The sequence below is a fragment of the Panthera tigris genome, chromosome C1 (assembly GCF_018350195.1).
Source record: "Panthera tigris isolate Pti1 chromosome C1, P.tigris_Pti1_mat1.1, whole genome shotgun sequence".
Lineage (NCBI taxonomy): Eukaryota > Metazoa > Chordata > Mammalia > Carnivora > Felidae > Panthera > Panthera tigris.
This window is the reverse complement of record NC_056667.1, coordinates 7,848,865-7,912,270: the sequence shown is the minus strand read 5'-3', so window position 1 is coordinate 7,912,270 and position 63,406 is coordinate 7,848,865. Positions and strand designations below refer to the sequence as shown.

At 55.0% G+C, this 63,406-nt stretch overlaps 1 protein-coding gene across 1 annotated transcript; it reads left to right on the top strand.

Annotated features, from left to right (window-relative positions):
- The first annotated feature begins 2,760 nt into the window (after positions 1–2,760).
- On the top strand, positions 2,761–18,931 carry CC1H1orf127 (chromosome C1 C1orf127 homolog). The gene is given in 11 exon segments (XM_042997459.1): positions 2,761–2,807; positions 3,018–3,109; positions 3,324–3,355; positions 4,658–4,798; positions 10,116–10,200; positions 14,240–14,252; positions 14,367–14,583; positions 15,248–15,288; positions 15,290–15,380; positions 15,996–16,109; positions 18,761–18,931. Coding segments are annotated over 11 exon segments (1,044 nt in total).
- The last annotated feature ends 44,475 nt before the right edge of the window (positions 18,932–63,406 follow it).

The window sequence follows — 63,406 nt, the reverse complement described above, 5'->3', positions numbered from 1 at the left end:
CTTCCGTTATTTCTCCTCCATGCCCCTACCTAACCGGTCCACTGAAGTGAGGCTGGGCCGAGAAATTCTTCCATCCTTCTCAGAAGTGTTTTCTTGTTTGACAGATAAGGTCAAGTGCCTCTGAGACTACATGGCCTGTGGATGCCCAGGAGAGATGGGGAGAGTTTGGGGCAGATGGCTGAGCAGAATTCTGCACTTGCCAGGTAGGGAACGGTTGTTGGCTGGGTAGGTCTTCGCCTAGGGAGAGATGCCTGCCCGGATGCCTCATCCCAGGTGTCCCCTGTCCCCCTCCATGTCTCACCCCTGGTTCCTTCCTGTCACTCACATCTCCGCTCAAAGGCCACCTCCCCAAGAAGCCTTCTTGACTCTCCGTCTAACATAGTCCCCGCCCACCCCCAGTCACAACCTCACCCTATTTGCCCCTCAGAACTCACCACTGTTTACAATGATCTTCTACGATTTTTTTAATAATCGTTTTTAAATTTACTTATTTATTTTGAGAGAGGAAGAGTGTGCACACGCAGGGGAGGGACAGAGAGAGACGGAGAGAGAGAATCCCGAGCAGGGATCCCACGCTGTTACCCTGTCGAGCCCAACGCGGGGCCCAATCCCACACACCACGACATCATGACCCGAGCCGAAATCAAGAGTCAGACACTCAACTGACTGAGCCACCCGGGTGGGCGGCCCCCGAAATTATCATTTATGACCTTTTGTTGTCTATGCTCCCCCCCACAGAGGGTAGCTCCGGGCAGGCAAGGCCCCCATGTTTCCAGTTTATTGCTGTATCTCCAGAACCTTCTGGAGGGAACAAGAGTAGAGAGATGTGCACATTGCCCGCTTTCCTCCGTGTCCTCCACCGTGGGCACCGCAGCACAGGCCCTAGAAATACCTCTTCTCTTTTGCACAGAAAGAGATATCGAGCAGAGAGGCTTTTCGATCTCTCTCAGAGACCGGGAAAATCTCCCAGGGCCCCCTTAAGGATTTTTAGGGAAATCCTTAAAGCACTTTCTGGGACTGGTGGAGCCTAAATCTGTCCTGGGAGGGCCAGCTGCCCGATGGCCAGCCAACCCATGAAGCCTTGGGAGCGGCATTTATGTATTAAAAGGCCACTTTTCGAGGAGAAATGCCGTGGATACATTAAGCTGTCGCCTGTTCTTTGGAGAGCCATTATTAATGGAAAACAATAGATTAATAGTTTTAAAACGCTTGTTCAATAAGTAATTTTTATGGCTCTGGATAGAGCCCATTAAACATTTCTGTGTGTTATTATAAAGAAGTTTTAAGCGTAAAATCATAAAGTCAATAATCAGAGAATTAGTCACAGCGGCCAGCCACAGGCCATTAGTTTTAGGCACTGTCAGAGACACCTGTGGCTTTCGCTGGAGAGTTTTCCTTTCACGGCAGTGCTTAGCAGTGCCAGGTGGGGACAGAGAAATGACGGTGCCTGCTGCCTTCCATGAACTTGAGGGGACAGCAAGCAGGTGTGAACAGCGGGATGCCAGGCAAATATTTACAAAGTGCAGACGTGAATGCAAAACTAAAATGATCCAGGTCAATTTACACATCCAGGCTGAGACACTTTATTTCCCCAGTGATCTCCTACCTTTCAGAGCCGCCCTCTGCCAGAGGCACGGCCTTGATCTCTTGCTAAAGATAGAGGTGGAGGCTGCATGCTTTTAAAAGGAACACATGTCACCAGAGAATCCCCCGCATAAAGGCTTCCAGGACTGTTTTCTGAAATAGTGTCTCCATCTTCCACCAAATACAGAATTGAGTCAAGAATTTGAAAATGAAACTGTGAGCTTAAAAAAAATTTTTTTAAATGTTTATTCTTGAGAGCGAGAGAAAGAGAGAGAGAGCAGGGAAGAGGCAGTGGGGGGGAGGGGGGTGGTGCGGGACACAGAATCCAAAGCAGGCTCCAGGCTCTGAGCTGTCAGCACAGAGCCCGACACCGGGCTCGAACCCACAAACGGCGAGACCATGACCTGAGCCGAAGTTGGATGTTTAACTGACTGAGCCACCCAGGTGCCCCCAAACTGTGAGCTTTTTTTTTTTTTTTTTTAATATTTGTTAATGTTTATTCATTTTTGAGAGACAGAGAGAGTGTGAGTGAGAGAGGGGCAGAGAGAGAGGGAGACACAGAATCGGAAGCCGGCTCCAGGCTCCGAGCCGTCAGCACAGAGCCCGACGCGGGGCTTGAACTCACAAACTGTGACCCGAAGTCAGATGCTCAACCGACTGAGCCACCCAGGCGCCCCCAAACTGTGAGCTTTTAAAAGTGACTTTAAAACAAAATCATGACAAGATAATTACGGAAACTAGAGAAAACCCAAAGAAAACAATAAAAGGGACACGTAATCTCTCTACCCAGAACGTGGGCCTCATTGAGAAGCTGACATTGGCACAAAGACTGGAAGGAGATGGGGGAGTGAGCCGTGCAGGTATCTAAAAGAAGGGAGCTCCAGGCAGAGGACTCAGCCAGTGCAAAGGCCCTGAGGCAGAAGGACGCCTGGCTTGCTTGCAAAAGGGCAGAGAGGCCAGGGTGGCTGGAGCGGAGGGAGGGAGGTGAGGAAGTAGCAGTGGAGGGTGGTGAGGTGAGGGGCAAATCACGTGGGGCCTTCTAGGACCTTGGCGTTTCCTCGGGGTGAAAAATGGGGGTTTGAGCAGAGGCCGGACATGATCTGACCGAGTGTGGGAAAAGATGCAAACGGCTGCTGTGTGGAGTACAGACCGTTAGGGGCTCGGGAGGTAAGGGAGATGGTTGCTACAGAAACCCAAGCCGGGGACCAGAGTGGGGAGAAGGAGTGAGCTTCTAGATATGTTTCGAAGGTAGAACCTTTAGGATTTCCTGCTGCTCTGTACCTTTTCAGCCCTGTCCTATTCCTACTGTTTTTCTCTACCCCAGATAAGGGACTTCGAGGTTTACGTCTGGGTGTCTGAGATTTCTGAGATTCCACTTGTAGAAAAGTGGCCTCTACAGGCTCAATCACACTTCTGTCCTTTGCTTATCGTAGGGACCTGGAGGGCCCCAACCACCTGAATTCTTTTCTTACCCAACGTGGCTACTTCCTGTATCCTGATCCTGACGGTGACTTTGTTTTTGTTTGCTTTTTTTAATTTATTAAAAAATTTTTTCATGTTAATTTATTTTTGAGTGAGAGAGAGAGAGAGAGAACGAGCAGGGGAGGGGCCGAGAGAGCAGACAGCAGAGAGCCCGATGAGGGGCTTGAACGCACGAACGGTGAGATCATGACCTGAGCTGAAGCCAGACACTCAACCGACTGAGCCACCCAGGCGCCCCGGTGACTTCATATTTTGAGCTCAATACTCAGCCTGCTTCGTGCAGAAGGAGGTGGGTTTGGGAAAGATCAGGCTTTGCTGAGGTCTTTTGGGAAGCTTCCACTCAGGGAGACAAAAAGACCTAAGTATGAGTGCAGAGGGCAAGAAAGGGAACATTGTATCATTATTCCTTCCTAGACACAGAGTGGGGAGAGACAGAAGAGAGGGGCCAAGCCCAGGCTCTGACCTCTCAGAGTTTGGGGCACAGACTGCCAGGCGCGTGAACCTACATCAGAGGCTGCCTCCTCCAGGAAGTCTTCCTGATAGTTGATCACCTCTGTGCCTCGGACCTGCTTCTATCGTTGCACCTGCTGCCCTGATTAATAACAAATCTCCTCCCACAGCTGTCTCTGGCTGGATCTGGGGTGCCTTGGGCGGGGTGGGAGGGGGTGGGGCATGCCCACAGCGTTGGCCTTTGGGCCTGGCACATAGTTGGTGCTTAGTCAGTGCTTAATAAAGTGAATAAGTGGTGCGGCCAGATTCGCAGAAGTTGATTGGCCTTGGCGCTGACGGAGCATAAGCCTCAGGGCCCCTCACTTGCACCGGCCCCTTAGGTGCTCACAAGACCATGACTGTAAAGCTGGCAAAAGAGATTTTTATATTCTTTTTCCTAAAGAGGCCCTTCCCCCAAATTGCCTGAGCTCCAGGCGCCGCACGGCCTGGACCCTGCCCAGGGAAGGTGCAGAGAGGCGGGATTTGGGGGCTGGCGTCCGAGGGCTGGGCCGATGCCAGTCGGCGGGGGAGCGGACTCTTTTCCCTGACCGAGCCCAGAGTGTCTCCCGAGGGGGTCACGGTGCGGGGAGCGATCCCAGGACCTAACCTTTCCTTCTCTTTCTCTTCCTTTCTTCAGTTGCTTCCTCTTCCCACCAACCCATTGGCTTAGTCACTGACCTACTCTGAGCCTCACCTGCCTCATCCATCAAATGGGAGCAGGGAAGCCTACTTTAGGAGTCATCTGTGGCGGTCGAGGAAGGTCAGGCATGAGCAAACATTTGGTGCCTGTCAGGGGATGTTCCGGCACAAGCTCTTGTCCTGTCTGCCCAGGCTTGGCCTTCCTGAAATCTGCAAACGTTCCCCAGCCCCGAGGGCTTCCCGGTGGGGGCTGCGCTGCGGGAACCCAGAAGCCAGACCCAGGTTCCCAGGCCCCACAGCCTCGGTCTCCCTTCCCAGCCCTCTCCCTGACACCTTCCCGGCTGCCAGCCAGTTGATGTGAACCGTACTTGCTGTGAATAGTCACTGACCTATAATTGCAGCCCTATGAACTGTGTTTTCCTCTTCCATTCGCATGCATGAATTTTGCCCTCCTTCCAGAAAGCAAAATTACAGGTTGGAAATCAGAATATTTCAAACAGGGGTGAGAAGGTTGGAGCAGAGTGTCTGCTTCATCACGAAGGGTCCAGTGTTAACGTCCAGGCTGGGCCAGGGGGGCGTCTACTGTGGGCCCACGTTCGTTCAAGTAACAGGCTCAGAGGGCCGCCCAGGGGACACGGTGGGGCGACATCCCAGACTGGGCTTCTCTCCAAAGGCCACGGCTCCTGAGCCTTCAGACGTGGTCCGGCAGAGAGGTGGCAGCTGGAGACGCACCATGGCCTTGCTCTCCCGCAGGCATCCGTGGGCACCGGCCGGGTGCCCGGTCCCCCTGGGCTTTGTCTGAGCGAGTTGGGATGGGATGCGGGGGTGGGGGGGGGCAGGTGCGTTCAAGGTGTCTGAACTAGCTGGCACGGGGGCCAGCGGGAGCACTGGGGCTGTCACCGAAGCTGCAACATTGTGCCCTCGTGTTCTCGATTGCTCGATTGAAAAAAAAAAAATGGCTGGTCTGGATACCCCTTCTTGACTGGGGTGAAGTCAAGGAATTGTAGTCTTTTAGGCATAAAAGGACCTCAGATACAATCAGGTGCAGTGTCCCCACTTTAAAGACCAGGAAGTGGAGGTTCCCCCCAAGGTGAGCTCCTTCCCTGCTTTGTGGGCTCCTTGCGTCAGCTTGCCAGCTTTCTCTCTAGTCCTGCCGGAGTCTCTGTGAGCTAAACAAGACTTGGATGGGTGGGTGGTTACAAATGCAAATGCCTAGGGGGGGCCAAACCCGCCCCAGAAATGAGTGTGCCAGGCTCAGGAGGCAGCACAGAATTGTACTCGTGTCTTTATTTAGCAAATACTTTCAAGGCACCTGCTCTGTGCTGGGCACTGTTCTAACTCCTTTGCGAATATTAACTCACTGCATCTCCATAGCGATTCTGAGCAATGGGTGCTATGATTATTGCCATCCTACAGATGGGAGAATGAAGCGGAGGGATTAGGAGGCATGCGGAGGAGGCGGGCTGTGAGCCAGGCAGAGCTGTGGCGGGGCCACAGCCGAGGCGGGCACAGGCTCCCACCCTGCTCCCCCCGCCCCACCCCCCGCTCCCTCCCCCACTCAGAAAGGCAGCCTCCATTCCACCCCAGCCCCATCTGGCCAGCCTTTCCAACTTTTCACGAGAAACTGGAAATCCATAATTGTATGTGAGCTCTTCTGATGTTCAAAAGTTGACTTTAATCTTGTAAACATGAAATGGCTCCAAAAAGGTGCTGGATTTGGCCTTGGGGGGATATTGGGGTGCAAGCCCCTCTGCCTGAGAGTCAGGGAAGATGGTCCTGGGGAAGGAAAGACGAGGGAGGGGAGGGGAGAGAAGAGAAGAGGTGTTGGGAGAGAGAAGGCCTCCCGTGACGATCCCCGTTCGTTCAGGGAGCATTTATGTAGCACCTGCTATATGCCAGGCATTGCACGGGTACTAGGGGACCACATTTGAATGAGTTGTGGACCCTTGCCCCAGGAAGAGCTTGTCGCCGTGTTCCCATCTGGTCTGAATTTTAACAAGAGCGCTGTGGCAGAAGGGAGCCCCACTTCTGGGGTGCCCCCAGGCCCGGTGACCTGAACTCCTCCTGGCTTGGGGCCTGGGCTAATGGGCAGACTGCTTGGCTATTCCTCTGCCTCCCAGTCTTAAGGAGCAGGACTTTCTCTGCCCACTTGCCTGGTGTTGGTCCTCCTAAGAATCTACCCCAGGATCCCCAAGCTTTGCCCACGAGTGATGACTTTTGAAGTTTCCGGGACCGGTCACTTCTCCCCCTGCACCGGGTCTGTAATTCTGGGAGCCACCGCCAGGGGGATGGTGTGGCCAGAGTCACCGGCACCGGGCCGGGTTATTGAGAAACGCAGGACCCGCCTCTGGCCCAGGCGCCTGCTTTGCCTCCAACGGTCTGCCTTAGAAGCCGCGATGTCCAGCCTCCTTCACCAAGCGAGGTGTGGGAGCCCGCAGTGGCCCCACGTCCCAGAACATGGACACAGAGAGGTGGGCAGCAGGCACGAGAGAGAAGACCGGGTCTCTGCTGCCCTGGCCCCCCTCCCCACTACCCCTTGCCCCCCCCCCCCCCCCCCCCCCCCACTGAGAACCTCATCGAATTGACTGATTCATTCCTGGTGACTTCTGCAGCCGCTGCTTCCGTGCCTGCACCTTGAACTTGCATTAAGTTTTAATTAAAGCCGTTTCACCGGCCTTGCCCTTGGCTAAATGCAGCTGTGGGCACAGGGCACATAGATATTTAATACTCTGCCTCTCCCCGCTGAAGGCGCAGGGTGCCCAAGGGTGTACCCGAGCCGTGCCCGCTAGCAGCGATCCGCGCTCTTGCTTAAGTGTGCCCACAGGCCCTGAGCGGGAGGCCGGCAATAACTATTCATTGCCCTGGGTTAAGTGTGCCCAGGGGCACCCGTAAACTCAATGCAGTGATTAGCGATTGCTCCCAGTGCAGGCTGCCCGAGGTCCTGCGGAATGTCCTCGGCCCTAAATATAGCCTCCGCGTGGGGCCTTAAAGGGCACGGTGCCGATCGCAAGTTCCCCTCCTTCTGGAAGCAGAATCGCTTCTCTCCTTAAAGCCTGGCCTCCGAGGGCTTCCCTGCCTTATTCCAGGTTGCAGCGGAGGGACGGGACGCGGGAGTAGCAGGCGGGCTCTGGTGGGGGCCCAGGGAAACGTCGCACCCTCTTCATTGCTCTCACCACACCCCGTTCCAGCGTCTCTGCTGCCCAAGTGAAGGCGGCACCTCCAAGGACAGGGAGACCCAGGGGCTCGCGGGGCGTCCTGACGGCCAAGGGGGAGTAAGGCTGGGCCACCGAGGAGGCCGCGCCGGCTGGGGTCTCCTCCCACCTGCTTCTTTCTGCTATTATTATTTCCATCCTACAGACGGGAGAATGAAGGCCCAGTCTGTCCCTGCCTCTGGAGGAGTCGGGGGAGGGGGGGCTGGGGAGGGTGTTGTTGAGGCCACTCAGTCCCCCGGGCCTCCCCTCCCCAGCTTGTCGGGGCAGGCGTTGGTCAGGTGCTGTCCGAGGGACCCTCCGTGGGTCTGTGACTCCCTCCCTGCCCAGGTCTGAAGCAAACGAAAGGGGCTGCAGCAAGGAGAGAAAAGTGGGAGAAGAGCTGGAGTGGAGGGTGAGACCATGGCTGCAACAGGGGCTCCAGGGAAGGTTCTCTGCTCTGCCCTCACCGGCACCTTCCTCCCCATCTGCGAAATGGGCAGAATGGTGCCCCCGCCATGGGGCGGCTACAGGGCTCATGGGCGGCATGGTGACCAGCCATCCCGGTCTGCCTGGGGCTTCCCTGAAAGTCCCACCGCAGGGGAACCCTCTCGGCCTGGGGTGGGTGGGTCACGCCTAAGTACGGTACCCTTGGCGTGCACGCCAGGCCCGTCGCCGCACTCTCTCCACCCTTCATTGCTGGACCCGAGAAGGGAGGAGAAAGGGCAAGGGAGGAAAACAGGTAGGAGGGCCTGAGAGACGGCGCTGATGGGAAGCGGGTCCCGAACCGTGTCTGTGCCGTGCACACCCGCTCTTGGTCCCGCCAGCTGTGCCTGGGATCCCAGCTGCCCCCTTGGCCGGCCCCAGGGTGGCAGCTGAGGCAAGACATTTTCCCTGGGTCTGTTGACACTTGAGTCCCAGAACATAAATGATTTTCTTGTCTTAATGAGCAAACAACCCAGCCGGCAACGCTCTCTCGCCGGCGTCCTGCTGAGGTAATTGCCACGCTTATGTGCTCAGGCAGAAATGTTTACTCGCTCACCTTTGCTAACCGCTTGCCAGGAACCCTTGCTCTCTCTTTGTTCGCAGTCTCCCTGACACTGCCCCTGGGAAGCGCCAGTGGCCAGGTAGGCGGGGCGGGAGCAAAACGTTCTAGAAGGCTCTGCCAGGCCCGGCGCTCAGGGACACTCCAAGGCAGGAGGTTCTGACTTCTGTTTTCCTTTGGACGGGCCTGGTGGACAGTGCCAACTTTTCTTGGGCTCGTGTCTTGGCAGCTGAAGCTGGATGCTTTGCCTGGTGCCCTCCGGGCAGAGCCCTGAGGCCATCCGGGAGGAACTCTGAGGAAGGGTCCCGGCTTTGGGTGGGAGGCTGGCCACGAGGCTTCCGAGGTCCGTTTCATGCTATGACTCTCCCTGAAAAGTCTCCAGTGATGGGGAGCTCATTCCTTTGCGAGGCCGCCTGGTTCCACAGGGCACACGCTTCCCTCCGGCTGATCCTAAGTCGTTCTCAGCAGCCTTCTGGAAGGACCTGGCCCTTTCTCCATTTTACATCCTTTCGAGTATTTGAAGTCAGCTAGCTTTCCCTTCCTCGAGTCCGCCCCTGAATTCCTCCTGCCAGTCCTTCTAGGATGGGGTCTGGGGACTCCCTCCTGTCCGCCCCCCCCTCCCACCATCCAGGCGCCCACCTTTATTCAAGACCCCCATCGGCGATGTCCACGAGCACACTGCAAATGGATCGGAACACAGGACCCCGGTTGTGCCTGGCTGGACGGAGTATGGGCTGCCTGGTCGGCATCCGTCGCCCGTAGGGGTAACAGCACATCCATTCTTTCTCGTGTGTGCTGCACAGCGTTCCTACTACGGGCCAGCGGCTCCTGCAAGGTGCCTGCTTCCCTCCGGTGTAAGGAGTGCAAGCATCCAGGTTGCCTTCCTCCCCGAGTGGCCTGCTGCCCTGCCTCCTGGTCCCGCCCTCCCCCCCCTTGGCCCTGTCACCTTCCCAAGTGTCCCCTTAGTGCGCCTTCTCCTGGGCCCCCTAGCGACCACGTCTCCTTGGCCTGACTGTCCTGCTTCTTCAGACCCCATGACTGCTGTTCCTTCGAGGGTTGCTCCTGGCTTCTCTGAAAGAGGCCAGGCACGGCGACCACCACTGTCATCACCCGAAGGCCAAGGCGAGACCTTCTTCCGAGGCGGGAGGTCAGTGGCGAGCGTCAGTCCCGCCAGGCTGGGGGGTGGGGGGCGGATCTCGTGGCCTAGCGCCCTCGGAGCCGCCGTTGGGGGGCAGCTACGAGGCCTCAAAGAGCAGTTTGCCGCCCCTCCGGTGCCAATTCAAAGGTCCACCTGGGAGACCGGCCAGATTTAGGCAGGCAGCTTAGAAAATTGGGCTCCATTAGCGTAAAGTGCTCTGCACGGCAGATGAGGGGCTCCTGTAATCACGCACTCAGCCCGTCCTGATGGCGGTGGCAGGAGCGTAATTATCATCTCTTTAAATAGCCCAAAGTTGCCGTGTAAGAGAAGATGGCTCACGTGACATTTGCTCGGCGCTCGGTTCCTGCTAAAAATATCCGGGCTAAATAATATTTCCTGGTGGCACTGGCGCAACGGTCCCTGACCTGAGCTGGGTGACACTTGGGGGTTTAGGCCGCAGGCCAGTCCCCCGTGGAGGGAGTTTGCTTCTGGAAGTTCAGAGGCCACTGCGGGGAGGGCGGGGGGGGGGGGGACACTTCTGCCTCACCAGGTGCTCAACACCTCCGAGGGTCTCCTGCCACTCTAACTGGTGAACGGCTTCTATGCCTGTTTTCTAGAAGATGCTTGCCCACCGGGTAAGACCCAGGAGCGCCCCTAAAGCCACCCTTTCTGGATTCGTCTCTCTCTCGTCCCGTCCCGTCTGTGTTCCTCCCTCCTCTGGACACCTTATCCCCCGGGCCCCACCCCACTTCGCCTCTTCGTCACCCCAGCCTTGACTGTGCCTCCCTGGATTGCTTGGGACAGAGAGACTTTTGCTGTTCCGGAAGGTATGAACGTGTATGGAGTACGGGTTGGGTGTAGAGTATGGATGAAAAGCGGAATCTTCTACTTAGAGGCCTCCAAACCCGGGGTCTCTTCTCTCCTGGGAGGTCCCGTGATCGGCTCCAGGGGGCCTGAGAATAAAGACAGGAGAAGGTCTGCACCTGTCAGCAGGCCCTCTGGGGCTCCGCGATCCCTCAGTGGTTGGGAACCCGATCCAGACCCTGTACGTAATAACTACTTCGTTCAGCCTGGGGTGTCATATAGAGAGGCCTGGAACCTGGATGAGTACTTCCTACCTCTGGGAAGTTTAAATTCTAAGGAACTCTGTTTGCAACATTGGGTGGATCAAAGGCTTCATCCTGTGTGGGTAGATCAGAGAGGACTAAGACTTGACATCTGATAGAATTTTATCGTGGCCCAAAGTTCACGATGGAGCTCTGGTGATTTTAAGGCACAGGGGAGGGGCCTCGCCAAGCCCCCAAACACCTCTTTCCTTATCCATGATGCTTGAAGCCCTTTATTTGGAGATAGGTGCTTTCATTTAGCCACTGCAGAGCGGGCTTAAAATGCCCCCATGAGGAGGGCGACACACGAAATTCTTGCTAAAGTGTAAACAATTGATCCGAGCTTTGTTTCTTAAGAGCAGCTTCGGTGAGGAAGGGGCACCAGGTCGCCGAAGCTAAAGGCGGTCTCCGTGGAGACATTTCTGCAGCTTCCGAGGGGCAGGCTTGCTCCTGGCATCTGCTTCCTTATGGGCCTTCCCGGATGGTGGGGTCCGTCCCTGGATCTTGGGGAGGGCCTGTTTCTTCCCGCGAGATGGCTGCCCCCGTCCCCTGGACCGTGGAGAGCTCCTCCCAGCGTGTGGGTGAGCGAGTCACCGTGGGGGTGCGCCTGCCGCTAACAGGACACGTCACCCGAACCCTCTTTCCCTGGCCCAGTGATTCCTTCTCCTGTGACAAGCCTTCCCTTTCTGGGCCTGCCAGGTCTCACACCCGATGCGGTAAGCGGCGTCGGGCACGCTGGCGGGAAGTGGTCCGGGAACAGGAGGGGCCTGGGAGCTGAGTGGCGATGTGGCCACGGGCCCTGGACTCAAACTGCCGGGGCGTGGGGAGGGGCACATCAACTTCTCAGCTGGTTGCAGGACCTCGGCGAGTCACTTAACCCCGCGGAGCCTCAGTGTTTTCATCTGCAGAATGGGAATACGGGTGCCCGTGGGGGAGGACGGGGTTAGGAGCTCAGCAGGGTCCCTAGCACGAGGTGATCCATTTTCATTTTGACCTGTGTGGGCTCCGCGCCTCAGCTCACTTACCAGACGTATCGGGCTCTTTGGCAAAGACGCGGCGTGGCTTCTTAATCCAGGACGAATGCTTTTCCAAGCATGGGGTGTGTCCTCTGTGCCAGGACGCCGGGACCCACGTCTTGAAAGGGGTCTTCGGTGATGGCACGGCCACCAGACAACCTGCCATTTGCAAAACCACCAGGAGCAAAGCCCATTGAAATACAGCATAAGGAAATACACATAATTCGCAAATGATGTCGATCACTTTCATCTCAGACTTCACAACTGTCCTCAATAGAAGACAGACGTGAAGGAGATTTAACACAGATGTGCAGAGTGCAAGAATGCCCCGTTACCAGGATATGATGTTTCGGTGCTGCATAAAAATGTAATTATATTCAGAACTATATTTAAAGATTAAAAGGGGGACTGCCTACCACATCTAGCCCCAAACTCAGAATTAGAAACAAAGGAAAAAAGCGGGGTGGGGGATGAGCTCTAACAGCCTGCTAAGAATGGAAATGTTTCTTGAAAGTTTTTACACATTTTGGCTGTCTTTATTTTAACAGTTTCCTGCAGCAATGACATTGATTTTTGGAAAGGGAGGGCTAGATCTTTATCTGACACATATTCACTAAGCACTTGCCTGTGGGAGGGGCCTGTATGAGGCTGGTGGGGGGGGGGGGGTGGGAACAGAGGCCACCGGGTCCCCAGCCCTTGCTCTCCAGCAGCGTCCAGTCTGGAAGCGGGAGGAAAGAAATGTCCAGAGAGTTATAAGGGAGGGCAGGCAGGCCTGGGGGAGAGGACAAGGACCAGATGACCTTTGCCCCTGGCCTTGAAGAGAAGGTAGATTCTCTGGTAAATAAAATACAAAAACAACTCAGCAATGGCCATAACATCTTAGGAAGACTTTTTGGCCTCTCCGGAAAGATTTACACGGGGAAAGGATGTTCTCTGCCTCATTTTATTAATTTAATATCAGCAGCCAGAATGAATCTCCCCTCTCCCTGGCTCCCAGCATACCTTCCCTGCACCTTCCCTGTAGCTTCTAGGTGTTTCTATGCTTGTTACAGTTATCGGTGCACAATCCTGTGTCTCCCTCTCGTATGGGAACTCTCTGAGGTCAAGGACTGTGTCCTGTTCAGCATTTTATCCTTCATGGGACTACCACACTGCCTTCCCCTTGGTAAGCACTTAATAGATGCCCGTTGGACTATGTTTTCACTAGGAATTTTAAAAACACCGTTTCAGACAAAGAACATTTCTCTGTGAAAATATATGACTAATGAGCTGGAATATTAATGTACCAGGATTGCCTAAGCCCTCAGTGGTTACAGAGTCTTTTCCATTCCCGCCCCCCCCACCCCCTCCAGAGTGAAATATAGGAGAAATCCTCATTATTTAATATCACAGATGTCAAGGGCAGTGGAAGCAATGGGCTGTCCAGCTTGGAGAAGAGAAACCAGGAGGGTGGTTAAGAGAAAGCTGTTTGACATTTTAAAGCAGAGGTTCTGACAAAAATGCCTCTAGGGGTCAGGCAGGGAGTATAAATGAGTGAGGGGAAGTGAGCCGGTGGCCCAGGTGACAGTGCTGAAGGCCAGGGAGAGGACACTGGTGGAAATGCCGGTGAGCGGGCAGACCCCGGGCCCCGTTAAAGAGAGGAAGTAGTTCTACTTAGCTGCAGCCCATCCCTGGCTCGTCAGGGAGGCAGGCCAATGCGGCCAAATCTTCTGTTTTCCCAGGAGAAGCTGGTTACATTTTCTCAGTTCATCTAAAAAAATATTTAAAACGCGGGGCACCTGGGTGGCTCAGTCAATAAAGCGTCCAACTTCAGCTCAGGTTGTGATCTCACAGTTCGTGGGTTCGAGCCCCGCGTCGGGCTCTGTGCTGACAGCTCCGAGCCTGGGGCCTGCTTCCGATTCCGTGTCTCCCTCTCTCTCTGCCTCTCCTCCACTCTCACTCTGTCTCTCTCTGTCTCAAAAATAAAGAAACATTAAAAAAATAATTTAAAAAAATAGAAAATAAAAAAATATTTCAACCCCTCTGCAGGCTAAACCAAACGTGTCTGAAGGCATAAGCCAGAACCAGTAAGCTCTAACCCAGCAGTTATCAACACAGGGCGTATTTGTGCCTCCCGGGGGGACGTTTAGCGATGTCTGGAGATATTTCTGATGCTACCAACATCTGGTGGGTAAAGGGCAGGGGTGTTGCTGGACATCCCACAGTGCTCAGGAGCCTTTGTCACAGCAGAGAAGGATCTGGCCCAGGATGTCGATAGTATCGAGGCAGAGTCTGCTTCTGTGTGGTTCTTGGGGCTGGGCCCACGTATTTGGCCTCGACTAGCTCACAGATGCAACCGGGAGGTGGCATCATACAGGGGTGGGGACTTGGGACCGGCTGGTCTTTACAGAAAACTTAAAATTCTGTGATTCAGTTTCAAAAAGAGATTTTGACATTCGCATATGCTCAAAAAGGACTCCAGGTTGAAGGTCTGTGAAATTCGGCCGGTGGGGGCAGTTCCTAACCCAGTGCTTGAATCTGAAGCTCCCAAGCCTCTATTTTCCCGTCTGTAGGAAGGCGGCATGGGTGACCCTTTCACCAGGGGGCTGGGGAGGATCTTGGCCCTTTGGGAGAGCTGACTCCTGCTTCCTTTCTGGAAAGTTCTAGAAGGTTGTTGTCTGCTTGAACTGTCACTCTGAGGTCTGCTCCCCCTCCACCATCCCCAGGAGGGGACACCCTTCCAGCAGGAAGGCCACCTGCTTCCTCTCCCCAGTTCTAATCTGCGGGATCCGCCGCCATGGGTGGCCTCTGGGAAGGGCTTTGTCAGAGCTTTGCTCTCAAGCCTTCTGATGCCCGTCTGTCCCCTGGCCTCGCTGCTACAACTTCCTCTGAAGGGCTCCATCCTGGCGAGGCGTTGGTGGACCCAGCCAGACATGAGACCCCCCCCCCCACTTTCACCACCATTATTCCAAAAGGAGCCGCGCTCTGACCTCCGCCCAAGTCTTCTCCTCAAATTCAGAACAGTCCCCAGAGAAAACAGGGCCCCCAAGAGCTCCCACCTGAGGTCCGCCCCCCTCCAGCTGTCCTGCCTGGTTCACAGCCCCCAGGGCCTTGAGACCAGGCAAAAGGAGGTGGTCGGTAGGGTCCGCAGCTGTGCACACAGAGGGGAACCAAGGCCTGCCTCGAAGACCTTGTGGCTGGAGCCTGGGGCCAGGCCTGGAGTACCGGCCTGAGGGCGCAGTTCCCACAGGCTGTCTCTGGCCTGCCGTCCTCAGCAGGGCCTAAGCTCACATCCCTTTATTTATGATATGCTTTCTCTCTCCACTGCTCTCTCGCTGAAGGGGCTTGGACCATTCCTGCAAATAGCAAAGCCTATGGAAGAAGAATGGTCCCCAGGCTCCCTCGAGGAAGGTGGACTTACCTAGACATGCCCCACCTTCAGCTGCTCTGTCCTTAGAGTCCATGGGAGCTGTCCAGGCCAGCCCCGGTCCCCTTGTCCAGTCTTCCCAGCCCCCACAGCCCTGACCATGCATTGTTCTCAGACATCTCCCCTCCTCAGCTCCTCTCTGGGGTCCAAACAGTCCAAAGTGTTCCTGGTCTCAAGGCCATCCATTTCCATGACATTTAGGAAGTATGAGGCCTGAGCAGAGCTTTGCCCGGCCACCAGGAAGTCCCCTCCTGCTGGGAATATTGTCAGGGGGGATGTGGCTACCAGTTAGCCCGGCGAGGGGGACCTGGCCAGGCCAGCCAGGAGGTCCGGCCTTTGACGAGGTTGATGACCAGCCCAGCTGAAGAGGCCTTGGCTCCCTGTTGTTGCCCCAGAGAGCCCCAGAAGATGTCCTCCATAACGGAGGGCCCAGGGCCATCCAGGAAGGAGGCTAAGGGGCACCTCGGACCAGCTCAGGACACAGCAGGGCCGGGACTCACCCCCCTGGCTGGGAATGGACGCCACAGTCACCGCCCCACCGTGAGCACTCCCAAGGCATGATGGCAGCAGCCAGGCCCAGTGCCCGTCTGAGGGCCCCAGGCCCCGAGCCCTCGGGGAGGCACAGGGTGGGCCCAGCAGGTCCCCGGCCAGTTCTTCCCGCTGAGCAGCTACCGATCTGGGACAGCTCTTCTGGAGATTCCTCTGGCCTGCACCTCTAAGCAGCCGGCAGCTCCATTGGAGGCAGGGTCATAGTGAGCCTGAGGCCTCGAGTCAGCCCCTGGCCGGTGGAGCAGGCCGAGTGGGGCGTGATACCCGCATCCAGCAAACTCAGAGCGCATGGGCCCCCACAGACATTTCCCGGTCCAGCCTGGCTGAACCTGGAGACCCTTTCTGTTGACCAGGGGATGCTCTATCAGGAGCCCACAGAACCCACATGGGCAACCAGTCCCGAAAGTCACAGGGCTTGCGAGCTTCAGAAAAACGTGGAGGGGCTTCTGAGAGGCCCCCTGGCTGGGGTGAGTCCTGGGAGCGGCCCCGGGGATGCCAAGTAAAAGGAGTGGGGAGGACGATATTTGGGCATGCCTCCCACCTGCCGGGACCTCCAGCACTGGCGTGCGTGCCCTCTCACTGTTAAATGTGGTGAAGCACGGGCCGGGGGTGGGGGGCAGCAGTTAGGGGGTAAGCGTGCAAGCTCTGTAGCAGGCTGCTGGGGGTCAGGTCTTGGTCTCTCCACTCTTTGGCTGTGTGACCTTGGGCGAGACACTAACCTCTCTGTGCCTCAGTGTCCTGATCAGTCAAAAGTGGGGGTGGGGGGCGGGTGATAATACTTGGGGCTGGGAGGACGTGGACGCGAAGCCTGGGGCGCAGGCCCCTGCACACAGCATGTACTCAGAACCCGTGAGCCATCCCTGGGGTCACCATTCCTGCCGTTCTGGCAAATCAGAGCAGCAAACTGCGGGGCTCCCAGGCCCAGGTGGAGGGCGTGTTTGCTTGTTCCAGGAGAGCATAGAAGCCTCCAGCCACGGCTCAGACATTCTGGGGTGGGGGAGGGCTGGGTGATGATAAGATCCTACAGGGTGAGACGCCCTCCCCTGGGCCTCAGGGGCCGTGACCCTAGGTCTCTAAAGGACCCCATGAGAGGAGAACGGGGAGCCTTACTGCTTTGGTTCCGTGACTCACTATTCCCTGCCTCCCGTTCCCATGGCAGCAGCTGATCCCCCACCGGCTTGGATCACTCGGGTGACCCCCGTTGACCTCCAGGGAACACCGGGGTCCCACGTTTCCTGGCCCAGAAGCCCAGCTGTGGCCCGAGCGGGAACAGCACAGGGGGTGGTTCCCTGAGACGGTGGCACTCCCCCCCACCCCCCCAGTCTGTCACTGGAAGTGGGATTTGAAATACAGCCAAGGAGGGGGGGCCGCGGACAACGCCCGGAACGCGAAACAAATAAATAAATAAATAATCAGGGTTGTCTTGGCTGATAAACGGTCTCTACCTCCAGGACGACTTCTCCCCGCTGCCGGCCCCCCCCCCCCTTCCTCCTTCTCCGGGCAGATCCATCCCAGGCAAAAGCTTAATAGCCCCATTTAAGGCTTTTCCTTTTCACCACGGACTTGAGCTGCTCCTGCCATTACGAGGTTTTCAGCTTCTCTCTGAAATCAAATTACTGACTCCATTTAATTTTTTAAAAGCTCGGATGATTTCCCTTCTTGAATCGGAGCCGTGACTCCAAGGCCAACCCCCCACCCCCACCCGCCCTGCCAGGCGGTTCCCCCGTGGGCAGCCGCTGCCCAGGGACAGCGGCCCCCAGGCCAGGGCGAGCCTGACACCTACAGGGGAAGCCAGCGAGAGGAGGCCCCAGGCTGTGGCGGCCGCCCCCCCCCCCCACACCTGGCTGGGTGGTCTGGCCTGGGGGGGTTGGGGTGGGGGGGGAGAAAGAAGCCTGAACTCCCCTAGGCTGGGATCACCTCACTGGAGCCTGTGGCTTCCGGGCTAGAAGACTTCAGAGGCTGGTGGGGAAGGGGGTTAGAGCCCAGCGCTGATGTTGTGGGCTCCCTGTCACCTGGTTCCCCAGACCCCCTCCTGCCTTCGCATGGTCCATATCACGGACCCCATCGCAGGGCAAATGTTGACGGAGTGCATTCTCTGTTCCAGAGCTGGGAAGGGAACGGTGAATTGGACAGAAAGCTCCCTCACATGGGAACGAAAGTTCTAGCGGACTCACGTGTGTGGGAGAGCGTGGGCTTATGTGTGAAGGGGGGGTGGTGGATGGAGACTGACCGTAAATCCACGCGTGGCCAACTTCAGATGACACCATGTGCTCGGAAGAGACGCAAGTACGCCACTTGGATGGAGGGCAGGTTGGGGCAGGGTGGTCAGGACGGCCCCTCTGAGGGGGCATCCAGACAGAGGGACAGCAAATGCAAGGGCTCTGAGGAGGGTTGGAGGGACGGAAAGAAGGCCACGGGAGCTGGCGGAGTGAACAGGAGGAGGTGGAAAGGACGAGGAGGCACGCGGGAGCCCAGATTTTATCCTGGCTTTAAAAAAAAAAAGCTGGAAAGTGGACATCAGAGGGCAGGGGCGGCCGAAAGGAACGGAGGAGGGGGGCCCTGGCTGACAGAGGCCAACCCACCCCGCTGGAAGGAAAGGTGACTCAAAGGGCCCCTCTGGGGGGGGCGTCCAGATGACTCCGTGAAGGTGGCTGCAGGTGATGTTTGAGATGCCTGCAGTCTCTGTTTCCTGGCCCCCCCATCTCCCTCCTCCCCTTCCCCACCTCTGCTGAACCACCCAGCTTCAGGGCCTCAAAGACCAGGGCCCCGCCCCCACAAGACAGTCCTATAAACCGGGGCTGACCCTTTACCAAGTCCTCCGCATGTTTAACCACCCGGCGCCCTTGGAGACGAGACAAAGGGAACGGAGTTAATGAAATCGCCAGCCTTTACCTGGCATAAATGGCTCTCCCCGCAGCGGGCAGCGAGCTGCGAGGCTGAGAGGATCTGGGCACTTGGCCCAGCTCAGCGGGCTGCGCGGCTGGAACCAAGCACTTCTCTTCTCTTCTTTCCCCTTGCTCCGCTCCGCACCGACTCAGAACCGGGACAGTCGTGTTGAGTTAGAAAGCGCTCGCTCGAGCTTCCGGGGAGTCTCCCGTTCTCCCACAATCCGGGACAGCCCCAGAACCACGCCTGCCCAGGGCTCCGGATCCGCCAGGGCCTGGATGGCACCTGTGCCCAATCCCAGTGCCGCGTGTGCGTGCGCACGAGGGTTTTCCCAGCCATGGGGGACCTCCAGCTGTCCCGTGGAGACCTTCCAGGTCTGCAGCGGTCATCTCTTTACTGCTGATCTCTCTGTGGCCACTGAGATCCTGGCAAGGAGTGGTTCTTCCCCTCCAGCTCAGCCTCCTGCTGGGCAGGATCTCAGATAGTCTGGGATTCGGGGTGGTCAGACACCATGTGACTCCCTGCCCTCAGTAGCTTGGGTCCCCATCTTTTTCACCCCACGGCTGTGTGTAAATTTCAGGGGCTGGGACGATTTATTGCCCTTCCGTCCTGTTACACGGAGCAGCCACGATCCAGTTTCCTTTTTGGGGTTTCCTCCCCGAGCACAAAGCCTGTTTTCATGCCCTGTAACATCCAGGCTCGTTGTTGTTTCCCTCGTTGAAGGTCTTGAATTCCCAGATTCTAGGCGCTCCCACGGCAGACTTCTTCAACCACTGCGTGCTTTTCTAGCCTTAGCTGCAAGTCTCTGTTGGGTATTTGAATATTACTTAAACTGGAATTAGAGTCATCAGCTTAGTAATCCTTCAAATTACTGCATTGCCGGAGAGGCAGTGTGGTGGTAAGGGCTCTTTCTGAGTGTCCTGCCCAAGCCGTGTGACCTTGAGCAAGTCAGTTCATTTCTCTGAGCAACAGGCCGAAACAGGGAACAGGAGTGGGTGGCAGGGAGGTTCAGCCCGGGGGGACGGTGAATCAAGAGTCCCCAGTGTGGCTCTGTAGAACCCCTCACCCCTTAGGGTCCAATCCTCCTAGGCACAGCCTAGCCCTGGGCCACCGCCCACATCTCTGCTGCTCCCGGGTCTGGTTTCTGGTGGTGGAGGCCACCAGCGACATGAGGCCAAGCCAGTGGGGGGCGGGGGGGGGGGGGACAAGATGGGACAATATGGACAGACACTCTTTTCCGTGTAGCTGGCCAGACCCCACCCCTACCTTGGTCCACAGGTGACCTCCCACCAGCTCCTTACTCCTCTCTCAATACCCGGGCCGAGCTGTCCTACACCCCAGATCTCAAAGCCCTCAGAACAACGGTTCTCCAAGTGGGGTCCCCAGACCAGCAGCATCAGCGTCACCTAAGGAATAGTTAGGAAAGCCAATTCTTGGTCTCCATTCCGGACCTGCAGATCCTGAAACACAGGGTGGGTGGGGCCCGGCAGTCTGTTTTAACAAGCCCTCCTGGTGAATCTGATGCACACGGAAGCTGAGACCACTCACTACTTGGGAGAACCTGTGCCAGGGACAGCAACCCTCCATCCAAATAAGAGAATTCCTCTGCTTCCATAATAATAGCAACACTGGACATTTCTACAGCTTCCAGGTACTTTCCATCTCCCTCTGCCCAAAGCATCGGGCTCCAACCCTCTGAGGAAGAGAGGAATTGCTCTTCCCATTTTAGAGATGAGTAAACTGAGGCTCAGGACCTTGCCCAAGGCCACACAGCTAATAGCTGGTGAACCAGGGCTCGAACCCTGGCCTCCTCCTCACTCCAAGGCAAGGGCTCTCTCCTGGACGCCTTGGGTTTCCGGGGCTCCTTAGACCAATGAAACAAGCACAAGTCCATCAACCAGAGAGGAAATTCCCCCTTCCAGCCCCCTCTCCCCAATTTCCAGTTGCAAACCCCGGAGAGAGCATCCGGGAAACATAAATTTTGCCTGGCGGCTGAGAGCTCTGAAAGGAGTCACACGTCAGGGAGATGGGACTTTATTTCTCAATGAAATAGCCTTTTTATGGTTGGAATAAAAGTGCCAGCGGGAGCCTAATGCCAGGAAGTAGCAAGCACATTTGATAAACTCCTTCAGCCAGGGGTGGGGCGGCCCCGGAGGGGGCGGCCGGAGAACTGTCCCCACGTTTCCAGATGCACGGTTCTTTTCAGGTCGGAGCCTGGAAGATGCGGGGTCCCTCTGGCCAACCCCCCGCGACGGGGAGAAAGGTTGACCCTGGACGGTGCGAGCTCCTTCGCTGCGCCGCCGGGTCCTGGGAGCGGGGCTGCAGTGTGGAGAGCGGGCGGCAGGGGGCAGCATAACCCACCGTTCCAGCTAGGGCGGGAGTGGGGTGGGGGGCGCGGCGGGCGCCTTGGGCAGGGGGTCTCCGAGGCTGGGTGGGGGGGGGTCAGCTGTAACCCGCAAGCTGGGACCTCTCCCTCCTCCCTTTAGCTCTGCCCACCCCCAGCCCCTCTGAAGCAAGGACAGTTTGTCGTCCTTCCTCTGGCTGCAGCCTCTGCTGATCCAAATCATAATGGGGGTGGGCGTCATGGGGTGGGGTCTTCTCCATCCCGTTGCCTGCCACCTGGCCGGTTACTCCAAACGTCTCCGGGCTTGACTTTGGGTCTGATTAACCCTTTCGCTTCCTTCTGAGGGGACCCTTGGAGGAGCTCAGAATGTATGTTTGTGGCTAGGGGGGCTTTTGTGGGTGGAGGACTCCAGCCTTCATGGTGGGGGCCGGGGGTTGGGGGTGGGGGAGCGGCGCAGGAGAAGACCCTGAAGGACAAAGAGAAAGCGAGGAAACCTCTTCCTTTGAGCATGAGTGTGATTGGCAGGTTTACGGCCTCGGGAAGGTGCGTGGTATTCCGCACAATCAAGTCATTTTTAAAAATAATCTTCCTGCTTAAGTCGTACACGCCGCTAATTGCATTTTAATAAGTCTCTTAAAATCTTGCCATATTTTTTAATATCCTAATATTAGGTAAGTGATTGCGGGGGACACTGGAGGGCACGGGGAGTTTACATAATGGAGGGAGGGTGGCAAAGAAGATGGAGGTGGCAGTGGCCACCAAGTGGCCGGTGATGTGTCTGTGTGTGCATCTGGGTGCGTGTGTGTGTGTGATGAGCGGTATGTGAGGGTGTGAGTCCACAGCCCGGGCTTCCCCTCTGACCCAGCCCAGCCTATCTTCTTTTCCAAGGACGAGGGCCCCGAGCCCACCCAGGGGGTGTGACTTGGCCACGGCCATTGCAGCAAGAGGGAGACCAGTGGGGACACCTCGGCCTCAGCCTTGTGAGAGCAGAGAAGCCCTTCGTAACATCCTGAGCGCAGCGTCCTTGCACACACATGGCGTCCTCTACTTGCACACTGCTTGGTGACAGGGGGAGGGGAAAGATGGGAAGTTCCCAGTAGTAGCTCCTTGGATGTCCCGTGGCGACTAAACGGCAGAGCTGAGATTCGAACTCCCAGTCAGCTCCGGCGCCTGGGGGAGGCACTTAGCCAGGAAGGGGAGGGAGGCTGAGCTGGGGTCCAAGGGTCCAGGGCTGGGGACACCGTGTTGGAGGAGTAGGGGAGACGGGCAGAGACGGGGCATCGGGACGGTAGAGAGCCGTGGCCTGTTTGATTCCCAACCCCTCTGTGATGCGGGGTGGAGTCCCAAGGTCAAGGGCAACATGGCACCTTCTCCTCGGAGCCCCTGGAGGCCAGAGGCCTGGGAGGGCCGCGACAAGGTCGTCGGGCCTTTGACCTTGTAAGTCCTGGACTTCTGGAGGCCCTCCCCAAAGCCCCACTGGCCCTGGCCTTCCTCCTCCTCCTCGTCCTCGTCTTCGTCATCCTCCTCCTCCTCCTCCTCGCTACCCGCCACTGGCCGGGTGGGAGGCACATGTTGAGCGAACTTCTGAACAGGAAGTCAGCATCCAGGTCGTCCCAAGTCCCTTTTCATGTGGTTTCTTTAATCCCCCGGGCTGGGTTTCAGAAGCGTTTTCCAGTTTCAGTTTTACAAAGCTACGCTCCCTTTAATGTTGGCGTTTTTCAGGAGGTGGGGGGAGAGCAGCTTCAGTCAAAACATGTGTGTTTTACATCAGCCAGCTGCGGACTGTGCGGCCCGGGAAGGGGAGGCGGCAATGTGGCCTCCAGGAGGCTCGGCGGCACCGGGTGGGTGCAGACGGCCGGCGGGGTGAGCCCTTGAGCCCCCCTTGCCTCTGTCCGTCTGCCCCACCTCCCTAGCTGCCTCCTTCCCTCTCTCTTGCCCAGGCCTTCATGGGATTCACCACACCCATTGGGGCCAGGGCACCCCCCCCTTCTGGGCTCCTAACCGCCTGGGGTCCCCCTCTCGGTGACACCGGTCATCACAGCCGCTCGTGCCTCCCAGACGTGGTCACGACGATGAGCGGTGCTCTCCCACCACCTGTCTTTTCACGCAGTATTGTCCCCGAAGTCAGCGGTCTGTCCATCACATACAGAGAGACGCTACCTAAGCAAAAGCATCCATGAAATTGTGCGTTCGATGTGTTAGTTATATCTATCTGATCCAACACCCAATAAATGCATCTACAACCACCGAAATAAAGAGAAAAGGCTATGAACCACCACCTAAAATCATCCTGTCCCTTGTGCCTGCTTCAGGAATTCCTGCATTCTCGGGGCCCTTTCCCTGGGAGAGAAGAGGCAGGTCTTGGAGGCAGGGCACCTGCCCTAGGTCACACGGGTTGATGAGAGTCCCAGCAGGTGTCTGTCTCTGAGGCGAGTTTTCTTCCCTCCATCGCATCTGTCCTTAGGGCAGGCTTCTTGGCTTTAGAGTTTCAGGCTTTGGAGGAGTTGCCTGGGGCCACCCTGAGGTCCCCGTGATGAGGGCTGAGTTCATGGCCGAATGGAAGGCACACAGCCTTTGGAATCAGTCAGACGTGGATCTGAATCCTGGCTGCCCTCCCTCCCAAGTGTGTGGCTGTGGGCGAGTGACTCCGTCGCTGCCAGCCTCCATTTCCCCATCCTACGGATGGGGACGACCTCACCTGCCCGGAAACACCCGGTGGCCGTGACGTGAGCGCTCCGGCCCTGGCTCTTCCCCACTTTGCTCCTGTCTCCAGCCCTGGCTTCACCACCTCGCCTCCCTGACTCATGAGAGGCAGCGAGACGCCCACGAAGAGAGGCTCAGGAGAGAGGGGCATGCTCTAGAGGGGCTCACCGGCCCTCCGATGTGTGTGCAAGGATGCTGTGGCAGGGATGGTGAGGCCAGCGCCCTCGTCAGGAGAAGGAGGAGGACGAGGCGGTTCCTCCTCAGAGGTGGGCTGGCCGGGAGCCGTCCGGTCAGAGGGTAGGGCCTAGGACACCCGGACCGTGCCGCCTGGTCCCATATGTGGCTTTGCCTCCATTATGGCCACGAGGTCCTCTGAGCATCCCTCCGGTCTGGGCCCCTGAGGTCACCGGTCAAGGTCAGTGGTGCTGTCTCCCCTCCGGGCCAGGGGCTGCCCCCAGGGGACCTAGGAGAGAGGAGAAAACAGCGCAGGCCAGAGTTTGAGGGATTAGCCTTGGGGGTGGGTACCGTTCTGGCAGCTGGTTCCCTTCCCTCAGTACCTGGGAGTGGTTAAAAGACCCTGCAGATCGTCATTGTCGTGGTGATGATGCTGTTGATGATGATGACGATGCGGGTTGACAACTACTGAGCAATTCCTACGTGCCAGACGCCGTGCTAAGCACTTGGCACGCACCATTTCATTCCATCTGCTCTGTGATATATGCCAGCGGGGCACCTAGAACAGTGCCTGGCGCACAGTAGGCCCTCAGCGAACATTTGTTGAGGTGAAGAGGCTTACGGAGGTGAAGAGGTTCACCCAACTCTCCTTCGCTGTGTTTCTTCACAAGGACCGACCCCTGACGGTGGACGGTCAGGCGTTGGCTGCAGAGAGATTTGGGGTGGCCGGCTCCCCCAGGTTCTACACATCACACCTGGTCCCTCCTCTCCAGGGAGTCTGTCACTGTCGCTGCCGGGTGGGTCCGTCTGTGGCAGAACGGGGCCCCCAGGATGGAGGGTGTTTCCTCCGCTTACCCCACAAGCCACCCAGGGGAGAAAGACCCTTGTCCTGGGGCCTCTTCTGCTCCCCCTGGGGTAGCAAAGAACTGGGCCAGGCCGGGCTGCAGCTGCGAGGGGCCCAGGGAGGAGGGAATCAAAGCGGCCATGTGGGCCCTGCTTTCATCTCTGGCTTCAAAGAGGTGCAAACAAACTCTCGCTGTGCCAGGCGGCAGCAGCTCCCTCCTGGGGGCCCCGGCCTGTGCTCCCGCTCCCTCCCGCTCCTTCCTGGAATGCCAGCAGCGCGTCGGTCCCGGGGGCACCCCGGAGGGACCCGGACTCGTGGCCATGCCGGAGGAAGGGGACTCCACCAAGGTGACGGAAGAAACGGGTGGGGGTCCTCACGCTTACGGTGGTTCCCACCGTGGGCCAGGCGGGGAGCCGGAGGCTCGCACGCCCTTCACCATCTCACCTCTCTAGAACCTTTCTAGAGCCACGCCGTCCAGGATGATGGCCACACGTGGCTACTGAGCACCAGATTACGTGGCTCGTCCGAAAGGAGATGTGGGGGGAGGATAAAATACACCCGGGACGTCTTGGACACGATGTGAATAAAGGCACGTCAGATCTCTCGTTTATCGTTTTTCATGGATTACGTGCCGAAGAGATAATATTATGGAGTATTGGGTTGACACGGGATTTAAAAAGAAATGTTTTAATGTTTATTTGTTTTTGAGAGAGACGAAGAGAGTGTGAGTGGCAGAGGGGCGGAGAGAGACAGGGAGACCCAGAATCCGAAGCAGGTTCCAGGCTCTGAGCCGTCAGCGCAGGGCCCGACGCGGGGCTTAGACTCATGAACGGAGAGATCATGACCCGAGTCAAAGTCGGACACGCAACCGACGGAGCCACCCAGGCGCTCCTCGCAAGGGATGTTTTTAAAATTAAGTTCACCCGTTACTTTTTGCACCTTTAAGTGTGACCACGAGGAGATTTAAAATTACTTACGTGGCCCACTTTATCTTATTGGGGCCTCTCAGCTCCAGACGACGTTCTCATCTTACAGATGTAGGGGCTGAAGCTTGCAAGGGTTTTGGCACACGACTCCCAGGTGGTAGTAAAAACCCACGGGATGAATGAATAAATGAATGAATGGATGTTTGGTGTTGGCTGCAGGGGAGACACAGATGAACCCTGTCCTCATTCCTGCCCTCAAATCCTCGTCCAGAGTCTAGTCCAGTTTGGGGGTGGGTGGGTGGAATTAGAGATCCCACCTCTGCGAGATTGGGTTGGGCGGGGGGCGGCGGGGGGGGGTGCCCTGGGCCTCTGAACAGCAGGGTGATTAAGAGGCTCCTGGGCCCAGATCCTGGCTTCATTGCTTACCAGTGTGTGACCTGGGGTGAGTTACTTGGCCTCATCAGGCCTTGCCTTTCTCATCTGTAAAATGGGGCTGCCACTGATAATCATAACAGCAGCTCCTTCACGGGGAGGGGGGTTCCTGTGAGGAGTAAAGCTAGCCTACTTCCCGGTGTTTGGCTAACGGCAAGCAATAATGAGTAATTAGCAACGGTGAAGGACAACTCTGGAGAACGGTGTGGAGGTTCCTCAACAAATTAAAAACAGAGCTACCCTACGACCCAGCCATTGCACCACTAGGCATTTATCCACGAGATCCAGGGGTGCTGTTTCGAAGGGACACGTGCACCCCCATGTTTCTAGCAACACTATCGACAGTAGCCAAAGTATGGAAGGGGCCCAAATGTCCATGGACGGATGAATGGATAAAGATGTGGTGTAGATGTACAATGGCGTATCACTCGGCAATCAAAAAGAATGACACCTTGCCATTTGCCACGACGTGGATGGAACTGGAGGCTATTAAGCTAAGCGAAAGGAGTCAGTCAGAGAAAGACAAATATCATATGATTTCACTCATACGTGGAATTTAAGAGACAAAACAGATGAACGCAGGGGAAGGGAAGCAAAAAGGGTATGAAAACAGGGAGGGGGACAAGCCGTCAGAGACTCTTAAATACGGAGAACAAAGTGAGGGTTGCTGGAGGGGTGGGGGGTGGGGGGATGGGCTAAGCGGATAAGGGGCATTACGGAGGACACTTGTTGGGATGGGCATAGGGTGTTGTATGTAGGGGTGAGTCACCGGATTCCACTCCTGAAACCATTATGTTAACTAACTTGGATGTAAATTTAAAAAATTAATTAATCAGTTAATTAATTAAAAAAGATATTGTAGGACAAATGCTATAGATTATCTATCCCCAGGACACAGCCCTGTCCTGGGGACGGCCACACTCCCAGCGGATACTTTCCCTCCAAGTCACTTCTCTGGGTCCACCAGGGTGCCGGGGGTGGGGGGGGCTGTTCTCTGAGATAAGCAACTCTCCATTCCCCCCACCCCCACCCTGCTTCCTGTCCCCTCATCCCTTTGGTCCCTGTCACCCCCACCACCCCCCTCTCCCAGCTCTGTCCCTGAGGTCCAGTGGCCCCTGGAGGTGGCTGAGGACTCTCTTTTTTGGAGAGAACCGCCCTCCAGTAAGCACACCTTCTTTTGCTCGCTCTTACCAAGAACCTCCCAGGGAGGGCTGGGCTTGGGGGAGCCCACACAGTGGAGGCGAGGGGGGACCAGGCAGAGGACAGCGGTGTTCCTAGGGGTCTGGCCTGGACCGGAAGGATGTGAATGGTGGGTGCTATCAGGGCTCAGGACACCCCAGGCGGAGGGGAGAGTCAGAGTAACGGCCCGGGGGCACACCTGGGGGCAGTGAGATGACCCATCTGGTTCCTGGTGGGGGCTCAAGGGGAGCTCCCCAAGGCTATTGGGGACCCCAGTGTGCAGGACTTACTGAATGCCGAGGGAAGGGGGGCTGTTCCCACAGCCGGGCGTGGGGGTTGGGGGTGCCCAGAGACGGTAGCGGGAAGCGGCACGATTGGAACCAAACAGGGCCAATGTGGACCAGATGTGATTAGGGTTGGGGGCTCTTGGAGGAACGCGGGGTAGGAGAAGGGGGCGAGGCAATCTGTCCCACCCCCCAAACCGCCTCCAGGCCAGTGTGGTTCTGCAGCTGCCAGTCACTGGAAGGTAATGAGAGCCACACTGAGAGGTGATTTGCATAACTGCTCCCACACTGCCCTGCAGCCAGTTTGGGGGGGGGGTTGGCTGGACAGAAACCACGTGGGCCCAGCTCAGCCTCCAGCCCAGGGGACGCTTGAGGGTCCAGGCTCTGGCCTCCAGAGGATGCTTCCTCCTAATCTCTTGCAACTGCTGTCTGGTTTCATTACTCCCACTCCGAACTCCTGCTTCAGCCACTTCTCCCAGGAAGCCCTCCCTGATTTTCGGAGGGGGTCAAGCACATTTGCTGGGTTCCCAGAGCGCCCGGTGTTTACTTTGGTGGATTATAACTGCCCCTTCCAGGGAGCTACTTAGCCCCGGGTCTCATAGGGTAACTAACCTCCTTGCCCACATCTACCCGTACCCCTAGGCCTCTCCAGACCCCAACCTCTCCCCCATGCCTACCCTCTATCACTCTCTGCTCCTAGATCCACTTGAACTTCTATACACACACACACACACACACACACACACACACACATATATATATGACTGGTTTTTAAAAAATCATGTGAGTCATTCAGAATAAGTGCTCACTGCAAGGATTACAAACACACGGAAGCATGGAGGGTGCAGTATAAAAGAACTCCTTGGGGCGCCTGGGTGGCTCAGTCGGTTAAGTGTCCGACTTCAGCTCAGGTCATGATCTCGCGGTCCGTGAGTTCGAGCCCCGCGTCGGGCTCTGTGCTGACAGCTCAGAGCCTGGAGCCTGTTTCCGATTCTGTGTCTCCCTCTCTCTGACCCTCCCCCGTTCATGCTCTGTCTCTCTCTGTCTCAAAAATAAATAAACGTTAAAAAAAAATTAAAAAAAAAAAAGAACCCCTTTGCCTGCTCTAGCTTCCAGCCCCCCCCCCCCCATGGCAACCACTGTTAGGTTTGGTGTAGGGACTCCTAGGTTTTGTTTGTGGTAAAATATATACAACAAAATTTACCTTTTTTTGCAAGTTTATTTATGTATTTTGATAGAGAGAGAGTGCACAGGAGGGGCAGAGAGAGAGAGAGAGAGAGAGACAGAATCCGCACTGGCAGCACAGAGCCCGACACGGGGGCTCGATCTCATGAACCGTGTGCGATCACGACCTGAGCCGAAACCAAGAGTTGGACGCTTAACCGACTGAGCCACCCAGGCGTCCCTAAAATTTACCATTGTAACCATTTTTTTAAATTTATTTTTGAGAGAGAGAGAGAGAGAGCACAAGCAGGGGAGGGGCAGAGAGAGAGGGGAACAGAGGATCTGAAGCAGGCTCCACCCTGATAGCAGGGAGTGAGAGCATGACCAGGGCCCAAGTTGGACACTCAACCGACTAAGCCACCCAGACGCCCCCATTTTAACCGTTGTTAAGTGTGCCTTTCAGCGGCATTGATTACGTTCACTTTGTGCCGTCATCTCCACCGCCGGCCTCTGGAGCTTCTTCGTCTTCCTAAACTGAAACTCTGTCCCCATTAAACACTACTCCCCATTGCCCCCCGACACCCCCAGCCCCTGGCAACCGCTGTTCCGCTCTCTGTCTCCATGAGGGTGACTACTCTAGGTATTTTCGTAGCGGTGGAATCACACACGATTTGTTCTTTCGCGACTGGCTTATTCTACCTAGCGTAAATCTTCAAGCTTCGCACATGTGTTCGAGTTTCCTTCTCAACCTTTTTGGGGGGGGGGGCGCCTGGGTGGCTCAGTCGGTTAAGCGTCCGATTCTTCATTTCGGCTCAGGTCGTGATCTCACGGTCCGTGAGTTCGAGCCCCGCATCAGGCTCTGCGCTGTCAGCGAGGAGGCTGTTTGGGATTCTGCTCTCTCTCTCTCTCTCTCTCTCTCAAAATAAATAAATGAACTTAAAAAACAATAAAAAACAAGTCTTTTTGAGAGACACCCACACATGTAAATGCACACACACGTATACGGGTGTGGTTGATCCGAAACTGAGAGCAAAGGGCGCATTTGGCTCTGTGATTTGACTTTGTCTCCCCTCCCCGGCGTCCTGGGGATCTCTCCACGACGGAGAGTGACCTCATTCTTTGGAAGGTCTGCAGGGCACTCCACATTTAGCTGCTTCCAACTTTCCTAGCGCTGCAGCAAACATCCTTGCTTGTGCTTCTCCGAGCTCCTCCGAGCTTCTCCTGCATTCCTTGAAATGCAATTGCTAGGTCAAAAGTTATGTGCATTTTAAATATTGATAGATGGTATATATGGATCATTTCCAATCACCCTGCCGCCCACGACCTCTGGCCTCAAGAATCTACAGGGCAGAGTCCAAATGTTGCGGTTTGGGTGTTCGAAGCCTTCCAGAGCCCTGCTGCTGCTTCTGTCCCCAGCTCTGTGGCCCTTGCGCCACCGATGCGTCATGAAGTCGATTTCATGAGTGGCGACTGGCGTTTGAAAAACAATAATGACACAGGATAGGTTGGGATAGAAGAAACATCAGAGTGCACAGCGTGTGGTAGCGTGGGAAGCGTGTGGGAACCGCTGTGTGAAACTTGTATCTGGTTGATGTACCTATGTGTGCGCTACAATGTAAACTATATTCCCTACTTCGAAGTTGCCGTCAAGAATTTTGAGAAACGCTGCCTCCGTTTCTGCACCAGCCAAGGCCCCTAGCATGACATGCTAGTTCTTGTCCCAAGCCTTTGCCCACATGGGTCCTCCGATTTGAGGTTTGTCCCACCCTCAAAGCTCAGCTCACATGCCCCCTTCTCCAGGAAGCCCTCTGTCTCCCCCCCCCCCGCAGCACACTGACGCCTCCCCCTCTGGCTCCTGTAGCCCTCCGTCTCTCAAGTCCTCGTACAGCAGCTGGGCACAGGCTGCCTGCAGGCGGGTCACCAGCCCCTCCCACCAGACAGCAAACTCCTCTAGGAAGGGGCCCGTCGGACACCTGTCCCCACGTGGGCCCTCGGAGCGCGCCCCCTCACAGAAGGGCCCGGGCCAGGCTTTGGACAATAACTGGGATGATACTGTTCCTGGTGTCTGTGATCGTGCGCTGGTGACAGTAGCCGGTGGTCACCGTAGGGGACAATTTTTGTGCTCCTGTGCCGGCTCCGCACGCTTCGAACCCTCTTCCTAGATACGAAGCATCTCCTCCGTTATGAGTCCTGCTCTCCCAAGGCAGGACTCAGAAATTCGCTTTCCTAGCCTCCCTTGCCGCTACAGTGTGGTCATGTGACCTTGCCTCCACCAATCACGTGCAGACCCAGGGTTTCGCTTTGGAAGAGGCGGTGGCAGGCTCAGTGCCGAGGAACGCGCTAGAGCCTGCGGGAGAGACAACCAGCTGGCAGAGGCAGCAGGGGCCTGGCAGGGGCGTCCCAGCCGCCCTCCGTGGTGTGAGCACCCACGCTTGAACGTGGAGCTTGAACTCACGACCCTGAGATCAAGAGTCACGGGCTCCACTGAGTGAGCCAGCCAGGTGCCCCCCCCCCCCCCCCCCCCCCCCCCCCGCCCTGAGGGCCACTTCATAGTCCCAGAGCCGTGCTAGAGCTGGCTGGCACCAGTCTGTGAGAGGCAATTGTTGAATTCGCAGGAACTTTGCAAGCTGGTTGTTAAACGTAGCCATTATTAAGTATTAAATTAACAAATAACTTATATCGAACACAAAGGCAATAAACTCATCAAGTCCTAATTAGTTTGCTACGTTTCACTATTTATGCCCTTGAGATGGTGTTTATTATCCCCGAATGGTAGAAAGACTAGCCCATGACGTGCTGCTGTGAGGGTCCCCCCAGCTGGGTTCGGTGACTTCGCCGTGGGTGGCGTGAAATTGGCGGTGGTGGGAGTATTTGCGCCAGAGAAATTGGCAAAGGCTACATATCAGGGTTTGATTTGTGGATCGTCTAGACTTGAGGGAGTGATGGAGAAATGTGAATAATGCAGATGGAACTTCAAGGTGTGTTGTGGGGCGCCCTGGGGGGCGCAGTCAGTGAAGCATCCACTTCGGCTCAGGTCACGATCTCACAGCTCGTGAGTTCGAACCCCGCATCCGGCTCTGTGCTGACAGCTCAGAGGAGCCTGGAGCCTGCTTCGGACTGTGTCCCTCTCTCGATCTGCCCCTCCCCCGCTCGTGCTCTGTCCCTCTGTCTGTCTCTCTCTCTCTCAAGAATAAACGTTAAAAATTAAAAAAAAAAAAAAAGGTGTTTTGTTAAAAACAAACAGATAAATAAATAGCCCATCCTGGTTTGCCTGGTTGGTTCAGGTGGTGGAGAACGTGACTCTTGATCTCAGGGCCGTGGGATGGAGCCCCACATTGGGTGTAGAGATTATAAATAAATCAACTTTAAAAAAAAGTGTTTTGTGTCTGGGGACATTACTTTGTGAATTGCATGGCAAAAAAAAAAGGGGGATACTCTTGCAGTATTTAACAACTAGCCTCTGATTCAGCCATGGAGCTACCCGACCACTGACGAAGGAAGGAAGTTCTGACATATGGTTCAGTTGGTTTGGTTTCGTCTTGCGATCGTCAAATGATGGCTCCCCTAATCCTACTCCAATGCAACCTGTTGGTAAGGCAGAGGTGAGTTTAGGAAGAGGACCACACCAGAGCTCTGTCAGTAGTATCTCAAGGTGGGCAGACACAATTAGCATTTATTGAGAATTGTGGGTTTGGTTTAAGGAGAGTCTTTCAATGCAAGGCTTCGTTTAGGAATAGGTTAGGGCCACTATAAAACAGTCCAGAATTGGCAGAGACAGCAAGCTAAGGATCTTTTTTAAGTTTATTTATTTATTTTGAGAGAGAGAGAGACCGTGTGCAGGGGAGGGGCAGAAAGAGGGAAAGAGAGAATCCCAAACAGGCTCTGTACTGTCAGCACAGAGCCGGACGAGGGGCTCGATCTCATGAATCGTGAGATCATGACCTGAGCCGAAACCGAGAGTTAGATGCTTCAAAGACTGAGCCACCCGGGCGCCCCAAGCTAAAGATTTTTGAGTCAAGGGAGCCAAGGAATCTAAGGGTGAAAGTCGTCTTGTTGATGTTTGCCACTGAAGACTCGATGAGTCTTTGGGGAAGTTTATATAATAAATAGTCAAGCCATTTACCTGAGCAAGTCTCCTGGAAAAGTGAAGACAACGGAATAGAAAAGTCTTATTAATGTAACTTGTGTCGGGGGAGAGAGTTTCAGTCTTCAGAGCTCAAGCTGTGGGACGGTTGGTGGTTTTAGTTCTTGTTCTCTAATGTTAAGGAAGCTATCGGCCAATATTCATGTTGGAACACATTTGTTAATTGCACCCGCATGGGTTTCGTCAAAGTAACTAAAGTGTTCTATGAGCATCAGTTGGCTGTACGAAATTTGTAATTTTATTATTTGTAAAGTAGGAGCTACAAATTCAGCAAAGTTGCAGAGCGAAAGAGTAGCACACGAAAGTCAGTTGTGTTTCTCTACGAGCAATGAACAGTCTGCAAAAAAAAAAAGAAAGAAAGAAAGAAAATAATTCCATTTACAATAGCATCCAAAGGATTAAAATACCGAGGAAAAGCTCAGCTCGGAAAATACCCAAGGAGGTAAAAGACTTGCACTCTGAAAACTACAAAATATTGCTGAAAGAAATTAAAGACTTAAATAAATGGAAAGACGCCCCATGGTCATAGATCGGAGCACTTGTTAAGATGGCAATATGCCCCCAAGAGATGAACAGCTCCAACAATCCCTATCAAAATTCAAATTGCCTTCTCTGCAACAATGGAAACACCAATCCTCAGAATCATACGGAGTTGAAAGGGGCCCCGAATGGCCAAAAGAATTATTGGAAAAGGAAAGGAGAGTGGAGGGATGTGTCGGTCTGCTGGGGCTGCCGTAACAAAGTACTGAAGAAAGGGTGGCTTGAGCAGAATCGTATTTTCTCACAATTTCGGAGGCTGGAAGTGTGAGATCAAAGTGTCCGGCAGGTTCTGCTTCCCCTGCAGCGTCTCTCCTTGGCTTGTCAGCGGCCGTCTTCATTTCCTGTGCTTTCACATGGTCTTCTCTACGTGAGCGTCTACGTCCAAATTTCCTCTTCATGTTTGAACGCTGGTCGTATTGGATTAGGGTCTACCCTAGTGACTGTATTTTATTTTAATCACCTCTCCAAAGACTCTCTCTCCTCAGGAGGTCACATTCTGAGTTCTGGGAGGTTAGGACTTCAACATAAGAATTTCAGGGGTGGGGAGGACACAGTTCAGCCCATAACAAGGGTCACACTTCCCAATTTCAAAAGTCACCACAAAGTGACAGTAATTAAAACAATGTGGTATTGGCAGAAGTATAGCCATCTAAACCAATGGAATAGAATTGGGAGTCCAGAAATAAACCCAAACATCTATGAGTAATTGATTTTTCTACAAAGGTGCCCAGACCATCCAATGGGGCAAGACTAGCTCTTCAAGTGGTGCTGGGATACTGGATATCCAAACATAAAAGGATGAAGTTGGACCCCAACCTCACTACTTGTACAGAAATTGACTCAAAATGGGTCAGTGACCTAAATATAAGAGCAAAACCTATAAAACTATTATTAGAAACATAGGAATAAATCTTCATGATCTTGGATTTGGCGATGGATTCGTAAACTTGACAGCAAAAGCACAAGCAATAAATGAAAAAAATCAGTAAATGTAGGGGCGTCTGGGTGGCTCAGTCCGTTAAGCGTCCGACTTCAGCTCAGGTCATGATCTCATGGTTCGTGAGGTCGAGCCCTGAGTCGGGCTCTGTGCTGATGGCTCAGAGCCTGGAGCCTGCTTCGGATTCTGTGTCTCCTTCTCTCTCTGCTTCTCCCCCACTTATGCTCTCTTTCTCTCTCTCTCTCTCTCTCTCTCTCAAAAAAATGAATAAAAAAAATTGAAGTATTGGGAAAAAAATAAACAACCAGTCTCATTAAGGACAAAATTACTTTCTTTTCCCTTAAAAAAACGTATTCTCATTCCTCATACCTTGCTTGCCAAAAACATATATCTTTCCTTGCATACAGAATTGTTCCTCTTATTATTTTCAGTAGCCTTAATTATATTCTTAATGCTTCGAATCCTTAATGTCTAGTGGAAACTAAGTGGTAAGCAATTGTGAATTGTTATACCAGAATCTTATTTAGAAAAGACTTAGCTACCCATTGAACCGAACCCAATTTACTATTTGACCTAGAAAAACTTCAAAGTTTGAAACAATCAAAGATTTTTGGAAGCTCTTTAAAAGCGTACCTACAGGGGCACCTGGCTGGTTTGGTCAGTAGAGTGAGTGACTCTTGATCTCAGGGTTGTGAGTTTAAGCCCCACATTGGATGTAGAGATTACTTTAAAAAATAAAATCTTTTTTTTTCTTAATGTTTATTTATTTTTCAGAGACAGAGAGACAGAGCATGAGTGGGAGAGGGACAGACACGGAATCTGAAGCAGGCTCCAGGCTCTGAGGTGTCAGCACGGAGCCCGACACGGGGCTCAAACCCATAGGCCGTAAGATCGTGACCTGAGCCGAAGTCGGATGCTTAACCGACTGAGCCACCCAGGTGCCCCTAAAAAAATATTTTTTGATGGTTAATTGTATGTTATGTGAATATAAAATATAAAAAATAATGTGCTAGGGGCGCCTGGTGGCTCAGTCGGTTAAGTGTCCGATTTCAGCTCAGGTCACAGTCTCATGGTTCGTGGGTTCGAGCCCCGCGTCGGGCTCCGTGTTGACAGCTCGGAGCCTGGAACCTGCTTCGGATTCTGCGTCTCCCTCGCTCTCTTCCCCTCCCCCGCTCATGCTTGGTCTCTGTCTCTCTCTCAAAAAATAAATAAACATGAAAAAAATTTTCTTTTAAATAATGTGCTACCCTCCTTCTATGTCAGTAAGATTTATAACAAACATATGTGTGTATACACATGCTGTGCACATAGCTACATATCTACATATATATACACACATATACATGAATATAAATATTTACATAAATGTGTGTATATATCTTCCATATTGTAAGTTTTTAAGATTTGAACCATTCTAATAGCTGTATAGTGGTATCCCATTGCAGACTTAATTTTCATTTTCCTAACAACTAATGATGTTGAATATCTTTTCATGTGTTTATCTTCCATTCATGTATCTTCTGTGGTGACATATCTATTCAAATCTTTAGCCCATATAGATATATATAGTTTTTTTCTTTAGCCCATATTTTTACTGAGTTGTCTCTTTTCTCATTTTTGAGTTTTCAGAGTTCTTTGTATATCTGGTCACCAATCTTTTATCACATATGTGTTTTGCAAATATTTTCTCCCACTCTGTGGCTTGTCTTTTTATTTTCTTCACAGTGTTTTCCAAAAACAGACATTTTTAATTTTGATAAAGCTAAATCTATCTCTTTTTTTTTTCTCTTGTTTATGGTCTGTGCTTTTGTCCTAAGAAATCTTTGCTTTTTTTTTTTTTAAGATTTCGTTTTTAAGTAATCTTTACACCCAATGTGGGGCTTGAACTCCCAACCCCGAGATCAAGATTCGCATGCTCTACTCACTGGGCCAGCCAGGCACCCCTAAGAAATCTTTGCTTAACTCAAGGCCTTGAAGAATTTCTTTTATTTTTTTTTTTTTCTGGGAATTTTATAGTTTTAAGATTTTACGTTTGTGGGGGGAGGCGCCTGGGTGGCTCAGTCGGTTGAGTGCCTGACCCTTGATTTCGGTTCAGGTCATCATCTCGTGGTTTGTGAGTTCGAGTCTTGCACTGGGCTCTGTACTGATAGAGCAGAGCCTGCTTGAGATTCTCTCTCTCCCTCTCTCTCTGTCCCTCCACCCCCAAATATATAAATATTTTTAAAAAAAGATTTTATGTTTAGGCATCTGCCTAATACAACTTTATAACGCCTTTCTACTTAAAATGTTTGTTGATTTTTTTTAATGTTTATTTTATTATTTTTGAGACAGAGAGAGACAGAACATGAACGGGGGAGGGGCAGAGAGAGAGGGAGACACAGAATCGGAAACAGGCTCCAGGCTCTGAGCCATCAGCCCACAGCCCGACGCGGGGCTTGAACTCACAGACCGTGAGATCGCGACCTGAGGCGAAGTCGGACGCTTAACCGACTGAGCCACCCAGGCGCCCCAAAATGTTTGTTGATTTTTGAGAGAGAGAGAGAGAGAGAGAGAGAGAGAGAGAGGCAAGTGTGGGAGGGACAGAGAGAGGGGAACAGAAGATCTCAAGTGGGATCTGTGCTGACGCCAGCCTGACAACAATTTCTCATAAAACGAGAGAGATGGAAAGTTAGGTGAACTTCGATGCCATTCTCAAACACATGCTGTGGACATGCTTGTAGAAGTATCCAGAAGCACTCATATCATGGCGTCTGCGGCATCGTTGTCTATCGTAGGAAAAAAACGAAAGCAGCCTCAATGTCTGCCAATAGGAGAATGGCGAAATTAACGATGATAGACCCGTACTGTGGAATATCACACGGGCTGCAAACAGAATCGGGTAGATCCTTATGGGCTCCCATGGAAGGAGACCCATGGCCTATGGCCAAGTCCACAAAACCAAATTGCAGCATATAGGATCCCAGTTTTTAAAATAAGCGTCTACAGATGTATGTTTGTACATGCAAAGAAAATGGCTGGAACCGCACTCAAGAAACCATTAACAGTGGTACCTCCAAAAGAGACTTTTCACTTAACACGCTTCTGATCTGTTTGACTACATTGCCTTGAGCAGTTACTACTTTAATCTAAAAATATAACACACACAATCACACATACAAGGTGAGGTGGGGTGAGATTATTCCCTTTATTTTAGAAAATACAAGAATGGAGGCATGGGTGAGGGGTTGTCCCGACTTGCCCAGGTGGGTGGCTCAGGGAGCCAGAGGGAGAGGAACTGGCTAGACAGGAGTCCTCCTGTCTGGTTTTCCAGCCGCTGCCCCACCTCGCTTTCTTCAGAAGCCAGGAGTCCTGCCCCCTTGCCTGTTCCAGGGCAGAGCTGACCTCTAAGGGGTGGGCAGCCACACAAGTGGGGACAGAAGCCTACAGCCTGGGCCAGCCCCTCGTCAGCTTGGCCTCTGGTCTCCTTCTGTGGCCTTTCTCATCTCCCCATGTCCTGGATCCCCAGGGAATGGGGCCCCATCAGCCCCGTGACTGCTTCCTGCTGGGTGAGGTGGGCGATGCTGTTTAGAGGGGTTAGCTGAGGGGCACCTGGGGGGCTCAGTCGGGTGAGCGTCCGACTTTGGCTCAGGTCATGATCTCGCGGTCCGTGAGTTCAAGCCCCGCATCGGGCTCTGTGCTGACGTCTCGGAGCCTGGAGCCTGCTTCGGATTCTGTGTCTCCCTCTCTCACTGACCCCTCCCCCGTTCATGCTCTGTCTCTCTCTGTCTTAAAAATAAATAAAACATTAAAAAAAAAATTTTTTTTTTAATTGTTCTAATGGAGGGGCACCTGGGTGGCTTAGTTGGTTGGGCGACCGACTTCGGCTCAGGTCATGATCTCACAGTTTGTGAGTTCGAGCCCCGCGTCGGGCTCTGTGCTGACAGCTCGGAGCCTGGAGCCTGTTTCAGATTCTGTGTCTCCCTCTCTCTCTGACCCTCCCCCATTCATGCTCTGTCCCCCGCTCATGCTCTGTGTCTCTCTGTCTCTCAATAATAAAAAAAAAACATTAAAAAATGTATAGAGGGGTTAGCTGAACAGGGGCTAAGGATGAGAAGATAAAAGGGGCATTTCTTGACACATGACCTGTGTCAGCATCCCCTGGGAAGTGTGTGAAGAATGCTGACCTCCTGGGCTCCACCCCAGACCCGGTGAATCTGAACCTCTAAAGAAGGACATCAAAGCCCAGGTTTGATGGGATCTGGCTACAGCAAACACTACGTGAAATGCAGTGCAAAGCTGTAAGGCTCGACCCTGAGGTACTTAAAAAAAATACTGGTGTCCAGGGGCCACCCCAGAGAGTCTGATTTAACCGATCTTGGGTGCGGCTTGGGCATTGGCATTTTTTTCAAAGCACCCCCCGAATCGCTGGCCGTCCTTTCCAATGACATCGGAATCTCTGGGCTTGGAACTTGGCATTTGGAGTTTTTCAAACTCCACGGATGATTCCCACGTGCAGCTTAAGAGCCTTTGATGCGGTCCTCGGACGAACAGCCTCAGGCTTACCTGGGGGCTTGTTAGAAATACAGAACCCCCGGGGCGCCTGGGTGGCTCAGTCGGTTAAGCGGCCGACTTCGGCTCAGGTCATGATCTCGCGGTCCGTGGGTTCGAGCCCCGCGTCGGGCTCTGTGCTGACAGCTCAGAGCCTGGAGCCTGTTTCAGATTCTGTGTCTTCCTCTCTCTGACCCTCCCCTGTTCATGCTCTGTCTCTCCCTATCTCAAAAATAAGTAAATGTTAAAAAAAAATTAAAAAAAAAAAAAAAGAAATACAGAACCCCCAAGCTCCAATCCACTGAGACCTACTGGGTCAGAACTTGCGTTTTACCAGGACTTGTGTGCATGTTACAGCCAGAGAAGCTTAAGAAGACTTAGCTACAGCACAGCTAGGGCAGTGGGTCCCGACATCAGGATAGCCTGGCAGTTAAAAAAAAAAAAATCCTTTTGCCCAGGTAGCACCCAGGCCATTTAAAACCTGGGCATCAGGGCACCTGGGTGGCTCAGTCGGTTGGGCCTCCGACTCTGGATTTCTTTTTTTTTTTTTTTTTTTTAATTTTTTTTTTTTTAACGTTTATTTATTTTTGAGACAGAGAGAGACAAAGCATGAACGGGGGAGGGGCAGAGAGAGAGGGAGACACAGAATCGGAAGCAGGCTCCAGGCTCTGAGCCATCAGCCCAGAGCCCGACGCGGGGCTCGAACTCACGGACCGCGAGATCGTGACCTGAGCCGAAGTCGGACGCTCAACCGACTGAGCCACCCAGGCGCCCCTTTTTTTTTTTTTTTTTTTTTTTTTTTTCGACTCTGGATTTCCACTCAGGTCATGATCTCGTGGTTTGTGGGCTCGTGCCCCGTGTCAGGCTCCACGCTGACAGCACGGACCTTGCTTGGGATTCCCTCTCTCTGCTCCTCCCCCGCTCTAGTGTGCTCTCTCTCTCTCTCTCTCTCAAAATAAACAAGCAAACTTAAAAAATATTTTAAAAATCTGGGCATCCGTGGGTTTAAAGGTCTCCAGATGATTCCAGTGTGCAAGACTGAGAACCTCTCTGCAGGGCTTAGCCGCGCGGATCAGGGCAGTGTTCGAGGCTGTGGTCTCTTCACTGTCAAGGGCTCCTCTGGGGTCGCCTGGATTTCATTCCGCCTCCCACGTCGTGTGATCCGGGGCAGGTGAGTTAAGCCCTCTGCGCCAGAACTTCCTCCACGAGATGGAGATACTAATATTGCTTCCCCCCTCCCCACCCCAACGCCTCCAGGATCATTGGAGCAGAATGGGGTACACCAGGACATCTGGCTCTGGGAAGCGCTTCCTTTCGGCTCTGGCTTTTCTCACTATTCTGCAGAATCTCCAGGTACGTTCAGGGGAGCACAGGGGGTCGAGAGCAGAGCGTTTGAAGAGCGTTGGGCAAGCCTTGCTTTCTCATCAACAACATGTTAGTGATAATAATAATAACGTCCACCTCTGGGTGTGCCCGAGCTCGCAGCCTTGCCCGCCTGGAGGCCATGTATCCCCACAGACACAACTCCATACACATTCCATGAGACTGAGGCTATTCTTTGCAGGTTCCTCAAGCAATCCAGGAAGAAGGTATTTTCATCATGTCCCCAACAGCAGAAATGTTTCCAAAGTGCCCACTGGAAACCTGGCTCTCTGCTCCAAGTCCCTCCATCCTGTTGGCCGCCCCTTGTCTCCTCACCCTGGTCCAGTCTTTGGGAACCCCTTCTAGAGAGAAGTTCTACAAAGCCACACCCCACCCACGTCCCTTAGCAAAACGAGCCACCTGCCAGGTACTGTCCAGACTGCTTTCCGTGGAGGGGCGCCTCGGTGGCTCAGTCAGTTAAGCGTGCGATTCTTGGTTTCACTTCAGGTCAGGATCTCACGGTTTGTGAGTTTGAGCCTCTCATCAGGCTCTGTGCCGTCACTGCAGAGCCTGCTGGGGATTCGCGAGCGTGCTCTCTCTCTCTCTCTCTCTCTCTGCCCCTCCCTTGCACACCCTCTCTGTCTTTCTGTCTCCAAATAAATCAACTTAAAAAAAAAAAAATTAGAGTGGAGACTCTCATTCGGAATTCACAGTCATCCCAAGGTCACAGGGCTCGTAAGTGTGGATTCGTGTGATTCTAATCCAGGCTTGGTGCCTGTCCCCTTAACCTTCGAGATGTCTTGTTTACTTTCCTCAGGGCCGGCAGGAATTCTGGGGCTCGCTCCACCCACACAGGGTTAGAGCGAGGAATAATTAAAACTTGTTTCGTTCATTTGACAAATATTTATTGAACACCTACTATGTGCCAGATGCCAGGGACATAGGGGTGAGCAAACAAACAAGATGTGGTCCCTGTCCTCATAAAAACAGCCTATTATGCTATTTTAAAAGAAAGAAAAAAGCCCCACTTAAACCAAGAGGGGCACAGGCATTGTTTTGGGAGCCTGGCTGGGCTGCTTGGCCTGTAGCCAAACCTCCCCGTTTCCCCACAACCCACCCACGGAGCGTGGGGGACACGAGCCCCTCCTGCCGCTGACCGTGGACTCATCGGGGTTGGTCTCTGGAGACGGGTGAGCCGAGCGGGGTCACCCAGCAGCAGGACCTTGGCCCACAGGTGAGCCACAGCCCCAGCCCAAACCTCGGCAACTTCTCAGCCAGGATCTGGGTGATCCCCTGCGACTTCCTCTCTGCCTCTCCCCCCAAAAGGTGGTAATTGGTAGACAAAGGAGTTTCAGACAGTTGGGGACCTGCGTCCTTTGAGTCTCTGAAAACATGCTATTATTAATTAAAGACTTTGGCTTCGGTGGGGCCCAGGCCTGCCTTTTTCTGGCTGGGCCTCAGACTTATGTCTCTCTCTCCAGTAGTGTCTTCTTGCTAAATTTTTCAGTGTTTTTAACATCAGACTGATGTTACGTATAATTACCAACTTTGCACCCAAATTATATTTGACATGGCTTGTGTGGGAAATTAGACCATTTCAGCGCCTACAAATTCACCTGGGGAAGCCAAGGCAGGCATGAGGGCGTGCTGAAGGGAAGTAATTTGAATATTACATGTGCCCTCGTGAAAATGCCAAAACTTTTAAAACTGTCAGGAAGAATTCCTTCTCCCCCTCGGCTTGCCTCCCCCTCCCCAACTCACTGAGTGCACCGGAGGGTCGGGAAGCCAGGCTCTGTGAGTGGGGGGCTGCAGGGAGCCCTTTCCACGGCGGGGGGTGGGCACTCACACGATGGCCTGGTTGGCAGGGGAGGGGCCTCCAGAGATGCCCCGGGGCTGGGGGGCCCTGGTGTCCCTTGTACTGCTGTCAGTCGGTCTGATTATCTGCCTCTCCCCTGTCTCCCTCCTGCCTCTGACCCATCTGTCCTGGGCTAACGGCCAGGAAGGCTCCCCCTCCTCACCCCTGCCCTGCACAGGGTGGAGGGAGGGGGCAGGAAGATCATGGTCACAGTACCCAGGCCCCAGGCTGGGGCTCCGTGGGCCTCTCTAAGCAACAGTCCATCACAGAAGCCCCTTCACGCCAGACGGGCCCTCGGGGGCTTTTGCTGTGTTATTTCAATTCAGCAAGTCCAGAATATCTACCACATGCTGCAAATTAGGGATCGGGAGAAAAATAAACCTCATTCATTCACTCATTCACTCATCCAACAAGTGTCTGATGAGCACCCACGTGTGCCCGCACAGGGCTACGCGCTGGGAATCCAGGTATCAGAAAGGTTCACGAATTCATTCATTCGTCCATTTCGCAGGTCCTGAGAACCTCCCGGGTGCCAGGTTCTGGGCTGGGCCACAGAGACGGAGCAGGCTGGGTCAACCCTCGGTTGCTCCCTGTGAAGTTGGGGAGACAGACTTCCCGGCAAAGAATGAGTCCCTGAGCTGATCAGGCTGGAAGGCCAAACCCTGCCTCAGTTATCCCCTTGCCGATGGAGGCTGCCCAGTTGAGGGAAGGAGATCCTGGCGACTTGTGAGCGCTGTCACCTGGACCTGTGAGTGTGATGACAGGCTAGGGCTCGGCAGCTGCTAGGTCATCCCTGTGCTGGCCCTGAGGTCCACAGGGCGGGGGGCGGGGGCGGGGACTGGGGACGGGGCAGGGAGATGCGAGGCTCAGCCCGGCAGGATCTAGGAAACACGCCTCCTTTTTCTTCCCTTCCCTAAGATGGCGGAGAGGACAACTGGTCTACCACCTGCGGGGCAGCGTCCTAGGCCTACTTCAGAGGCAGTGGTGTGAGAGCAGAGAGCCCCCTTCTGCTGCCCCTCTTACCTGTGTCTGGGAAGGTCGGGCGCCCAAGAGGAGACTGCTAGAAGCAGGGGCCCTCCGCCCAGCATAAGGGGCTCCAGGGAGATACCGGGGCTCACAGCCTTCCAAGGTCTTGGAAGGGCCCCGGAACCCCAATGTTGTTTGGGTACAAGGCTCTAGAGATGGGGCCGGGCGGCATCCTCGGTGTACCATCCGGGAAATCCTAAACCGAGACATCAGCTTCTGTCCCTGACGGGCGACTGGCCCCCCAAAGTTTTCTGTCTTCTTTGCTCTCTATTCCTTGATAGGCTCTTCTTCTCTCTTGTCCCGGGGGTAGTCAGTACTACTAGCCCGCCATTCAGGATGTTCATGACCTCTGTAGCGATTGCTTTCCAAATACACCACCACCCTGTCTTTCTTTCATCCCACAAGGGCTTAGCGTGGCCTTCACGGTCCTGCCTTCCAGTGGTGGGGTCCGTGTCCCTCCCCTTGAACGGGGGGGGACAGGTCTTCGTGAATGCCTCGACCAGTGGACACGATGGCAGTGACACTATGTGATTCCCAAAGCTGGATCATTAGAATTCCACACACTTCTGCCTTGTTCTCTGGGGACACTGGCCTTTGGAAGCCGGTCACCATGCTGTGAAGAAGCCTTAGGTCCCCCACATGGAGAGACTGCATAGAGAGAAGGGATGCATGCGGTTCTGGCCAAGAGCCCAGCTGACGTCCCAGCCAAAGCCAGATGTGTGAACGGCAAGCCTTCCATGATTCCAGCTTTCGGGTCTTCCGGAGGTAGAATCATGGAGCAGATGCCTCCCGGGCCCTGTTCAAATTCCTGCCCCACGCAGTCTGTGGTTGTTTCGTGCCACTAAGTTTTGAGGGCGGTGTGTTCTGCAGCCATAGCTTCTAGAACAATCTCACCTGGGTCTCTCCATTTTCCCACACGTATTTCCCTCCCTGGAGGGAACAGCCCTTCCTTCCTCCCTGTGCTGGCGAATATCTGACTCTTCCTCTAAGAAGTAGCTCAAACTCTGGCTGAGAGCCTCAGGAGGCTTCACCTCCTCCTCCAGGAAGACTTCTCTCTTCCCTGACATCCTACAGCAGGTGGGGTGCTCTTCTGTTCCCTGCAAGGCTCATCGCACCGATGTCTACTATTTTAGTGGTCAGGTTTCCCCACCGGGCTGTGAGCTTCTAGTGAGCGGGCTTGAGGTCCCGTTCCTCCCAGGCACCCTGGCCCCCTGCCCCAGCCAGCACCAGCTGCGTCTGGCAAAGGCGCCAGCTCGTTGGACTGATGGGAAGGCACAGAGAATGCACGCTGTTCCGGGGAGACTGGTGGTCTTTGCTTCAAGTCTGGACGCCACCCTGCCTGTATCCCCAGAGATCCCCCGCTGCAGGGAACACTTTCGGACATGAGGGCCTGATTTGGACTCTGAGTGACCCGGGCTTGGGCTTTTCCATTTCCCGGCCTCCGTATCCCCGCTGTGAAAGGAAAATGTTGGATGGAGAGGAGTCTGGGGATCATTTGCTCATTTGCTCTGGGATCCTCCGAGAGGGGTGAGGCAGCTTCCCGTGGACAGACCCTGAGTGGATAGTAACGGGACAGGGAATGGGCGGGAATGGGTATGGGAAGGAAATTCTGTCTGGCCATCTTGACTCATTTCCATGGACTTTGTTTGAAGTCTGGTGACACAGAGCCCTGGGGACTGAACTGGGACACGACGGAGGGTCTGCTAGGAGCAGGTGCCCCTTGAGGGCAGAGCCGGGACCCCTGGCCGGCCAAGGACTCCCTTGTGTCTTGATGTAAATGTTTTGCTAGAGGGAAAAACCACTGTAGCTTGACAATAGCTGGGCCTCCAGAAGCTGCTTCTCTTCCTGACTCAGGCAAACCACTCAGCAAGCCTCAGTGTCCTCATCTGGAGAACAGGGGGAACGATAAAGCCACCACTGTGGGGGACTGCTCGGGGGATTTGACGTGAGGCAGTGTATACCAAGGGCTGGCCATCAATGGACTAGAAGCTACCATTGATGAGCACTTGCCAAGTACCGTGGGCTAAACGTTACCCGTTCTCGTGACATCCGTTCCCACCAGAACCCTGCAGGGGCGAGTATCTTTATTGCCGTTTCATACGAGAGGGAATGAGGCTCAGAGAGGTTGCGTGACTTGTCCAAGACCACACAGCCATGGAGAGGTGCGGCTGGAAATTGGAACCCAAGTCCACCTGACCCCAGAGACCTTGTGGCCTCCCGTCCCTGGGAACTTTGCTGCAGGGCAGGGCCCAGAGCTGTGACACCAAGAGCTAACCTCAGCACTGCCCATGACTATAGTGGCAGAAGAGGGAGCACAGCCTCCCTGAGTTCTGCTCCCCACCCCAGGTTAGGGCAGATGCCCCAACCCCAGGGGCTGAACCCTGCAGGTGAGGGGATCCCAGAGTGGGCACCGGGGTGGGGCCGTGACACGCCTGCCCTGGGGGTGGGCTCGAAGGTCTCCTCACCTGCAGCTCTGACAGGCAGAGGCCTGGGGTCACCCCGCCAGGCTGGGGACGGGCTGAGAGGAGTAGCGCGTGACGTTTCTCCCCCAGTGACTGGTAGTCGGAGGTCATCACGGCCCCTGCCAGGGCCCCGCTCGCCCACGAGCACGGTCCTGCCTGGCGCAACCCTGACCTCACCCGAGGACAGACCCCCAGGCCTGTAGACACAGTCGTGTTCACAGGCTCATGCGTGCATGCTTACCACACACTCCCTGGGCTGGGCATCCATAGATGTGCCTGGCCTCGCACGCTCAGGGCCTTGCACACTTGTCCAGGCTCAACGCTGATTCCCGAGACCGCCTGGGCATGTGTACACAGATATTCAGCAGGTCCATGGCCCCTGGTGTTCCTCTGCCCTGTGTATATGTGTGTGTGTGTGTGTGTGTGTGTGTGTAATGAAGAAGGTGGGGCGGGGTCTTGAGAAGCAGAGGGTCCCAGAGCTGAGGCTGCTATAAAAGCCACAGACCATCCTGTGTTCTGAGCCTCGGTCAGTCCCGGTGACAAAACCACCCATCAGGTAGTGAGATAATGCAGCAGCGGTGAAACTCAGAGGGCTCAGAGGAGTTAAGTAGCTCCCCCAAAGTCACACAGCGGGGTTAGAGTCAGGCAGCTTGGCAGCTGCCCCAGGCCTCACTCACTAGGTGATGCTGAGGTCATGGTGTGGCCCTTGGTGTCGTCCCAGGGGGCAGGGGTGGGAGGCAGGGGGCTGCGGCCACTTGCGGGCTGGAGATGACTTTCTTAGCTCCTTCCTGCCCCTCTCTGGGCGTCTCTGGGTGGGAGCGCAGACATCTGAGCTGTGGCTGGACGGTGACTCCCGAGCTGGGGACTGGGTGCCCTGGAGATGGCCCCTCCCTGTTCTTTCTCTGGATGGCCACCAGGCCTGGAGCGGGGAGGCCCCTTGGGTGCACACTGGTCCCAGGCAGTGCCCAGAGAGGTGGTGGACCCCTGCTTCTGGCTGCTTCTTTGGTCTCCATCCTGCCCCACGGCCCCATCTGCCCCGGCCAGGCCCCCGGTGCCCCTGCCCACCACTAGGTGGCACCAAGTGCTCTGACACAGTGGGGAGCTGCCCCCCCTCCCCCCTCCCGACCCCCGAAAGGGCTCAGGGGTGGGACCGGTGGAGGTTGGTCTCAGAATCATCCATTCCGGCGCTGGCTTGGCGTCCTGCCACCAGGAGCCTTCCGTTGAATGGCAGAGCAGCCCCTAAATGCCTGGCTCTGTGCTGATGGGTTTTCATACATTACCCGACGTTGCCCCACAAGCCTCACAAAGACCTGAGGAGGTTTGCCCCATTTTACAGATGCGGAAACCGAGGTGCAGGGAGGCTAAAGCGATGGGTCCAAGTCACATAGCCAAAAAGAAGCTGAGCCTGGCTCTATTCCTAACCGTTGCTTCCTTAAAGCTGTCTCACGGGGGTCAGTGTCCCCCTGCGTGAACCATGGGATCACAGAGCGGGCCTGAGGCTCTGAGGAAGCCTTCAGAGCAGGGAGGTTGGCTTGGGGGGCGGGGCTGTGTGTGGAGGGAGAATCGAGGGCCTCACAGCGGGCTGGAGGGGGGGTGCTCCTCCCCGATCCCCCAGCAGCTGTCCCGCCGAAGTGCGGGAGGGGGTCAGGGCCTGGAGGGGAAATCGAGGTGGGGAGGCTGAACCAGCTCCCCTAGGGTGCCAAGAACAGCTGGGAGGAACTTGAGGGGTGGGCACAGGATGGGGGAGGAGTCGTTCCAGATGTGACAGGCAGTGCTGGGCCCATATGGTGCTGAAACTGGGAGGCCCTGTCACTAACTGTGCGGGCTGCGATGGGTCAGGGCCAGATTGGGGGCCCTGGCTCTGGTGGAGTGATGGAGCCCTCAAACAAGGGAAGCTGGGCCTGCCCGGGGAGTCGGGGGGGGGGGCTTTGGGGGAACAGAGCAGGAGGGGCCACAGGCCAGATGTGCCTGGGGCTCTGATGTGCCCTGCCCTAGCCTTGGCCCACAAAGGCAGCCAAGTGGCAGTGTCCATCCATCCATCCTTCCGTCTGCACATGGATTGTTCCAGATGTTGAGGACACTGCAGTGAACAAGACCAATAAGATCCTTGCCTCCTTGGGGCTTATGCTCTAGTTTGAGGCAATAAACAAGCAAATGTAAAACAGAGAGATAAGACAAAAAAGTAACGGAGTTTCGATTGGGCGATCCCGGAGGACTTCTTGGAGGAGGCAGTATTTGACGGAAACGGCCAGAAAAGACTTCAGGCAGGGGGAATAGCAAGAACCCGGACTCTAAGGCAGGAGTGAGCTTAGTGGCTGGAGGAAAAGAGTGAAGGCAATGGCTCTGCCCCAGAGTGAGCAAGGGGCAGGGGGTGGGAGAGGAAGGTCCTCCTGGGGCTCCGAATGTTCCTCGGGTGGGATGGAATGTGTTTGGAGAGTGTCAGGCGAGATGTGGTTTGCATTTTGGAAGATCACACTGGTTGATGTTGGAGAATGGAGTATAGGGGCAAGGATGGGGCAGAGAGACCAGCCCAGGGGCCCAGGGGCCCAGGGGCCCAGTCTGGAGACTACCCAGCTGGGTACAGTGGAAAGGACACTGAGCTGGAACTCTGGTACTCTGCCCTGGATTCTGATCCTGGCCACGTCGCTCACTAGTTGGGTGACCAGAGTCAGTCACTGTCCCCCTTGAAGCCTCAGTGTCTTTTATCAGCAAGATGTAGACAAGAACTGCCCAACCTTCTTCCCCGGGGATGCGGTGAGGGTCAGGGCCAGGGTTGGGGCAGGATAAAGGGCCAGAGCTCTATGAACCATAAGGTGCTGAGCGTGAAGCTAGGAGGGAGGAGGTCCCTGAGCCTGGGGCTACTTTGGGAGACAGATGTTTTTCCTGGGAGGAGCCGATGAGAAGATGACAGTGTGGTTGAAATCATCACTGGGGGTCAGCCCCCACCCCAGTTCTCAGAGCTGGGGGTCCCAGCGTGACTGGCTGATCCCCAGAGACTGCCGGCACCCCTCCCCCACCCTATGTCCCTCAATCTTTTCTTCCCCCCTTGCATTTTCTTTTTAAAATAAAAACGCCGGCCGCTCGCGGCTCACTGATGTTTATGCCTCAGTAATACATTATGTATTATTTTGTTTTAAGCACAGCTTTTGCATCCTGACAGTAACAATAAAATGTGACTATGGGATTGCTAATACAGACAGACTAATGTTTCCATCGCCCGCCTCTTTTTTTTGCGTCCTAAGCACTTTTGAAAAGGCTCCTTTTATACTCCTAATAAAATTATAGCAAAATACATCGATTTACTGGAAAAGAGTTTAGGGTCGGGGTTGAGTTTTTTTCTCCCCCTCCCCTTGTGTGGGCTTCTCCCCCCGCCCCACAAAGGCTGATGAATATTCTGAATCAAAGCTTCTAAGTGCTTTTTGACCTGGGCCCCAGGTTGTGTCCCCCGCTGTTGGACAGCTGCTCCGCTCACCTGGCCCCCAGCCAGCTTCAGGGCACAGGGTGCTGGGCAGTGGGGTGTATCTGTGTCGGGGAGGCCGGGTGCTTGGGGGGGGGGTCTGTGTGTTACAGTGCTAGGGGTGCCCTGAGGGCGGGATATGGTGAGCGCAGGGTCCTGGGGTGTCTGCAGGTTTAGAGTTGGGGGGCAGGAGCCCATTTGGGGGACACCGGGGTCACCGAGTGTCAGGGTCAGGTACGTGGTGACGGTGCCAGCTGAAGTCAGAGACGGTAACTGTATTTGGTTCTTTCCCTGTGGGGAACGGGCGTTGCCTGTTTCCACCCAGGAGTCATTCTCCATCTGAAAAATGGGGTCTCACCCGAGCTGGCCCCTCATTCCTTCTCACGTAGCGTGTGCGTGTGTGCGTGTGTGTGTGTCTAGAGCTCTGTGGGGTCTGGGGGTTGGCACAGCCAAGCGGTTCCATGCACACAGGGGCCACCACCGGCTGGCGTGGCTGTGCCAGGCTCGGGGGCTAAGCCAGCAGGTAGACATCAACCCTCTGCAGTTGGGAGGGGCCCCTCCCCTCCCCCCACCCCCTGCCGGCTGCAGGTGGCCTCTTGGTCGGCAGTGGCATAGGGACAGCGGGAAGGGTCCCAGGCCACTCGAAGGAGAAGCTGTGGACGGCGGGGAGGAACGGGGACCCCGGAGGGTGACAATCCATGCACTCAGCACCTTCACCAGCATCACTGCCAAAGCAGGGGCAGCAGGTTCTCCCGGGCCGAACAAGAGGTGGTGGCCTAAACTGCCCCGGGGATGCATCTGGGGGCAAGACCCAGAACGTTGGGGCAAAGCCTCTCTGGCTCCTCATGTGCTGGTTTCCTGGGGTCAGAACCTACCGGTTTTCCCCCTGCCCCCCCCAAATCAAAAGTCTGGGAAATAAAGAGACCCTCAGACCCTCTCCACCCCGGGCCCCCTAGGACATCCCACCCCACCCCACCCCCCCAGCCCGGGGTGCTGCTTCCCGGGTGCCAAGCTCAGGGAGGACCTGGCAGAGAACCACGGATCTCTGACATCCCAGCTGAGGCTGAGCCGAGTGCCCGCGCCCTCCCCGCTCGCCCTCCCCCCGGAGTATATGTGGATTTGCACGATTCAGGAACAGGGAAGGAAAAAAAAAAAAAAAAAGAATTGGGTTTTGTGTACTAAGCACTTTTGAGGGCAATCTGGGGCCCCCTAATCCTGAGGTTTATAACCTCCCCAGCTAATGCTCTCTGACACTGTGTTTTGATATCATTACTACATTATACTCACAATTTTTGAGTGAAAAAATACAGTACTTAGAAAGTCGAAATTCATAAATAAATTCATGTCAAACCGCACTTAATATTGATTTTGTTAGTGTTCAGATTCAATAATAAGGTACTGCGTGCATGAATATTTAAATATAATCATCATTTCTGCATCTCCTAATGGCCTCTGCTCCTCTACACTCAATTTAAACACAATTTAAAAACTATAATGTATTGAAAAATACGAGGATTTAGCAATAAATCATCATCGGGAGATTCCAGGCCTCTTATAGGGTGGCTCGATATGGGTTTCTCCGGGGACCGTACAATTAGATTCATGTTTTTAAACTTCTCAATTATCCATATACCATAATTTTATGTGAAAGTTTGTTTCGCCCCCCCCCCCACACCCGCCGCCCCCCACCCCTCCTTGGCCCTCCCCGCCCACCCCCCCCAGCCTCTCTCTGTAGGAAGCGGTAGAATAACGCTTAAGTGTTCTCTTAGCCAGAGTGGAGTGGGGTCAAAGGTGACCGTCCTCAAACTGAATTAGAGGCCAGGCCTGCCAGAGGCAGCCGGCGCTGAGTCACTTAATCACATTATTTGGGAAAAATATAGGGGGGAAAGAGATAAAATGACTTAAAATGAACTTGCCAAGGAGGAAGTGGAGTTTTTTAGATTTATTTAAAAAGCAATCCTTGGCTTGATGAAATAGACTCAGGGCTGCGGCAGGATGTGGTAAGAGCCTGGCGGAGGGGCGGGAGGCGGGGGCTGCGCTGTGGGAGCAGAGGGGCTCCCATACTGGTCCCTGGGCCCCAGGCCTTCGTGAGGAGCCCCTGGGGGTGTGGAAGGCCCCAGGGTGAGGATAAAGGGGTGCCCTTGGGAGCAGGGGGAGCTGCCGGAGTCCCCTCCCCTGGGGACCCGAAGGCCGGCTGAAGCAGTCAGCTGGGAGGACAGGGTGTGGCAGGGCCCCCGGGGCATCTGGGGCCTTGCTTGGTGCCCTGCTGGCGACAGGCGGCAGCTGGTGCCGACAGATGGCCATAGAAGTGGCACGGCAGCATTGATGGATAACAGGAATGGATAGGACCCAGAGACCTGGCGGGACGATGCCCACGGGCTCAGAGCACTGAACCGCCCACCAGGTCTACAGAATGGGTCGCGTCGTTTACCCACTTGTCAAAGCGCCTACTGTGTGCTGCGTGCTTACACACAGCTCACGTGAGCCCCGCTGTCGCTGTCCGATGTGAGGCACGGTCACGCCCATTTTATAGATGAGACGGCTGGACTCCATGGCGATAAAGCAATTTATCCAAGGTCACGCAGCTGGGATAATGGCGGGATCGGAACCCAGAGCCAGCTCACTCTAGAACCAACGTTCTTCTTGCAGTGGCCTCATGCTTCTCTTGCAAGGTGCAGCTGGAGGGTGGCATGACCTTGACCCTGGGCTTTGGCCTCTGGCACGCTCCAGAACTGTGTAGCAGCCCGGGGAGGCAGGACCAACACCTGCCCATATGGGGAAGGGGTGCGGACTTGGCATCTGGCTTCTGGAAACCTATCCGATCCCTGGACTCTGGGGCCAGGGGAGGGTTGCTCGGGTGGACCCACAGCTGGACCTCTGGCCTTGTTGCCAAGGAAACCCCGAGTATTGGACCGATAGCGAGGGAAGCCCTGGGACAATGATGTCCCGGAGGCGCCCTCGAACAGACAGGGCAGGCAGCTGGCAGGAGTGGAGACTTCCCTGTTGGACAAAAATACTAGGACAGGAGCTCTACCTGGGGAGGGGAGGGCAGTAGAGAGGGTGATACTTTGCTGTTTCATGAGCCCAGAAAGGATGGACAGTCAGGAGGATCCGTATCACCACCGGGGGTGTCGTCAGGTACGCAGACTCTGGTCCCAACACACCCCTCAGTCTCTGAGTCCTTTTCTACATCTGTGAAATGGGGAGAAAGATAACACCTACCTGGGCAGCTTGCCACAGGAAGTGCCCATTACCAACGTACATGGCTACGTAGCCCCCTATTATAATGGCATTATCTGGGGTCAGACTTGGGCTCCAGGGCTCTGCTGGAGAAAGTAAATGTTTTTCTTTTGGTCTGCACTGCCCCGGTCCCTTTGGGGGCGGGGGGGGGGGGGGGCTATGGGGCCTGGGTGCCAAAGAACCAGGCCTCTGATTGGGTGAGAGCCAGCTTCCACCCCATCAGCTGGCTTTGCCATGGGGGAAACCCCATAAGGCTGTGTCGGCAGGTGGCCCATCCCCAGACCTAGAGCAAAGGGGAGGCGGGAGGTGGGGGGTTGGGGGGCGGGGGACGGTCAGGAGAGGGGGCATCAGGACCTGACTGCCTGGCTCTGTGGTTCAGCCTGTCTAGCAGCCCACAGCTTCCACACACTCCTGTTGAGGGCATTCATTCATTCATTCACTTTAGGCAAACACCTACAATAATCCAGGCACGATGCCAGGGACAGGGACACACGGGTGAACAAGCAGCACTCATAGCCCAAGACGGAGCCTCTGCCTCTTGCCAGGAACATGCTGCCTCGGTTTTGTCATCTGTGACAGAGGGATTAGTATGGCCTGTTTCAACTACTTCTGGCTAAATTGTGTGAAATCACAGAAGTGAACAGGCACATGGTAAAAGCTGCCCTCAAGTGAGCGACTGTTCTTTTCTTCCAATGGACAGACCTGACAAAACGCTCGTGGATGGAATTATTTTTTCTGTCTGTGTCCCCGCTAGGCTGAGGGTGGTGAGGGTAGGAGCAGAGGGGAAACAATTAGATATGGGATGTTGGGAAAGTGGGAGCCATGGTGGGCTCTTGAGCCAGAACAAGTCACCTAGGAGGCCTATCCAGCCTTCTCTGTTCCAGAAGGCCTGGGGAACGCCGGCTCTCTGAGAAGCCAAGGGGCAGAGACATGCGGGAGGGGCCCCGGATGAGACCTCCAGCTAACTCCCGCACCCCAGATCCCTGCTCCCCATAACTTGGCTGAGGATCTGGGATTGGGTTGATGGGAAGGAACGAATTCTCTTTGCCCCCATCAAAGTTAGCATCTAGGAGGAGGCACTGCCCAGAGCCCCCAACCTTGGGACTCCTCTCTTTTGGACAGGAAGGGAGTTGCCAGGGAGAGAGAAGGCAGAACACAGGCAGACGGGGGGGGGGGGGGTAGGTAGCGGCTCTGGGTCCCAGGGCTGGCCCCTCATCTCTGCCCTAGGATGGAGTAGGGAGGACTGAGTCTACAGGGGATTCGTATCTCCCCCTCCACAGGCCTCCCCCACAAAGCACCCAAACTTTCCCCCTCGGGAAGGTCCCTGAGCCTGCAAACCTCTGGCCACTCTCCAATTCACCTCCAGCCAACGCACTTTTCGGGGACCTTCCCTCTTCCTGAAAACCTCAGTCTGCCCATCTGTCAAATGGAACTGCTCAAGAGGAGTGTCTCTAGCAAGGCTATCCGGAGAACCCTGTGGGGCAGGGAACGGGAAGGGCTTGCTGAACAGGCGAGCCTGTGCGGAGCCCCTGAGAGACCCGAGGAGGAGTCAAGTTCCAAGGCCACTGACAGGCCGCCGACGATGTCAGTGGACGTGGACTCCGGCCATGCCCTGGTGATCAGGCCAGGGAAGGGCCGGGTGCCTCCCTCGGCTCTGTCACTCTGCATCCAGGGTCCGTTTTTTTCTGGAAAACAAGCGACATTCATCACGAGTGACAGCCGGGCCCTAATGCAATCTGGGCTGGAGCCATGAATTGCAAATGCGCCACAGTGAGGAGGCCGCTCCATTAGGCCCCCCCGGAGAGGTCACACGCCCCGTGCCCCAGGGCCCTGGGCAGTGGTGGGGACACCTAGAAGACCCAGCGGGGGTCTGGGGCTCCCTGCAGTCACCCCGGGCCAGGCCGCAGCTGCCACAGGGTCGTGGGGTCCTCAGGTAGGGGTGGGGGAGAAGTGGGGGCCGGTTCCTAGTGACTCAGAACCTGCTTTTGTCCGTCTGTGAGAGTCACAGGGAAAAAATAAAACACCCCAACAATTAACCGGAGCAAGTCAGGTGAGTGGGACAGGGCGGGTGGGGCAGCTGCTTGGCGATCGGGAGGACCTCGCTCAGGCCAGAAGCATTCACTGGGGGAGCCCTGTCCGCTGCCACCCTGGGGGACCCTGGGCTCTGCCCCTTGCCACAGAGGGACCCTTGCCCTCCCCACCTCCATCTGGCCTCCGTCCAGGCGCCCACACTCGAATGCCCTCATCCTCCACCGGCAAGCTGGGCTCTGCTCCATTCCTGGGCTGCTGTCCCCTCCCTCTGCCCTCCTCCCACCTCCTCCCCACACGTGTGTGCCCAGGACTTCCGGCTCCGTTCACGCATCTTGCTGGAGCTCTCCACTCACACGCGTGCACTCGGGCCTCACCTGTGTGCCCAGCTCACTGCCAGTCCGGCACGGAGTCAGGGCGCGCCAGCCTGCCTCTGGCACCCAGTGTAGACGGGTGGGTTTGTTTTTCCCCTGGATGTTTTGGGTTCAGGGGGAAAAAAAAAATCCCCAAATGAGCTCTCCCTGGGGCACTTTTCCCTTCATTTTTCTGCCCAGGTGTCTCTAAAGGGAACTTCATTGTCTGTTTCAAATTCATTTGCACTTAACTCATCTAGAAGTTTTGCAAGAGCTGTTTGATGTCCAAGAAGCCTCTGAGCACCCCCACTACACACACCTCTCCCCACCCCTGTAATGAGCCCTTTAACCCTTGGAGACCCAGAGCTGCCTTAGGGCCTGAGTCCAAGGGGCAGGGAAGGAAGAGCTCAGGATGGAGTGGGCTGAAGGAGGGGCATGGGGTGCGGAAGATCTGCCCAGCGGGCCCCCCACCCCCGCCGCCCACCCATCCGGGCATCTCCCAGCAACCCCTATCCAGCGAGTGGCTCCAGCCCCTGCTGGGTGCAGGGCCCAGCTGTTGGGGTTTTGAGCTCCCCCCACTAATTAATGGGTGCCTGTGAGGGCTGACCCAATCAGGCACCCAAATTAATCTCAATTACAGCGATTTGGTAACTGTAGCGCTGGCCAGCCCAACTCGGCCGGGATTTCATCACCCGAGAATGGGGAGCCGGGACAGCTCAGCCTCGATGTTATCTGGGAGGGCGGAGGGGGGTGTTGGGTGGGGCTCAGGGGCCCTAGGCAGCCCAGCCTTTATCAGTACCATGAAATTAGTTCACACCAGCTAATATTCGCATTGGCAGCCTGGCCTGAGGAGGGTGGAGGCGGCTCTCGGTGGATCCTGGGCTGCCCTACTCTTTTCCCACCTCAGCCCCCAGGGGCCGTCAGCGCGAGGCCCAGAGAAGAGGCTGGTGGGCCAGGTAAGGGCTCTGGAACTCCAAGCCGGCCAAGTTCCAGACTCTAGAACCCGGGGTCCAGCTGGGGTGCCTCCCTCTGCCAACACAGAGATGTTGGAAGGCAGACGTGGGCTGATGACGCCTGCACGCTGGCAACTCCCCGAAGTTTCCAAAGCTGTCCCATCCGGTAGCGCTGGTTTGCTCCCTACAACATCCCACAGGGTAAGGCGGGGCAGGGCAGGGCTTATTAAGTCCATTTTACAGAAGGAGAAGTAGAGTCCCGGGGAGGAGACGACAGCTCGCCAGGCGAGCCAGTGCAGGAGCCAGGGTTCTACCCTACGCAGGCTGCAGGACTCCTGGTCTAGTGCTCCTCCCACGAGACCACATCCCCCCGGGGAGGCTGTCCTCCCTCCGACTTCAGCCCTCCCCACCTCCCACCACACACTGCACACTTAGCCCTTCCTCTCTGGGCCTCTAGCCCCGCCCACCGGCCCTGACCCGTTGCCATTTACCCATTTGTTCAGACACGTGGACTTCTCATCGCCTCAGTTTCCTCCTCTGTAGAATGGGGGCGAAAATAATAATGCCCGCTCCCCGGCCTACCCTCGCAGGGTGCGTTCACCATGAGCCCTGTTGGCTTTATTAGCAGTAACGGTGCAGGGGGAAGGTGTCATGGAGCTGACGGGGAGCCGACGGCTCTTCCTCGGTGCCCCAACCTGGGGCATTTCCCTGTGACAGAAGAGGGGCAGGGGAGGTCATCCTCCCTGGGGTGGGGGGATGGCTGTCTCGTGGTAGAATCCAGACAGCAGCGGCCAGCCCACGCAGCAGGTGCCCGGGGCTCTTCCTCACCATCCCGGCCCACCCACACCCACACCCGAGACTCCTGTATCCTAACACTCAGCTCCTGGAGGCCTGAGGAGGCTCCTGCGTCGCCTGCCCCGCCCATCAGCCCGTCAGGGCTCGGGGAAGGCTCCAGAACACATGGAGGAGTGAATCAGGTCCGACTTCCCACTCAGGAGGCACCTAACACTGCGAAGCCAGTTACACTCGCCTGCAACCCCCCACTCCCCAGCTCCAGCCTCTGCGGGGGGCTGTTCTGTGTCCAGCCATGTCAGCCACACACTCGGCAGGGCCCCCCCCCCCGCGTGACCCCCACCCACTCCACCCACTCAGCTCAGGGCCTGGCCCGCAGGCAGGTGGCCTAGAACTTGGGACGGGGGTCTGCTGGGAGTTGCCGCAAGCCCTGTCCTCCACCTCCACCCCCCACTGGGCTGCCACCCCCCCCCCCTCGAGGGAGCAGGCGCCCTGAGAGCCCTCCTGCCCGCCCCCGCTTCCCGCAAATGAAGTGGCAGGATGATTGATTTTGCAGGAACAGTGGCCACGAGGGGAGGGAGTGGGGCGCCAGGGGTCCTCACTCCATTTGTTTGTGGCTGTGAGTCAAAGCTAGGTCTCTCTGGGCAGGGGGGTAAGGTGTTCCCCAGCTGCTCAGCCTTGTTGTGGGGGGGGGATGGAGAGGGCCCTGGGGCCCCCGCCACATGACGCAGGCCCAGAGACCCACGGAGCTCACCAGGGGCCACCGGAAAAGAGGGAACTTGGAACCATTCGAGAACCATGGCTACACGTGCCCTTCAAAGACACACGTTTCCCGGCATTTACACTCGCGGGCATGGGTGCTTTACAGTCTAGGGTTCGCATAGACACTAGACCCCACCAATATTCACATGCTGCTTATTCCCAGGTACTCGGTCTCCACGCACATCTATTCGCGGACACACACACGTGCGCACACACACACAGGGACAGAGCCGGGCACTCCAGGCTTCACGTCCACAAAAATGAGCGCTTGGCGCGGTGTGCCCCAAGGAAACACGGCGGGAGTGACCAAAACGCTCCAAAGCAGTCCCCCGTGCGTGCACCCGGACGAAAAGCTCTTCAGTGCTTAGAAAGGGGATTCCTCCCCGCCCCCTCCCGCCCTTGTGTCTATCGGAGAGACCGGCAAGCCAAAACCTAGGAGAGAGAAATGATTCAGACTCGGGGTGAATCAGCAGGCAGCAACCCCCGGGAAGCTACCTGGATTCCTGATGCTCCAGAAAAGCAGGCTGGATGCCTCTCCATTGGTCACAGCTGTCTCCATGCCCCTGCGCCTGGCACAGGTGGGCGTGTGGGAAAGCAGCTCTTTCTAGCAATGGCAGAGGAGGGGATGGGTAGGGGGTCTTCAGAAAGGAGGGAAGAAGGAATTGGGAGACGGACGCCGCGAGAGTTTGAGTAAGCTGGGTGTCTTGACTTGGGTGAGGGAAAGGAGGCAGCCTCTGGGGGCCGAGGGCAGCAGAGAGGGGCCGGGGTGGGCTTCCTGATGGGACATTTGCACACACTCAGGCTGTGCTGGGCGCCCTGTGAGACCCAGGGAAGGCCTCACAGGCAGCCTCACCTCCAGGGACCTTGCAGGTCAGCTGGGAGGACAGATCCCTTCCCTCATCCGAATACAGTCATGGAATCGCGGGGGACACTGATAACCCCCAACCCAATCTGGCCACTCCATCAGTGCCACTGGAGCTCAAGGAGTTGGGTAGCCTCCGGCTTCCAGGGGGAAAGTGGCCCAGAGACAGGTTGTGTTGGGGAGAAGTGCAGAGGAAAGGCATCCCAGATGGACAAAGGCTTGGAGAGGGTACCCAAAGTGGCCGGCTGCAGGTTCCAGGTCCTGTCCAGGGAAGCCTGGAGAGACCAGCACGGCCCTCAGGGGCCCCATGGCGGGCAAGAGTGGCACTCAAGCACTCCCAGCATCATTTCATATCCAGGGATTTTCCACGAATCCCTTGTGGGGCAAGGAGCTCCCTCTTCCTGACAGCCATCCTGGGTGTTACAGTAAAGGCCCTGAGAAGGCCCGCGTAGGTGAGACAGCTCGTGTTCCCTCCACTCTACCATGGTCACACTTCCCTGACCCCACAACCTTTGTTTCAATGATCACCTGTCGAACCAGCGTTTGAAAAACTCTGACTGAAATCTTTAAAATTCCCTTTTCCCTGATTACCAAAGCATTTACCGTTTCCATGTTCATTGTAAGAAATCCGGAGAATATAATAAGGACTCAAAAGATTGCTTAGATCTCTTAATATCTCATCACCCAGTAGGAACCACTGTTAACATTTTGGTCTATTTCTTTCCAGTCTTTTTTTCCTGTGAATGTATAGGCCTGTGGGGAAGTGCATAAAAACATGTAAATCTAAATTGGGATCACATAGGGGTGCCTGGCTGGCCCAGCTGGTGGAGCATGTGACTCTCTTTTTATACGCTTTTTTAATGTTCATTTATTTTTGAGAGAGAGAGAGAGAGAGAGAGAGAGAGAGAGAGAGAATGAGAGGGGTAGAGAGAGAGAGGGATACACAGAAGGAGAAGCAGGATCCAGGCTCTGAGCCGTCAGCACAGAGCCCGACGCAGGGCTTGAACTCATAAACTGTGAGATCATGACCTGAGCTGATGCTTATCCAATTGAGCCACCTGGGCGCCCCTGGAGTATGCGACTCTTGGGTGTCGGGGTTACGAGCTTAAGCCCCACGTTGGGTGTGGGGACTAGTTAAATAAATAAAATCTTTAAAAAAAAAAAAAGGAAAAAAATTGGATCATATAGCTCTGCGTCCTGCTTTTTTCCTGCATTTTATGAATTTCTTAAATCATACAAATTAAAGAACCATAATAAAAACAGCTCTCCAGATATCCACTACTCAATTTAAGAATTATCTACTGCTTTTTCAGTCCACATTACACCGTGGACATTTTCCCATGCCATTAAATATTCTTTGAGAACCCGAGTTTAAGTGGCTGCCTGGTATTCCTTCGAAGGCTGTACCATATTTTATTTAACTAATCCCATCTTCTTAGAAATTCAGATTGTTTCCGACTTTTTACTATTTAAAAGAACACTGTGATGGATGCTACTCGATGTAAATCTTTGCCCATAACCAGAGCAATCTCTATTCCTTTATTTAGGCGGATAGAAGTGGAAATATAGCATTTGGGGGGCGCCTGGGTGGCTCAGTCCGCTGAGCGTCCAACTTCAGCTCAGGTCATGATCTCACGGTCCGTGAGTTCGTGCCCTGCGTCGGGCTCTGTGCTGACGGCTCAGAACCTGGGGCCTGCTGCGGATTTTGTGTGTGTCTCTCCTCTCTCTGCCCATCCCCTGCTCATGCTCTGTCTCTCTCTGTGTCAAAAAGAAATAAAAACATTAAAAAAAAAAAAAGAAATAGGGGCGCCTGGGTGGCTCAGTCGGTTGGGCGTCCGACTTCGGCTCAGGTCATGATCTCACAGTCTGTGAGTTCGAGCCTCGCGTCGGGCTCTGTGCTGACAGCTCTTTTCCAAAGCCTGAGCTCCTAGCCACTATGCCATGCTTTGGTTCGTTCATTCATTCGACTATATTTACTGAGCACCTAGTATGTCCCAGGCACTATTACAGTGGACGGGTATCCAACAGTGAACCACAGGGATGAAAACCTGTGCCCTACATACTACTCAGGGGGATAGATGGTAAACACAATAAGTGAAATCTTTAGATTATTGGAGATTATTTGTCTCCTGGCCAAAAAAAAAAAAAAGTGATGGAGAGGAAAAGCAGAGGTGGGTGTTCAATTTAAAACGTTGGGGCAGGGGTGGGGGTCAGGGAAGGGCGGGGTCAGGGAAAGGGTGTGTCAGGGAAGGACTCCATGAGAAAGAGACGTTAGAACAAAGTCTTAAAAGAGGGGAGGGAGGGAGCTCTCCTGTGATCTGAGGGGCGAGCACGCCAGACAGGGGGATCTGCAGGTGCAAAGGCCCTGAGGCAACAGCGAGGTGACTGTGGAACCGGCAGCAAAGAGGCCAGTGAGAGTGGAGCAGGGTTAAGAGGTGGAACGTGGGAGGAGGGGAGGTCAGACAGGTCACACAGGGGCAGATCTCAGGGGCCTGGGGGCCACTGTAAAGACTTGGGCTCTTCTCCCAGGGAGGTGGGATCCATGGAGGGTTTTGGAGCAAAGCAATGATGTGATCCTAGTCTAACAGGATCTGATCTAACAGGATCCCTCTGGCCAGTGGATGGAGAACCAACGTAGGGGCAAAAGTGTCACTCGTGCCATAGTTGAGGCTGGAGATGATGGTGGTTCAGACCAGGCTGGTAGCGTGGGGTGGAAAGAAGTGGTTTCCTCCCAGATATATTTTGAAAATGGAGTTGACGGGATTTACAAGCCGCTTGGCTATGGGCTCGTAGGGAATCGAGGACGCCCCCACGGTCTGGAGCTTGAGCCCTGGAGTGGGGGCGACACACAGCTGAGAAAACTGTGGGAAGAATTTGGTTTGAACTGGTCGAGGCTGGGGTGCTAAGGCAAACATCGCTGCCAGCCTGATATCCTGATCCCTTCTGCTGGGCCTACAGGAGGACGGTATATCCTCCCACCTTGAAGTTACGTGTGACCACAGACGGGCTCCGGTCAAAGAGCAGTGGGTGGGAGTGATATGTGTAACTCCTGGGCTGGAGTTTTAATCCCTCCCGCTCTGCCGGGCCCTTGCTGAGCGTGCCGTGAGACCCTGCCAGCCTGGGCCCCTGAGGGACTCATGGCAGAAAATCCTCTGCCCACCCGTCCTGGACATGTCTCATCAGAAATCAATGTTTGTAGGGGCGCCTGGGTGGCTCAGTTGGTTAAGCGTCTGACTTGGGCTCAGGTCATGATCTCGCGGTCCGTGAGTTCGAGCCCCACGTCGGGCTCTGTGCTGACAGCTCAGAGCCTGGAGCCTGTTTCAGATTCTGTGTCTCCCTCTCTCTCTGACCCTCCCCCATTCATGCTCTGTCTCTCTCTGTCTCAAAAATAAATAAACGTTAAAAAAAAAAATTAAAAAAAAAGAAATCAATGTTTGTGGTACTAAGACACTGCGATTTTTATGTCATTTGTTATCACAGCATAATTGGTCCTACCCTGAATAATATAGGAACTCATTAGTAGGGTTGCTATGTAAGGTTGCACAGGCTGTACACTGTACCAGGGCAGCATACCCAGGGGTGTTTCATTTTGACCATAGACTTGTCTAACTTCTGGATCCGGCACGCATGTGAAGGACTGTGTTTGGTGTCCTGTTGCAACCACACTCGGGGCACCCCATCCCCCCCCCCCCCCGCTACTCCTCTTGTTTCCTAGGCTCTCTCAGATGCTTGATTTCCACCATACCCCCTACCCGACTCTAAACCTGCAACAGGCACCTCGCGGGGTGGCGGCGGTGGGAGCGTTCAGAGCGTGGCTGTTGCCTTAGCGCTTGGGTGTAAGTGAGCAAGAGTGTGGATATGAGTGTGTGCCCCGCCAGGACTGCCACTCCCAGGAAGGCACCTCCCGGGCAGATCTGGGCCAAGCTGAGGGGGTGAGTGAGGGGGCACAGCCACACTCCAGAAGCTTCACTGCCTCCTAACAGGATACATATGCTCTGGCTACAGATTTAACAAGAAGTCTGATTTATGGAACTGCCATTCATATGAATTTAAGCTGGATGCTACCGATTAAACCCCAGAGCCAGTTCCCTCCACCCCTTCCCCTCCAGCCTCTCTCCCCTCTCCTCCCATCCCCCTCCTTTATAGGAGGGCCAGCCTGGGGTTGCCTAGCACAGCCTGGAGCTGGCATCTCATTCTCCTTTCTCTTGGCCAGCCTGCCTGTGGTTGGACAGAATAGTATGTAGGATGGAGTGCGTTTTTTTTTTAAGTTGTTTTGTCTTGTTTTGTTAACTTAAGGAAAACACTTTCTCCTAACTGCAAGGGGCTGATGGGCTAGAGGCAGCACTGCCTATTTTCCAAGGGATGATGTCGTGTAGACCGGTGTATAGGCAAGCCCGGAGCTCCAGGGAGAGGTTTGAGCTAGACATGCGGATTTGGGAAATGTCAGGATATATTGGTGTTTAAAGAGCCATGGCGTGGGGCGGGATCATGGGGGGGGGGAGGGGGTACCTGGAAAAGGGGCAGAAGACCGAGCCTCTGATACTGTAGAGGAGACTGGAAGGAACAGCTGGGACAAGGGAGAGAACAAGCCAAGTAAGAAGAGGGTTCCAAGGTTTTTCTGGCTCCAGAAAAACCGAGAGCTGAGAACTGGTACCATTGGGCTTAGCTACGTGGAGTCATTGGTGCCTTGGACTAGAGCAGCTGCGTGGAGCAGGTTCAAGAGAGGATGGCAGGGGAGGAACTGGAGGATAGGGAGCTCGGCAAGGGGTGGGGGGCTCTCGGGAATCTTCCTGGACAAGGTGCACAGAACAGGGTGGTAGCTGGTGGGCAAGTGGGCTTGAGGACGAAGTGATGTGCGGGAGAAATGAGGCTGATGAGAAAGAGCCTGAAGACAGGGAAAGTCCCTGTGGCCAGAAGGTTCCCCCACCAGCAGCAGCACGTGATGCGCCTGATCCCCGCCACCCCCCTCCCCTGCACACCTCCATTGGAGATCTCCTGCATCTTGAACCAAGGCTCAAGAGAAACCTTATGGGGTTTCTAGCCCTCTCTGCAGCCTGGGTACCAATCCCTGGGGGGGGATCTCCTGCAGGGGGGCGGGTGCGGGCAGGGATTAGGATACTGACCTGGATGAAGCTGCAAATGGGGAAAGACAGGCCCAGAGAGGTGAAATAAGTCGCCCAAGGTCACACAGCTATTAAGTGGCAGAGCTAGAACTACCTACCCTAATTCTGCCCAACACTGTCCTCCACATTCAAGGATAAGAAGAGAGGTCAAGAGATCCAAGGCAAAAGTTCCCTGTGGGTTCTGCAGATTTTGCTTCCCGACTAGCTTTTGTGTTTATTCCTTCAGGACAGCTGTGCCAGGGTCCCCGGGAAGACGAGAGGCAAGGCATAGCCCCCAAAGGGCTCACAGACCACTTGGGGAGCTCCATCCACGATCCCGATGATGAGACGGGGAGGCAGCTTTCCTGAGGGCTGCTGGGAGGGGGAGGGTCGGTGAGAAGCGTAAAGGTACCCAAGCCGGTCTGG